This window comes from Juglans regia, chromosome 1 (assembly GCF_001411555.2).
Source record: "Juglans regia cultivar Chandler chromosome 1, Walnut 2.0, whole genome shotgun sequence".
Lineage (NCBI taxonomy): Eukaryota > Viridiplantae > Streptophyta > Magnoliopsida > Fagales > Juglandaceae > Juglans > Juglans regia.
This window is the reverse complement of record NC_049901.1, coordinates 27,097,682-27,169,770: the sequence shown is the minus strand read 5'-3', so window position 1 is coordinate 27,169,770 and position 72,089 is coordinate 27,097,682. Positions and strand designations below refer to the sequence as shown.

Here is a 72,089-nt window from a genome sequence, read left to right as displayed (position 1 = left end):
TCTCCTTTAGCCCAGCCAGACGCCACCTTGCGTCGGCCAGCCTCACCGCCACCACCGGCAAGTCCCCCTCACGCCGACGACCAACCCAGCCACCACCGATGTCCCCCACGCGCAGCCCTCTCTCCCACCCGTGGTAACCCAACCGAAATGGGTTTCTTCCATTTCTCTCAACTTGCGCCGCCGTACGCTGGCCTCCAGCCTCACGACCACCAGTGGGGACTCCCCCTCACACCGGCGACCAAGGCAGCCATCACCGATATCCTCTACACGCAACTGTCTCTCCCCCGCAGAAACCCAACCAAAATGGGTTTCACCCATTTGTGTCCAGTTGCGCAGTCATACTCGGCCACCCAAGCCACCACACCTCCACCACCTCACACCGACGACAACCTCTAGCAGACCCAGCCACCACAAACCTCCATTTCCCTCTCCGTCGCATACTGGCATTCGCACGCACGAACCCATTTCTTACGGCAACTCTCTCTCTCTCTCTCTTCAAACCAAAAAGAAACGAAGAAGAAAGAAAACAAACATGTGAAAATAAATATGAAACGAAGAAGAAACCGTACGGGGAAAAAGGGAAACGAAGAATAAATATATTTCTATTGTTGAGCCATAGAAAGAAAACAAACATGCGAGAAAGAGAAAAAGAAAAACAAGATGCATAAGTGAAATTAGAAGAATATTGCATACCAACGACAAGAAGAAGAATCCTCAAACAGCACAGGAGAATTTTTTTCTTCCTCCACTATAGTCTGAAAGCTCTGCAGATGACTCCATCCCTTCTATCAACAGGCCAGATATTTTCGACTATCACACCACAATACAATAATACTAACCAGATGTTTCAGACTCAACAAAAAAGAAGTAAAATTGTGACCGAAAGGAAAAAAATATCATGCAAAGGAAGGAATGACAGGCCAAAAAGAAAACGTTGGAACACGTTTGTGTGGCTGGGAAGGGATGAAGTAAATAAGACATTTTCAACCTTTTTGTCATCTTTTGAATGGAGGGGAGATTAAGGCAGTTTGATACAGAAATGATTTCATCTCATCTAATTTTATTTCATTTCATCTCATCTAATTATTATAATTTTTTCAAATTCCTACACAAAATGTAATAAATATTTAACTTTTTTAAATTTCAAAATAATAATAATATTAAAAAATAATATTTTAACAATATTTTTTTTTTTTTGGAAAGAAAATATAATTCCATTACTTCAAATCAAGCAATACATGGCTTCTCAAGCAAAGTGACTGACAAAATTTCCAGGAGACCCTCCTCTATTCACATTGATTCACTATCTAAATACATGCCTAACTTTGTTGCATTATGAGCAGCTTTATTTCTAGTTCTTTTAGTAAAAATCAGGTTCCAATCTGCATGTCCCTTTATTAAAAATTGTATGTCATCAATCAAAAGCCCTTGCCAAGAATGGCTATTGTTATAACCATTAACACTATCCACTACTGCCTTAGCATCTCCCTCGAGCACCACCTGGTATAAGCACAGCTCTTGGCACAACTTGATGCTTCTTAGAAGTGCATAACATTCTGCAGAAAATGCAGGACAAATATGACTTTTGGGAGCGGAAACCACAGCTAGCATCTCACCTCTGCTGTTCCTTACCAATATGCCAATACCCATCAGCCTCTTCTCAGAGTCAAAGGCAGCATCAAAATGTAACTTATAGAAGGGATCTGCTGGTGGCCTCCATTCCACTTCAGTGATCTGTTGAGGTAGTCTGGCTGCATCATAAGTTAATCTCAAATGAGATTCATGAAGAACTTCTACATCATTCAATGCTGATTTAACTAAAACAAGTGGACTATTAAAAATGTTTTTAAAGACAAAACAATTCCTTCTCGCCCAGATCTTGTAAAGAATAACAGTCACTTGATCTAGCTGCACAACATCCAACCTGTTAACCATGTCCAACCATAACAATCTGAAATCCTTATAATTAGAACTCCATTTGTTGAGAGGGATATCTCTCTCTCATCTCATCTCATTATCCAAACGGGACCTAAAAGAAAACAAAAGAGAATTAAAATATAAACTAATAATACAAGAGGAAAAATCGGTAACACAATGCCCCATTTAAACATAAAAATATATCTGGAGCTTTTAAAATTGTGGCGCCCTTAGTCCTCGGTAACGTTCCAGTGAGGGTCCATGGTGCTAGGGGTGTCAACCAAACAGCAGAACCCCAGATTTTACTTGGGGCTAAGCCTACATTCACTAATTCAGTACACACCAAAGGAAATATATATGTGTATAAATCGTAGTGGAATAAGTAAAGGGATTACTTAAAGCTACTACTAAATATACCAAAGGTTTGTACAAGGAAATTATCCTTCATTAATAATATCCATATGTTATCGTCACTTCTTCTCAAATAATATTATAAACTGTCATTAGATCATCACTTACATCAAAATAGAATGATTGTACATGGTTCGTCACCTAACTAAAATAAATATCTTAACAAATACAAATAACTACTAATTGAAGACAAACCTTTGTATCTACACCTTGGATGGGGCTAATCCTTCCTCCTCGAAAAAATTTACCTAGGTTAAATTGCATGGCTTCAGTAAACAAAACTGCATGTGGGATGACCATAGTGATACTTCTAAGAAATTTCAGTAGGTTAAAACCTATGACAAAACTATTAATAAGAGACAATAGAAATGAATATACATGCATTGTTTCATGTAAATAAATATGTGAACACATATATTTATGCATGGTGAGGAATCAACATTTGGGCAGAAACACATGTATTCATAGTTATGACAAAGCATCACCCTCAAAATAAATCTAAAGTATATAAGCATGACAAAGAATCACCCTCTAAGAAAATCTCATATATGCATAGTCATTACTGAGGCAAAGAACCACCCTCTTATTAATTCACAAAAGATCTACAATATCTAATCATAAGTACCAATGGGAAATTGCTCCACCCATTTGACACAGGGAATCACTCTACGCAACCAACATGTAAGCTCATTCACCAAATCCAAACCATCCGACTCAAGGAATTGCTTTACCCGGTCAACACACACAAGGACGCCACACATTATCAACCCGAGGACTCTCTACTCGTGTTATCGAGTGAAGCCATAATGAAGACATTCCACCTCAATTATCACGAAAAATCACTCTACACGTACATGGTAACATGCCGTATGAGGTGGACTCCTCAACCTATCCATGGCTATAGACACATGGTAAGACTCAATAGTTGGAAATCACATCAGTCAAACTCATTATCTCAAAATCATAGCGTAAAGATAACCAATAAACCTAATGAAGAAGAAAGTATTTTCTTCTAAGAAGGAGGTGACTTACAAAATATGCAAATCATGAACTTACAACATACTCACAAACATTTACTCTACATTTTCAGTACAGTCATAGGAGGTAACCTACTTGAATAGTACTTCGAATATTACATTTATGCCAATGTTGATCCTCCCATCGCAGGCTTTGAAGTCCCTTGCTTTCTTGAAGACTCTGACCAGAAGAGAGTAAATGTTTTTCACTCTCAAAAGTGAGATTTTGGCTTTTGTCCAATGCCCGTTTATATCGTGGGACTATCAGTCATAGTTTTGATATCCATTTGACTCTATATATGCTTCAATGAGAGACCTTTGATCGCAACTGTCCATTCGCCCTCTGGCCATAGAGAATGGCAGTGACTGAGTGACTGATAGGGACAAGGCATGCACGTCCCTGCATTATACCTTGGATCTAGTCCTGCAATCTTTTCTCTAATAAGGGTCTGCCCACATGCCGTTAGGTCATACTTCTGAGGTCAGACATGATGGCTTGCATGTCTATAATATTTTTCTGCAGGCTCATTCCATAAGTAACATCTCTTACGGAGTATGGGCCTCTGTGTATGAAAACTGCTACCCTCTGAGAACCTCCGTGTTATCTCGGAGAGCATATCATTTGCTCGCCTGGTGTAGGGCAAAAACTCCTTTATCGCCTGATATTAAACCGTGTCTGTCTGGCTTTCTACATAGTTGTGCTCGCCCTTCTCCTGGACTAGCTACACTTTGCTTGCCCGACTATCTCCTTGTCGCCTACCTTTCGTCCTCGGGAGGGGTCCCTTCCCTTGTTCGACGCAGCCCTCACAAAAATAATTTTCAAGATGACATAAAATCATTTTAGGAATAAAAGGATGGTGGAGTCTTGATAATGAAGACTCCTAACTAAAATCATTTTAGGAATAAAAGAGACTACGGGGTTGTTTGGAAATAAAGATGTTTTCATTTTATCTCATATCATCTAAAAAATTCTCATCTTATTTGCTTTCCAAATATCACTCAAACACACACTTTTCAATTTCAAATCTTCAACTTTTTCATCTAATTATTACAACTTTTCCAAATTTTGAAACAAAACACAAAAAATAATTTAAATTTTTCAAATCTCAAAACGAACATAATATTAACAAATCATATTCAAATAATATTTTAATTTTATAGTATTTTTATTCAACTTTTTCTCTTTCATTTCTCAAAACCCAATAAAATATCTTAACTCAAACTAATTTCACTACTATTAACAAACAATCTCACTATTATTCACAGATTTTTCATCTAATCTCATCCTCCAATCATCCTATAGATAATTTGTTTGACATAGAATTTTCCCTAATAGGCTGGGGTATTACAATTTCAATTATTAGAACTACTAAATCAACAAAGAGATTCACAAAACTCTATCTCACAAAATGATGTGGCATGATGTGGTATATCATATTTACTTTATAATAGTTATAAGTGAATCATTTTCCTTATAAATAAAGAAAGTTTTATAATCTAAAGTACCATAGGCACATCCATTTGTAAAAGTAGTTTTATCTGAACCTCTTTTGTGGACTAATTATTTATCAACCAGTAAGTGCAAATGTAGAAAGTATATGAAAATTATTTTAAATAGATTGATTGAAAAGTGTACGTAAGAATATCAACACTAAAAAAAACTAGGTTAAATCCGAATAATTGTCACCCCATAAATAATTAGTTCACGAGTAACTAGTTAACGAGTAATGTTACGTACAAATCTTAAATAGATAAGTTCCGTGTAGACATTTTGTAAAAATGTAAATCTCGCTAAAAATGCTACGTACAAGAGGCCCGGAAGAAATCAGATTTCCACACAAGCATACCTCATATTCGGATTGTTAGGATAGGTTTGGGACACAAGACAAAATATAAAATTTTCATCTCATCTTATCTCAATTACATATTTTTCAAATCTCCATACAAAATATAATAAACAATTCAATTTTTTCAAATCCCAATACACATTTTTCAAATCTCAAAACAATAATAATATTAAAACATAATATTTTAAACTTCAAAATAAAACATAAAATTTTCATCTCACCCTCCAAACCTGCCCTTACACCGAATTGGAGCGATAAACGAGGTGGAACTGGAGAAACTCGCAATAACAGTATAAAAATGTTGTGTACTTTTTGTTTCCTCATTCCGACTGGAAAAAATTACAGACAACAGGAATAAGAATTGTTATATAAAAGCTAATAATCAAACAAGAAAACTCGGATGGAGAAAAACTGAATGGAGATATTGGTAAGGAAATTTACTTAACCCCAAGGCGAAAACCAGTCTATTTTTATACATGCCAAAAACAGTAAAAAGTTGAATATATGCGAATTGACTTCACTGAGAAACAGACATTGTACAAATGATCCATCTGTCCAGTTATATGGCCTACTAAGCCTAGTTATCACTATTTAAATTGATAAGGGGGGTGAAGGAAGAAGCTTCTATGAATTTGAAAGGGTAATTTAACTAAAATATTGTTTCCCGTGACAAACACTAAGCGTCTAACATAGAGAAAGCGGGCTCTTTCGCGGAAATTAGTAGTCCATCTCCTCATTCTTTGTACTCACTCACTCGACCCTGAATAACTATCACATTCTTAAGAAAGCCTTCCTCAGCATGTATTACTTCATTTTGCCGAAATAGCTGACAACTTTTTCCTTAGTACGTCCTTGTCATACCATACTGAAGAGACCCAACCTTTCTTTGCGCACCGGCCGCAGCAGCAGAACCAGCATTAATCCCACCATACTGAGCCTTTGCCTGCAGCAAATTTGTGTCTATAGCTATTCGATCATCAATGTGTTCTACCTTGGTCACTCCAGCCCGTGTCATAAAAAATGGGTTGTTGTCGATGTTGATAGCTATATCTGGCGCTAATTTTGCAGCCGTTACACTTTGAGGGGATTGTTTTGCTTGAAAGGATAAATCCCTCTGAGTTTCAGTTGCAGATCTTTCTTGATTTCCAGAACTAGATTTGCGATAATAATATGCAGGAGGGGCACCCTGCGGAGGTAGGACTGCACTTCTCATAGCCGTTCTTTGATCATAGCCATCCTTGACGTTTCCATTATTATATGGTACAACTGGGCCAACAACTTTTCCAGGTTTGGCTGGATAAAAAAAACAAAAGAAAAAAGAAACAAATTTAGTTAAATATGCTATTGAAAAAAAAACCGACTTCATCAGCACAGTCGCAACAGAAGGGGGTACCCAGTGGAATCCTCTGTGATGTCTGCATGGTCCTCCCAACATTCATTGGAATTCCATCTTTATCTCTGGAGTTTTTGTTGTATCCCACCTCTGCAGTTTGTATATCTTTGGAGGAAGCAATATTTGATTGCTCTTTTGGAGGTATTGTACTTGAATGTACAATTGTAGACCTGTGAATATCATTGAAATGGAAAGTTGAATTTCACAACCACGCAGAGTGTAAAAGTAAAATGAGCATGGAGTGCGTCCGGTTTGAACATGAAATCTATGCCCAGGTAATGGAGTTGTAAGCCATAATGGCGATGAGAAACAAAATCCCACCCATGTCTCATGACATGTTTCCAGAGGAAATCGGGGGATGGATGTTGAAGTCAATTAACTCAGTTTAATGTACACAAGTGTGCAGACAACTGGATGCATATATTAGCGATACCTCCATCACACACTGAAATGTCAAACCCAAAAAAAATAGACATCTTCACCATATGCTCTTTCCATTTTTCTCTTAAATCAGCTTTCAAGTTTTTCACATTGTGAAACTCAAACCCTTCTGTTTCTATTCCTGTAGCTACAACAATATTACATGTACAGAATTTAAATTCCATTTACACCCTGGAAAAGAAAGGGAGGTTCACTATCAAATCCTTCAAACAGAAAAACAGACTAAATGGCTGGAATTATAATAGGTCTCACAATGAATAAGGGCTTATCGAGGGGACTACATGTAACCAAACAAGGGAACAGGCTGCGGAACAAGCAATGGTCAATTGTATCTCACACCTTAACATTTTAGTTTTGCAAACAATATAAGCACATAATTGGTATAAGATAATTTCCATTACCTTATTACCCTTTTTTACAAGAATTTTAGAAATTTTGAGCTACCGCTTCCATTATCATTAAAGAGTTGGTTGTAGTGAGTCAAGTCACCAATGCTGATAGTCTGGGATATGAAATACCTTGGCCTTTCATCGGGTGCCACATTTGGGGCAAAGGTAATGTGAGCTGGGTTATTGAGAAGATTGAGCAATGGCTGGCTGATTGGAAAAGGATGTATTTATCCAAAGGTAGTAGGATTACTTCAAGCAAGAACAATTTCTATTTGCCTTCTTATTTCATGTCTCTATTTCTGCTTCCATCAAGTGTGGCTAACCACTAGGTATGCTACAACGGAAATTCCTTTGGGGAGGGTTAGGAGAAGAGGTCAAATTTCATATTGTTAGGCCAAGGTATGTTCTCCGATCTCTGAGGATGGGTTAAGAGTTCGGAACTTGATCTTTAATTGTGCACTATTTGGGAAGAAGCTTTAGTGCTATCAGAATGAGAGCAGAATGAGAGAGGCATTCTGGAGAGTAATTGTAGAAGCTAAATACGGATGTTCTTGGAGTGGGCGGTATTATAATGAGGTCCGAGGAACTTATGGGGTGGGATTCTTTTATAGGTAAAATAAGATTTTATTAATAGAAGAGAGTAGGTGTGGCCCAAGTACACATACAAGATAATGGAAGAGCGTAAGAACATATTGGGAGAAGTTTTCTAATCATATTAGATTTGATGTGAAACTGTGGAAGATGGTGCCGATATTAGATTCTTGCATGATTCGTGGAGTGGTAGTAGAGCTCTTAAGGAAGTTTTCCCATGTGTACAGAGTGCCTTGTGATAAGAATGCTTTTGTGGATGACCTTTTGGAGAGATATAATGAGTTCCCTCGATGGAATGTAAGTTCAACTAGAGTAGCTCGTGACTGGGAGGTTGATACATTTGCTGCATTATTTAACCTATTGGATTCCACTAGTTTGAGAAGAGGATTTTAAGAAAACCTTTTTTTTTTTTTTTTGATAGGTGAAGATGTTAAGACAATCTTCTTACCAATATTTAATATTCAATCACAGCTCGGAGATATTTATATTCCTTATTCCTCACGAAAAAAAACACCTTTGGGAGAGGATTGGGGGTAGTTGACAAATTGCAGTAGTGTCAAAATGGTTCCCTGCCTCATATGATATATTTGGAGAGAAAGAAATGAAAGAAAACTTGAGGATCAAATAAACGATGGAGCACAAGACTTCTTTTCATTATACTCTCTTCCTTTGGACAGCTTCCAGAGACTTTAATGACTTTACATGATTTTTTTGTATCTTTTCCCCTTTATAAAGAGGTGTCTCTCTTTTTCGCTTCAAGTGTACATGGCTAGCAACTTTTTCTGCATTTTATTGAAGTTTTTATTTATTACTTATAAAAAAAACTACAACTAGTCTGCAAGCAACAACACAGCAAAATACATGAGATGTTAACAAATTCTAACTCTGTCATGATCATGTTGTGTATATATAGAAAACTATAACAGAAGCTGCAGAAAGACTATGGAAGCGCAGCAAAAGAATGCATTTACCTTGGAAGAGACACGTGCTTTCTTTCAAGTGGAAGTACTGGTCCGCTCTTATTACCGTTTTCCTCAAGATACGCGAACTGTTTTCGGAATTGATCCACGGCACTGTAAAAAATGTGTACCAAAATTAGGAGAAATAGAGAGAGATCCTTAACCCATTTCCATATGACGAAGAAAGTCAAATTGCAACTATAGCTAGAACCTTGGATAGAGAAAATTAGTCCTCTCAGTTCCATTCATGTAGTCTTTTAGTAGTTGAGGATGATACTCAAGTATCTCACGGAAAATTAGCTCTCGTATGTCCTCCTTTGTGACCTTTCGCCTCTCAAATTCAAACTCCATCTTTGTAATAGGTTGGCAGGAAGGTTCTCTCTCAACTTTAGCCAGTCCCTTGAAGTAAGGATCAGCAAGCGCCTGATATAACACCAAACCATAAATTTCAACTGACAAGCAATAGTTAAAGTATAAATAAAAGAAATCAAGGCAGCATATGCTATATAAATTACATATGTAATTCCAAGCTTTCAGTAGCAAAAGAATAGCATAAAATAAGGCACGCATGGCAATGCACAATACAATAAGACGAACCTCTTCAGCAGTAGGCCTGTCTTTTGGATCAAAGGCAAGCAACCTTTCCAATAGTCGAAGTGCTAAAGGATCGACATTCGGGAACTTCTGTTCAAATGGCACAGGCTGCTTTTTCCTCATGCTTGTTAAGTATCTCCTTGCTTTCTCATTACGAACCTGCATCAAACACAGAAGAAATTATATATTTCAAGCAAGAGAGTTTACAGTTCAAGCATACTTTAAGCACGGAATTTGAATTGAGTGAAATGATCGATGCTACACAGGAGAAACAGATTGCCTACCCGAGAAATGGTATCTAATGAAGGCGTCCCAAGTAAATCAGTCATCAAATCCAGCTGATGCACAACATTTTTTCCAGGAAAAAGTGGTTTCCCAGTTAATACCTCGGCAAATATGCAGCCTATACTCCAGATATCAATTGCTGGGGTATACTGCATCGAGAGCCATATAATTTGAGTGTGAGAATAATAAGTCAAAATTATGCAAGAACTAGAGCTAGGTTTTTTATATGCTACCAGAACATTATTCTGACACAATACATTGCACAAACTATTTTTTTATGTCAATGTGATGTTTCAAAGATTCAGGAATCTCACATCAAGAGTAATATTAGATACAGTCCTGGATTGTGCAAGTACCGCGCACTCCTTTTGAAAAAGAGTGGGGTCCATCATTAAAAAAATCAATTTTTTCATGTGGGTCTCATATTTACTCACTTTTTTCAAAATGGGTGCATAGCGCTTGCGCACTCTATAACTGTAAATATCATTTCTCTAAAACTTATTGAACATAAACTGCTAGAAAGGCCATAAGTTTCAAAGACCATGTAAAATCACGGCATCTCTTGCTCACAATTACTTTTCAGTCATGCAGAGGAAATGACTGCAGTTACATAAGCCAAAGCTGGACAAAAAATTATGAGCATAGCATTTGGTGTGAAGATCTATAATTGTTGAAAAAATAATTGCAGGCACCACATGCCTGTTTCACAGAACATAAAGGAAATGATCCACAAATAGAAACATCAATCAAGAATTAAAATCCGCAACATTACCCTCTAAAATGCAATAAAATATTTAGTCATACCTTTGAAAAAAATGATCCACAAAGCTCTGGAGCTCTATACCATCTTGTAGCAACATAATCCTGCAAATGTGAGAAAATAATTCCTTGAAGCATAACACTCTACTTTCAATGGATGTGGAAAGTAAAAATGATATCATGCACTCTACAAAAATATTATACAGATTAAAATATTAAATAAATTAAACAAACAACATATATATCTAACATCTGTGAATGGCATACCGTCCAAAATATTGTTGTAGGCGTATCACTGAATGCAACTCTTGCTAAACCAAAATCGCAAATTTTAAGTTTACAGTTTGCGTTTGCCAATATATTCTTCGGTTTTAAATCTCGATGGTAGACATTTGCTGCACCCATGTAGTCAAATATTAGATATGAACACCTTACAGAAAGCCCTAAGCTTCCTCGTAAACAACCCCCCAACCCTAGGACCCACATGATTCAGGTGGGGGAAAAAAGGAAAGTGAATAAAAATACAGTATGAAAAGAAGCAACATCAAGGTCAAGGGTAAAGCTACAGAGCAATTAGGTTGAAACAAGTACCGGTGTGAATATACTTCAATGCACGAAGTAGCTGGTACAGGAAGAACTGATAGTGTTCTCGTGTCAGGTCATCGTTGGCTTTGATGACTTGATGAAGATCTGACTCCATGAGCTCAAAAACAACATATATATCTTTGAAGTCCCTTCTTGATGGTGGAAGCATAATGTGTTTTATTTCGACAATATCGGGATGCCGTAGAAGTCTAAGCAGCTTTATCTCACGAAGAATGCGCGCAGCATCCGATATGTGCTCAAATATATCATGTATTTTCTTTATTGCCACTTTTTCACCAGTATGAGTGTCAATTGCTGAGCAAACAACACCATAACTTCCTTTCCCAATAACTTCCTGAATCTTGTATCTATTGGCATCGCCATATTCGGAGAAAAAGTCCATCTCAGATGAATTCTGTGAAATAAAAAAAAAGCAAATAAGAAACAAATAGTCAAAAGCAGAAGAAGGTGATATATAAAAATCAAATATATGCTTTTAGAAAGAAAATGAAAGAAGCCATAAAAGATTGGATACAAATTGTGACAGGATAAGACAAGACTCCAACAAATACGAACAAGACAACTGAGAAAGGTCTGAAAGAAAGAGAAGAGAGATGAAGCAAGCATGCCAACAAAAAGTGTATTAGTAGTGCTGGACACAGACAAAGCATGTCCAATGGCTACAACAGGAAACGATGTGAAATAACATCAGTTCTAATAGGAAATTATTCCCATTCAGCTAGAAGTAACCTGACTGATTAGCACAAACTTCATTAAAAATTTATCCAAGTTGCAAGCTATATCCACAAAAAAAGAAATTTATTTTTTCTTTATTTTATTAAATTACAGAAGATATAACATTTTATAAAAACGCAAGATAATCTGTTTAATAGGCAAAGAGCAACAAAACATGAATCAATATAAATATTGATATTATTTAGCCTTTGTATTTGCATTATTGATTTCCCCTATAATTGATGTGCTGATGCTTGATTCTTTTAACATAACAAATTTTGCATCCATGGGCGAAATGCAAGCTCTGGAGGTAATGTATAACTGCATAGAAATATTGTGTGGGTGTGTCTATAGTCTCATAGCAGTATAAATGGACAAAACAGAAACAAAGATATATTATTATGTAAGAACACGAGAAATGATAATATCATTTTTATTCAGCCCAATATCACGCTTCTACAAATTTGACTCAGCATTAACCAAAGCCAGTTTATATCCCGTCTCATACAGCATGTACAGTGCTCACAGACTAATATTATTCCCTATCTCCCCTTTATCTGATTCAAAAAGATAATGAGATATCAAATAAATAAATCAGCATAACTATTTAAGATTCTTGAGCACGAATTGTTGGAGATGATCGCTTCTAATTTTCAAGAAAAATTTAGATTCTTAAAAACCAGCAAAAAACTTGAACTTCCTACTTCTAGAACTGCTCCTCCATCCACTTATCAAAAAAAACAAAAAATAACTGCTCCTCCCTCCATCTTAAAAGACAGAATATGGTCCATGATTTCCAACATTCAAAAAACAATTACAACCCAAGAAAAATTACTGAAGAAAATCAAAAACGGGGCGGCGGGGAACTTTCCCTTAGAGAAATGTGTCTGAGAGGGAGAGAGAGGCACGAAATGAGACCAAAGAGAAACGTAAGCATTAAATCCAACGGATAGCATTCCAGAATAAGAACGAAACCTACTTCTTTCAAAAGTAAATTTCGCGTTAACGATTGCCGTTCTCAATTGGCATCATAACGCAATAGAACTAAAACCTGATTGCATTAAAAATTTCAAGCTAAAAGCATTAAAATAAAAAGCCGGCATCAGTCAACCGAAGACAAAAATATCATTAGCATCCCCTACAGAACCAACAATCAAATCCAATGACTGTCACATCCACAGCCAGCAGAACCCAACAAATCCCACATACACCATAAGGAAAAAATTCCCGTAATTTAAACACCAGAACCTAGGTCCTAATTTTCACCAATACAAACACTGCCCTAATCATCATACACCATAAAAAAAAACTCCCTTAATTTCAAACACCAAAACCTAGATCTTAATTTTCACATAAAAACCCCATTTTCTCAAGACACGAATAATGAATGGTAAACTGTTAAATTCCCTTCTAAAACACCAAAATTCAGTCTTAATATCAAATAATATATTTACATATAAATAGACAAAAAAATCCAATGCCAATCATTGTATATTACTCGCCGAAGAATGAATCTTTATTTAGAAAGAAAACCTTTTTTCTCTGATCTTGCTGCATTTTTAGCCAAGCCCAGAAACCAGTTTCCAACGAGTCAGGTTAACCTGTTCCCAAATTGCGATCAGGCAGAAACACAGAAAACGCAGGCCTCGAATTCGCTCAAAATGTCAAACTCAGCCACATTTGCCCCACCTACCCCTGCTACGGATCACAAGTCCACAGTCCCTCCTTATTCTTCTTCCTCCAAATCCCTTCACGCAACATAGAAGAATGCAATCCAAAAGCAACAGATCCCTCATGCACACCTTGCCCTCCAATCCCAAATATTTCCCACACCAAGCAGCAAACTATGATACACAAGTGCTATAATATAGCACTCAATCTCATAATTGAAAGCCGAGAGAAAGAAACATAGAGAGAGAGGGAGGGCGAGGGAGGCTTGGTAGCTGAGAGATCTGTAACACCGACAAAATTGGAGAGAGAAAAAGAGAGGATAAAAAGGGTAGGGGAGAAGACAGGTATGAGGAATCAATCTAGGGGCTTAGCTGTGTAAGAACGGTGTGAGGGTAGTATCGGTATTTGAGCGTTTCTTCTGTTTATCCGGAATGTATGGATACTGATATGGTTGTCGGATATGGAAGTGTCAAGCTTCTGCATTATGTATAGACGCAGGAGCGATTACGTACAGATTACATTTGAAAAAAAAAACAAAAAATACTACTTGCCTCCTGCCAATTTTACTATATTTACAAGTAATCCAGAATTTTCATGAGCATTTCAATATCAATATCAATATCAATATATATTAAAAGAGGCTATCGAAAAATAACATGATTGAACAGTAATATTTTTATCTTTCACTTCTGTCCCTCGATCTTCTCTCTTTTGCATTGTATTCTCTTTCCTCTGCTGTCCTCCCCATTCACTCTCTATTTCACCTCCGCGAACCCTTTGTCGATTCTCTGGATCGACACCAACTCACTTACGATTCTCCAAATCTCGCCATCATTCACTTCCAAATATCACAAAAAATTTTTAGATGATTAAAAATTGAAAACAAATTAAATAAATCGTTGAAAATTTTGAGAGATAGCTACTGAAAGAATTGAGACTTGAAGAGAACTCCGACGATGAAAAACCATAAATCCATGTACAAACATGAAAACCAGGAAATATATAAAAGCAAATATATAATAGTATCATCTATCTTATTGATGAAAATGAGACAATTAAAACAATAAAAAGACCATGGTCGTTTGTATATGAATGTACAAAAATGACAACAACCAAAAAGAAAAAAAAAAGAATAAGAACATACTATTATTTACATAAAAAATCAAAGGAAATCGAAGGGAGAACACCAAATCAATTAAGTTGGTGATCACTCAAAATATAGAGAACACCAAGATTTTTTTCCATGCATCATCTTTATCATGTCGAAATCAAAGGGAGAGGAAGAGAGAGGGCTACGGGCTTCGGCCTGTTGCGGGGGGAGAGAAAGAGGTCTGTGGGGAGGAGATCGGCGTGGGGAAGGTCGCCGATGACTGGGCTTGATAGTGGTGCGGTAGCAGTAGCCGGTGGTGCTGGGAGGAGCCGAGGAGAAGAGGGATCGAGAGGGAGAGGGGCGTGCGGCTAGAGGGAGAGATGAGAGAGAGGGAGGAGGGAAAAGTTCGGGTTTGAAACTTTAGATCCTAACCCTTTATATTAAATCTTTAGAATTGATCCAATAGTGGAGGTTAAAATATTAAAAATAAATTAATTTAAAATAGATAATTAAAATATTAATTCAACTTTAATTTATAAAATACTAATATTTCATCATTAAATAAATAATAGAGTTTTGTTAAATATTTTTAAGAGAATAAAACCATATAAATAATTAGAGTTTTTAATATAATTTAAATATCGTAATATTCTTAATTAACTAAAATCATTTAGATAAAATAATTTTCTACCATTATAATATTTTTTAAGTTTCCAAAATAGAAGAGACTTACTTTAATGATAAAAAAATGTGAGAGCAATTTTTCAGTGCTCTTTGGGTCATTGTGTAGTGTGGTTGAATTCTACAATTCATATATTTTGCTAAGAAAACTATTGCTAGAATATCCAAAATCTTTTAATTTTCATATTACTCATATTACTGTAACGTTTTATTATCATGATGGTACTTGTAAAAATTTATTTTTCTGCTTGATGCATTAAATCATTGACTAATTAATTTTAGTTAAAAACCATATTATTTTTACATTTTGTGGATATTAGTCATCTCTAATTTTTTTCTCCAAATTAGGAACACGTGACTCCACAACCAGTGTATATATTATATATGAAAATGATACTAGTTCCCTGAGTTTGCCCTCTTAGGTCCATTTGAAACTTGAATTGAATTGAGATTAACTTAGTTCAGTTTAATTTTAAACCGAGTCTTATCTAAATACTCAATTCTCAAATCACTAAATTCATCTCAACTCAAAACCTCTTTACACGTGAGACCCACGACATTTTTCAACTCAACACCTCTTTACACGTGAGACCCACAACATTCTCCAACTTTTCATAAATACATCTAAACTCATCTAAACATTCAAACACATCTAAACTCATCTTATGTGGGCCCCACAAAACTCATTCCATCATTTCAACTCACTACTATTCATAAAGAACTCAACTCATCTCAACTCAGCTTCCAAACGGAGCCTTAATTTGACCACTCTTATATTTTATGTTATTTTTATTTATTTATTTTTACTTAATGATTAAGAAAATGACTATTAATGTATTGGTTTTTTTCTATTTTTTAAAAATGTTTGAAATAATAAAAAAGAAAAAAAGAAGAAAAGAAAAGAAAAATACAGTTTGCACTAGAAGGCACACCAAATGAGCAAATTTAGGTGGCATAGTAGTTAGGCCTGTGTAGAAAATTGCAAAACCCGACCCGTCCAATAGGCCCGATCCGACCTACCCGATAAAATTGGGTTAAAACTAGATGCAGGTTGGATGGGTTGTTTAGCGGGCAAAACCGTAACCCGCATCCATCCTCAATTGTCCAACTCCATTCTTCATTAAAAAAAACCTTGCCCCCTCTCTCTCTCTCTCTCTCACAGACAGTGGCATGGTCTTTACCCTCTCTCTCTTTCACAGATGGTGGTTTGCTTTTTACTCTTCTTCATCATCAGCAGAACATGGCTTTCAATGTAAACAACAATGAAGATTACTTGATCAACCAAGACGTGGGCCCCAATTTCAGGCATCTGATCTAGTGGACATGGATATCTACACGACAACAACCCTTAAGAGATGATGACGACGACGACCCATCTCACTGCCCACAAGATCTCCATTTTCTTCCCCTGTGACGACTTTGTCGTCTACGACCGACATGGCAAGCTTCTGTTACGACACGATTCCTACGACCCTGATTCCAGACCCAAAGCGCTTCTCTCTGTTTACAACTCCACCCACTTCTGCCTCCTCTCAGTCCTCATCCCTAATTTTTCTCCCTTTTCTCCAAGATGAAAAACTACAAGAAGAAGAAGAAGACGATGTAGAATCACCATAATTTCCTTACCATCCAAGAAAGAATTTAGGGATGTTCATGTTTATAATGCAACAATTTCCAGACTTTTGTGCAGTCGAAGGTATGGGATTCTTGGTACTCCGCTGTAGTTACTTGCGGTTATTGAAATGTCATTTGTTAGGGGATAAAATCATTCAAATGGTTCTTTTCTGTATTTTATTTGCTTGACCAACTTCTTTACTTGATTTGATTCATCTATACAACTGGAGGGATTTTGTGTTTGGGAAAAGAAGCTTGGAGATGGTACAATCCTAACATTGATACATTACTTCAGTGATTGGAGGGATTTGATTCATTGATTGAATTTGCAATTTGAGTCGAATGGAAACCAAACTTTTTATGCAGATCTTTTTATAAAAAAAAAAACCCGAAACTTTAAACCTAACTCTAATGGATCGGGTTAGGTCACTTTCAGCATGCATGATCTGCAGAGCGGGTTGTGTCGGGTCGGGCCCAAAAGTGGCTTGGGTGAGTCATGTTGCGGATCTAATAGTAGCACTACCTCAATGAGCAATGTTATACAACCTCCCTAACCTCCACACACCATATTTTTTTAAATTTTTAATTTTTTTAATATTTCTTAAAAAAATTTCTTTTCAGTTTATTCTTTTTAAAATAATTCAATTCTTCTATTCATTATACATATATTAAATATTTGATAAAAGAAAAAAATAATAAAATTAAAAAAGTATGGTGTGTGGAGGTTGTGTGAATAGTAGGAGGTTGTGTAGATTTTTGCCTACCCCAATACATGTAATCCAACTATACGGGATAAATTCAAAAGAGCGGTGCTACTCTGCTGCCTAAGTAGCACCGCTCATTGTTACCGATAGTGTGTTTTGTAAATTGTGTATTTTTCTATTCATATTTTTTTAATATATTTAAATATTTTCAAAAAATAAAAAAATACACCAATACACTTAAAATCACTTCCTTAATCGCTAAGTAAAAATTAAAAATTAAAAAAAAAGGTTCCCAAGTAGTCACCTAGAGCGGTAATCTTGAGGCGGCAAAACAGCTTTTTCCAATTCAAAAAACAAAAAATTGTACGGAAAATATTCAAGATGAACACTTTAATAAGAACTAAAAACAAGTAGGATTAAATGCAAATTTAGTATTTAGATTATTACTGAGACTCGAAAAATTTATTTGATTCAAGACAATTCAGTCAATTTAAATTGATTTGATAAAAAGAAGAGGGAATCCATTTTAGTGTATTATTCTAATTGCTCACCAAACCACTTCAATAGATCAATTCTAACCGATTTCAGATCAATTTAAATCGATTCTAATTTAAACTAGTCAATAAGTACACTGTCCAACACCCGTTAATTTTTTTATTTTTTATTTTAAATGACACAGTAAGCCACATGACAATAACAACACGTATCAACCAACAAAAAACTGAAATTGTTGCCTTACATACACATCAGCTAATATATTTAAACAATCATAATAAAAAACTAAAAATATATTTTAAAATATAAAAACTATGGCATAAATAAAAATAATAAAAAAATGAAACAATCAAGTAAGAGTGATCTTCTCTCCTATTTGAAATCCCTCTCCCCAGCTCTCCAGGATGAAGCTTTTCCCTCTCTCAGTAGACTGTAATCTCCCTACCATTCCAGGCAAAACCTTCCATCTAAACCCGTAACCCCCACCCTTAATCTACCATTCTCACCATAACAGCTCACCTTGACCATTAAACCCAACCTACCTTTCCAGACACCCAAACCCACCAACCCAAAGATTCTACTTTTGTTGCCCCCACCTCATCCCCTCATATTATCACCGACAACTTTCCGGAAGTAGATAACTATGAAAGGCACTAAAACAGACATTGAGCAACTCATCTTCCAAACGGTATCATTGTCATGGGATGACCTCATACTTGAACCAGAACTAGATGAAGCCAAAAAAAATCTCTGACCTCACTCTAGTGGGAAAGCTGATCTCAACGAAGGCCCTAAATAAACACACTTTTCAAGCTACCATCAAGGCAGTATGGAGCTTCATCTCGGGCCTAACCATCAAAGATATCGGTCTCAACACCTTCCTATTCACCTTTCCAAACTCACAAGATAGAGAAAGGGTCTTCAGCCAAAGACCATGGAACTTCAAAGGCTTTCACATGGTAGTCAAAGAGTGGCACCCAGGCAAAAGTCTGAAAGAAATTGACCTCAAGTTCTCAGCTTTTTGGATCCAAATTCATGGGCTGCCATTGGAGATAATGACCCTAAAAAATGCCATCAAGATAGGTAAAGCACTTGGCAATCTGTTAGATGTAGATGAAAACTCCCTACCTACTGTCTCAACGAAGTAATTCCTACGAATTAGGGTGGAAGTCAACATCACAAAGCTACTAATTGATGGTATCATTTACCCACGTCTCCAAGGACTCCCATCAAAGATCTCCTTCAAATATGAATGTCTGTCAGACTTTTGTTACATTTGTGGAAGCATTGGCTATGTCCAACAATTCTGTCCACTCTATTTTGGAAAATCTTGCATGCCCCAATACAGCCCAGAGCTTCGTGCGGAAGGCCAAGAGTCTCGTAGGACTCCCAAAACTGATGAAGTTGCTCTACATCCCGAAAATCAGGAAAAAATGCTCCTAGATAAGCCATCACCATTGCCGCCTATTCACATTAGAGAATCTTGTTTCATCATTCAATCTCACCTCAGGTCAACTTGAATACTCACAACAAAGGTAAAGAGAAGCTTTTCCAATAGTCACCAGAAGAGGAAGATCCCACTAAGCTGGAATATCCTCAGTTGGCTATCTATGCTGGGAATAGTGCTGGGTCTGTTGCGCTCTCTTCTCTTCCCCATGCATGCAAACAACATGGCGCACAGTACCAAATTTCCTCTCCCCACCAACCCAAACACGTGTCACTCATCCCAATCACCAAACAACACATTCAATGGCTGACTTAATCAGTCGTGATCCCCGAGATGCATCTGCACTTCTGACACCAACCTTCCAAGATGACCTCATAAATCCCAACACTTTCGGCCAAACAAGCCCCCAAAGCAACTCCTTTGTCAACCACGTGGCACCTGTCAAATCCCATTTATCTCATCCCTTATCATTGCCTCTACAGCCACCTCTCCCCACTGAAAACACCCTTCACTACAAACCAACGGACGAATCGTGTCCATACACAATGTCCCCACTGCTCAGCCCACTTGTGCCTCAGCCCACCAGGGAATACCTACCTATCCAGTCCCCCGAACCATCCATTTTCAAAAAAATAATAGCCCAATTCAACTCAAACCAAGGTCAGATCAATTACCAAGCAAACAACCCACAAATTTCCCTTCTCCTTAGCCCCTCTGGAAAAACCTGCCTCTCTTTTACCCCTCAACCCCAAAGCCCAACGTTCCAACCTCACCCTATGATCCATCAAACAAACTCAATACTTGACCCAGAAACCCATACCCACCAAAACATTCCTCTACCTCATTTACAATCCGTAAACTGCCCCCTCTCCCAAAACATCTACCCCAGAGACCCAATAATTACAGTCCCCAGAAAGAGAAAATCTTCATCCTGTGAAAGTTTTGAGACAAACCCTCCTGAGAAAAAATGTCTCCTATTTTCAGTTGTACCAATGGAATCAGACGAAGTAAAAAATCTCCAAGGAACAGAAGAAGATCTAGACCAGACCAAATATACGTCCCAGATGCTAACTCAGAAAATGCCAACCTCAAACCTGATGGCGACGACAACCCCAAGCAAAGGAAACCAATCACGCGGAAGAAAGAAGAAGAATAGATTCTCTCCTTACACGAGGAAGAACACAGCACCGACGGGTAACCCCTCTCAGTCCCAAGTGATGAATCTCTTTCCCCTAAATCCAATGACCACAATGGCAGGGTCAATACGACCACCAAGTGATCCATGAAGATTCTGTCGTGGAATTGTCGAGGCATTGCTCGGCCTCGCGCAATCAGAAACCTAAGAGCAAATATCAGGATTCACAGACTTGATTCTATCTTCCTTTCAGAAAATTTATTGTCTTCTAGTAATGTTTCTCGCACTGTAAATAGTTTAGGATTTTCCCATTTTGTTCATATCCCCCCATCTGGGAAATGGGGAAGCCTTCTGTACTTGTGGCGTTCTAGTGTGGAAGTTGAAGTTATCTTTGCTGATGCTAATATAATTTCTTGTTTAGTTTACTTTGACCCTCCTCATTGTCCTTGGCTTTTAAATCTGGTTTATTGTCCTGCTAAACACTTGGAGAAACAGTATTTTTGGGACAACTTGACAAAATTTCAGACTCATTCTCGGGGCCAATGTTGGCTATTGGGGACTTTAATTCCATTATTAATCAGAATGAGAAATTTGGTGGTAAACCCTTTGCCTGTTCATCAACCTCAAACGGCCTCAAAAACTTTTTGGACAAAAACAACCTCATTGATCTCAAATCCTCAGGTCCTAAATACACTTGGTCAAACAATAGGCATGGGGCTTTTAACATTCGGGAGAAATTGGATCGTGCTGTCACAAACCTAGATTGGAACACTCTTTTGCCAGATGCATCTGTTTTGAACCTAACACTTGTTACATCTGAACACTCACCAATCGTTCTCAACACTTCCAATCTCGAAAATAAGAAAAAATCATTCAAATTTGAGGAATTCTGGACCAGGGATCCCTCTTGTTTTGATACCATCAAACATGCCTGGAACATCCACATCCTTGGAATCCCAAGTTTCATTTTGATTAGAAAACTCAATTCAACAAAATGTGCACTCAGACTTTGGAACAAAACTTCCTTTGGCCATATCCAAACTGAAATCAAAACACTTTCAGATTCCCTCAATCAAATCCAGTCAAAAGATCATTCACCCGACACCATCTTATTAGAAGAAGCTTTAAAAGAAAATCTTAATGAACAACTTCGCCGTGAAGAATCTCTTTGGCATAAAAAATCCCGAGTCGCTTGGCTCACTTCTTCGGACCAAAACACCAAATTCTTTCACACCTCAACCTCAATTTGAAGAAGGAATAATGCCAATGACACTCTCAAAAAACCAAATGGTGTGTGGATTACGAACCCCAACGAGATCTCCACCTTGTTTCTTGATCATTTCACTAATATCTTCAAATCCACCAATCCCGAACCTCCTCTGGACCTTGAGGGACTTTTCCCTCATAAAATCACATCACAAGAAAATGAAGATCTCTTCCAAATCCCAACAGTGGAGGAAATCCTCAATATCATCAATCAAACTCCTCCCACAAGAGCGCTTGGTCCAGATGGTTTCACTGGACTGTTTTACAAATCCTACTGGGAATTGATCAAAATGGACCTTATTGCAACCATCCAAAATTTCTTTCAATAGGGAAAGCTTTTAAAGGAAATGAATCATACAAACATAGCCCTTGTCCCCAAAATTGATAGTCCAAATATTGTCCATCATTTTCGCCCAATCAGTCTCGCAAACGTCATGTACAAAATCATTGCAAAAATCTTGGCCAATAGACTTAGAAAACTCTTGCCAAACATCATATCCCCCAATCAAACTACTTTTGTTCCGGGAAGACTCATCCAAGAGAACACCATCCTTGCCCAAGAAATTTTCCATCGTTTAAAAAAGAAAGAGGAAAGCAAGGACTCATGGCCGCAAAGATCGATATGGAAAAAACTTTTGACTACTTAGAATGGTCTTTTATTCTTAACATCTTCAAAAGCTTGGGATTCAGTCATACTTGGATAAACTTGATAAAAGAATGCCTCTCGGCTGTCTCCTACTCCATCCTTCTCAATGGATCCCCTACTGGCATGATTCACCCTTCCAGTGGAATCCGTCAAGGCGATCCCCTTTCCCCTTTCCTCTTTATCCTTGCAAGCGAAGTTCTTTCAAGACTTATTCATAGGGAGGAATCTTTAAACAACTTAGAGGGCATAAATATCACGAGAGGAGGTCTAAAAATTTCCCACCTCCTATTTGCGGATGATCTCATTTTCTTTGGAAAAGCATCTCTATCCACTGCCTCAGCTTTTGCTCGATGTATAGCTACTTATACTCAATGGTCTGGGCAGAAAATCAATCAAAGCAAATCCACAATCCATTTCAGCAATAACACTCTCCCTGTCACCAAAAGAGAGATAAAAGACCTCATCAACTTCAAAACTTGCCCAACAAAACTCAGATACCTTGGTTTGCCTCTCTTCATTGGTCACTCCAAAAAGGAAATTTTCAAAGAGGCTTTAGGTAAAATTGAATCAAAACTCTAGGCATGGAAATCAAAACTCCTCTCTCAAGCTAGTAGAACTATCTTAATTTGAACGGTGGCATCTTCCATTCCCACTTATATCATGACCACTTGCAAAATGCCAAAAGCTGTCTCCTAAAACATTGATACACTTTTCAAAAATTTCTGGTGGAACAAAGACAACCAGGAAAAATGGTTTCTTTACAAAATCTTGGGATTCTTTGTGCTTACCAAAGTCTTTACGTGGTCTAGGTCTTAAGAAATGCTCCCTTTTCAATACAGCCTTAATCTCTAAATTCTCTTAGTCCATCATAAATGACTCCAACAGCCTCTGGAAACATTACTTAACTGGAAAATACCTTAAAAACTCTAGCTTCTTTGATGTCCAAATGAGACCAACTGACTCTTGGTTCTGGAAATGCCTCCTCAAACAAAGAGATTTTCTTAAAACAGTTTCTGTTACCAAATAAACAATGGAATTTCAACAAGAGTCTGGGAAGACCCGTGGGTCCCAACCCTTCCTTCTCACATCCCTAAACCGAATCCAAATATAAACTGGACTGAGCCAAACTTGAGAGTTGCTGAACTCACATTGAAGAACCAAGGAGATGGAATACCCTCCTCCTTCAAACTCTTTTCTCATCAGATTCGGCTAAAGAAATTTCCAAAATCCCGTTGTTCAACCATAACTTTTCCACAATTGAGGACAAAATCAAATGGAAACATCATTATTATGGTATCTTCTCCGTAAAATCTGCTTATGCAGCCATGCTCCTTCCTAATGATAATCTTGTTCCCAACACTCATTATAAGAAATTATGGAAACTCCAAATCCAGGATAGATTAAAGCTTCTCCTTTGGAAGGTATCACAAAATATCCTACCCACTAGAGCACTCTTGAAAAGAATTGCTAACCTGGATGAGGACCAAACTCTTTGCCCTCTGTGTCACTCTGAAGAAACCATCTCTCATCTCACTCTCAGCTGTTGCTATACTAGAACTCTTTAGAGACAATCCAATTGGCCTATAGACACCACAAAATTCACCTCACACCCAATCTCGGAATGGATTAGTGTCATCTTATCTCCCACTACATCCTTGAATATACCTGAGGAGGAGTCTCAATCATTCCAAATTTTTGCAGCACTCTCAATCATTCCAAATTTTTGCAGCACTGGCCATTGACAACATCTGGTTTCTCCGTAATAAAGTCATCCATGAGTCTGTTAATCCCTCTCACACTTGGTTAATCACAAAAGTTTCAAAATCACTCATAGATCACAAAACAACTTCGGAAGAAAAAAAATTGGACCTGTCTGTGGGAAGGCAAAACAAGCTTGCAGGCTACTACATCATTCAGTTTGACATAGCAGTCAGATCTGAAGGCACAACCACGGCAACCACTTGCTGCTCAGACCAAGGCGACCTCCTCTTTGCAATTACAAGTCTGATTTCCAGCAAGAATCCGAATATTGGGGAGGCCACATCTGCTCTGACAATAATCAAAGAAGCAAAATCTCATGCATTCAGGAAAATTCACATTGAAGGAGACTCGCTACAGACAATCCATGCAATTCTTGGAGAAAATCAACCAACAAATTGGGAAATGGAAGCAGTCACCAATGACATCAAATTCACTCTTACAGATTTTACAGCTTGGTCAGCAAAAAAAAAAAAAATCATCGATCCAAAAATCGATGCACACATAACTTAGCGCAATAGGCAGCATCCAACCATCTTTATGGAAGTTTACCCATCTCCACTATCCCACCCTACATTTTACAATTCCATAGTGGTAAAGACCCCCTGTAATTAAGCTTGTATTTTATCAGACAATATGTATATGTTTCTTTATTAATGTTATCTACCTTGCTGAGAAAAAAAAAGAAAAAGAAAAGATATCCCTCTCCATTCATGGGGAGGTGCTAACTCGATGCTGAGGTGCCAAAATTCAATCGCATGGTGGCTAACAACCACTATGCGACAAGATCAGCACCTACGAAGTGGGCAGAATATGCTGGGTGGCTCGCGGCTAGCATGCATGGAGGAGGCCTAATGGGGAGGGAAAGTCTTTCTTGACTCAATTTTTTAACTTTTTTTTTTACCAAATGTATTATTTTAATAATTTCTTAGATTTTAAAATATATTTCTTTTTTTCATTATAATTTTTTTAATATATGAGCTCATGCTTAATTAACTATGGTGACACATTTTAATTTTTTTATTGATTGACACGTGTCATTGTTGCCCAATAACTTATTGTGCCGATAACAATCTAATGAGCGTTGGACAAAGCTATTGCTAGTTTCTTATAACCCAAGATTAACAACCAAACAGGGCCTTATACTGCCCTTGAAAATCAGAAAACACCTTATTTCAATTTAATAGGAAAATTATGAACTATTCATAGCTTGATTTGTAAAAGTCGTCCGATTGCTACTCCATGCAATTAGCCACACTAGTTGGTAGATAAAATAGGGACAAGAAATATATAAGCAAATTGAAGATCACACCCTTAGGTGATCCTATAACCTTTAAAACTTACGAAGAGATACAAGAAATTAAATTTTTAAAAACTACAAAACTAATTTTTCTAAAATGACTGATAAAGAAGGGGTGGTAATCATTATATATTAGAGAATGGTTGATCACGTGAGCTACCACTCTCATGCAACCCTTTGGTAAGATGTAAGCCTTCATTACCAAAAGGGTTATTTTGTAGGGGTGACTCAATGGCCAGTTGATAGAGAAATACAAATAATGTACAGTGAAGAAATAAGAGATGGTTGCACGAGCCAACACAACCAAATGGGTAGCTCATATGGTCGTCTCAAATTGACCACAACTTGGTGATGAAAGCCTCACTCTCACTCTCACTCTCACTCAAGTATTCATGGCGTGTTGGGTGATTGAATCTAGGGTTACCTCAAGGCAACACAAAAATCCCAATGGGTTGTTTGGTGAAAATTAAGACTAACTTAAGCTAGCACTCAATTTCTGAAAGTTGCAAGAGAAAATTTTCATTCATTCAAAATAGCATAATCAATTACAATGCAAAACCGAAATAAATAGTACTAGGGTTCGGCTAGCCCTCTCCCAATTATTCCCTCTAACAACCTTAATCTCAAACATAAATCAAACTCCTATGTTTAAGGAAAAATCTTATCAAATGCCTAAAATAAAGGAAACAAATTCAAAAAAATTAACAAATATATAATCTCGGCCAATCCTCTAGCAACTGCACAATCCCCTAAAATCAAGGGGTTTGTCTCCTCCCTTAAATTCAAGGGATTTGCTAACCAACCCCTAAAATTAAGGAATTGGCTAATAACTTGATCTTCCTCTAGTTGACTTTGTCTTGGACGCTCAAGGACCCATCACCCGAGCCATGCATGCACCCTAATGCCACCCTCCAAGCCTTGGCACGCCTAGTCCTCCTAGTAGCATTACGAATGACCCTTCTTGGATCTCCATCAATCTTCCTCCCTTCAAGACCGACCTTGTCCTCATGGTCCAAATCTGAGAAATTGATCATTGAGAACCCGAACACTCTCCCATGTAGCATCTTCGGTTGGGAGCCCCTTCATTGAACCAAGGCTTCAGTTGCCACTTGGCCACCCTTCCTCACATACTCCCTTAAGTCATTAGGAACCTCAGCCCCTAAATCCCTTTCCATGCCCCTATCTTCCACTTCATGCCCCTCACTCAAGCCCCTTGCTTGGGAGGCCAATATGATAGCAAGACATTGCCCCATTGTCTTAATAGCTTCTCCATCTCATTAGGCCCCACGGCCTTACATCTCCATCTTCCATTCATCCTGATGGTCACCCATTTGCCCCCATCATAAACTTCATAGTCATTTTTCTATAGTCCGAGACTATCTTCCCTAGCTCCTCTAGCCATTGCACACCCAACACAACGTACAGCCCCACAATAGGCAAATAATATAAATCCACTACAATTTCAAGGCCTTGTGTTTTCAAACATATTTTTTTAAATACTTATCTACACCTCATCTTCTCCCTACTAGCTATTTTGACCTCGAATGGAGTGATAGAAGTAATAGGCAACCCCAAGCTCTTGGCCACTTTAGAGTTGATGAAGTTTAGGAATAAGCCATTATCAACAAGATATGTTACCTCTATCTTGCCAATATGAGCTTGTGTTTTCATCGTTCTAGGCCCCACAACACCCGTCAATGCATGGATAGAAATTTGAGGATCTCCCTTCACAACTTCATATTGTTCTTGCTCTTCTTGCCCTTGCTCTTCCTCCCCTATGTCTTCCTCTTCCTCTGACTCTATCTCTATGAGAAAAATTTGCTTGGCTTTGCATCTGTGGCCCACTGTGAACCTTTCATTGCAATTGAAACAAAGCCCCTTCTCCTTTTGTAGTTGCATCTCTTCCCAAGGTAGCCTCTTCACTCCTGTAGATAATGGTTTGGTTCCACTTGATGCACCTCCACTAGGACCTCCCGGTGAGAAATTCTTGCTAAAAGTTTGGTTTGCATCAAACTTAGAAACCATTGGGGGTGGTTTCCTCACCTCCTAGCGGCTAATCTTCCTCAAATCGTGGAGTTGATCTTCCTTAATCCATGCAACCTCCAAGGCTTGCATCAAGGTCTTCGTATTCTTAAGTTTTAGCTCCGCCGCCAACTCACTTTTCAAGCCGCGCACAAAGGTCCCAATGAGGGCTTTCTTCGACCACCCATGTGCTCTAGTGGACAAGTATTCGAACTCCTTTTGATAATCTCTTAAAGATCTAGTTTGCTTGAGCTTTGAGAGAGTTCATGGTAGTCCATGTACTCGGTTGGCCCGAACCTTCTCAAAAGCTCATTGACAAACTTCCTCCATTCCAACTCCCTCATTTGAGCCCCATATGTCTTCCTCATCCATTGCCACCATTGGTTGGCCTCCCCCCTCAAGGAAGTAGGTGGCATATGACACTTTTGCATGGCCTTCCATGTGATTGTGCTCAAAGTATTGTTCGGCTCTACTAATCCACGTGCTCGGGTCATCACCATTGAACTTTGGAAAGTCCATCTTTGGCTTGAGAACTTCCCCCCTACATGCTCTTCTCCTCTCATCACGGTTCCCTCATTCTCCTTCACTTTCCCCGGTTGATTCCTCATGAGTGCTTGAGGAATCTTCAGAAGATGAATCCAAGTCATCCACCCTCTCTTGGCATTGGCTTCTTCTAGATCCAACGGAACCCTCCGGACTATGGGCTCTTCTCCTATGGCGCCTCCTCTCTCCATTCCTCCTTTGATCCACTGATTGGTGGAACACCTCCTCTATCCTTCCAAGCCTTTCATTGGTGGCAGTTTGTTATGCCTCTAAAGTGGCTTCAAGGTTCTCAATCCGCTCCCTATGAGTTGGTTGTCGATCGGCCATGGCTTCCTCTCCTTGGGTTGGACACTCTCAATGAAAGCACCAATGATGGAAGCCTCACTCTCATTCAAGTGTTCGTGGCATGTTGGGTGATTGAATCTAGGGTTACCTCAAGGCAACACAATGATCCCAATGGGTTGTTTGGTGAAAATTAAGACTAACTCAAGCTAGCACTCAATTTTCAAAAGTTGAAAGAGTATAATCAATTACAATGCAAAACCGAAATAAATAGTACTAAGGTTCGGCTAGCCCTCTCCCAATTATTCCCTCTAACAACCTTAATCACAAACATAAATCAAACTCCTAATTTTAAGGAAAAATCTTATCAAATGCCTAAAATAAAGGAAACAAACTCAAACAAATTAACAAATAAATAATCTCCCTAATTTGAAGGAGATATTTTGCCAACCCTTTAGCAACCGCCCAATCCCCTAAAATCAAGGGGTTTGCCTCCTGCCCTAAGCTCAAGGGATTTGCCAACCGACCCCTAAAATTAAGGAATTGGCAAACAACTTGATCCTCCTCTAGTTGACCTTGTCTTGGGCGCCCAAAGACCCATCACTCGAGCCATGCATGCACCCCAATGCCACCCTCCTAAGCCTTGGCACGCCTAGCCCTCCTAGTGGCATTACGAATGGCTATTCTTGGATCTCCATCACTTGGTCGTGGGTCTCTAATACCTATGGGTTGAGACACATGACAAAACAAAGAGTGATTGCTCACAATGGTGGCTCCCACAATCATTCCATATTTAATTAGTCTTTAGCCTTTGGAACTAGCCACAACCACTCTTGATGGCTCCACAAGTGGTCAAGCCTCTACTGATAGAGGATTGTGAGATGGCTAACCATCTCATCCAACCCCCTTGAGGGTAGCCAAATACCCTTTAAGAACTATTTAATTCTTTAAAGGGATAGTTCTAAATTTGTAGTGTTTTATGTTTTGATTTTAGAATGAATTGTCAATATCAATTTAGTAGTTAACAAAATAAAAGCCACATAGATGTAAAATCCACAATATTGGTAGCAACACCCTTTTTTTTTTTTTTTTTCTGTAATGGCGTATTTGGGGTTTTTTTGTGATAAAATTTTAATTGATAAACAATGTGTCTTCTTTATTGGCAAATATGATATATCATTGGATGAAAGTACAAAACGCAAGAAGAGGAAGGAGATTGTTGGTCCACAGGCTCAAGTGGTGGTCCATAAAATCTCATTTAGTGGAATTTAATACAGAGGCCGTTTTTTTTTCCTTAGTACAATCTACAAAATCATACTAATTTAAAGGCGATCCTATTGGAGGATGCCTCCCATTTAGAAAAAGGTAGATGGTTTATCTCTGGTTGAGATAGTCAAACATCCCTTTACCTTGGCCAAGAAAAGTGTCGCTTTATTATGAATTTGGATTGGCTACATGGATGTGAATCCATTAGAGCATCCTTTGGCAGGTTTGAGGTATTCTTAGAACCTAGAGCAATCCCGTGGGAGCGAGATAGAGCTCGAGGCTACCCCACACTTATTCCTTAAGGCCCTCGGGTAAGTCTTCCAATGGAATTCGAGGCGAGACTTGCCTTTGGCAAATGTTGAGGGATTCTTGGGAAGAACTTTGAGCAGTCTATGGGGAGTTTGAAGAAGCTTGAGACTATCACCACCACTTTATTTGTGAAGGCCCTGGGAGAAGTCTCCCAAGGAAACTTGGGAGTGATTTTCGCCTTTAGTGGGCATTGAGCAATTCTTTGAAGGACCCAAAGTAATTCCGAGGGAGCACAAGGAAGCTCAATGATATACTCCAATTTTATTCACTAAAGACCTAGGAAAAGTCTCCAGAGGAAATTTTGGGAGAGCTTCACCTTTGGTGGGCTTTGAGGGATTTTTGGGAGGAACCTAATGCAATTTCAAGGGAACTTGAGGAAGCTTGAGGATACCTCCCTTTCTATGTTAACGTATTTTCTTCATAAGGAATTTGTACTATACAAAACCATTGGAAGCAGTCCCAAAGTTGCCACACTTTCTTGAGATCTTGTTTTTAATCACTTCTCTTTGGAGGTGTAGCTCCCTCCTATTTGACATGTGACTAGTTGTGAGTCACTGTAAACACACACAGTAGCCGCCTTCGTCACATGGGGTATCATCAGCCCAACAATCACAACATTGTATTTCGCCTCATTGTTCGGTACCTTGAAAGGCGAAGGGAGCTTGACTTACAATTTCCAAGCCTAGCACGAAGCGAAGGGATTGAATTTCACCTATGGTCAAATCAATGATTAAATGTTCTACTGATGCCTTCCTTCCCTCCAAGTTTGCACGGCTTCACTCTCTTTGAGAGTGGACTTCCGCATTGAACTAAGATGGATCAGGTTGTAGGCTCAAAGAAAGTTTGCTCGGGGAAGGAATAACAATAAGCTTGAAGTTCAATTTTATAGTAAAATGAGTTTTTGTCTTGTCTAATGCTATGATGTGCACCCTTGATCCCCTGTCGTGATTGTTATACAACTCGTCAACTTGAATTTCCCACACCTGACTGTGACTTCTAGTGACACCTCTTCTCCTTGTTTGGTGAACTCATAGACAAAGTCCGCAAGTGCTTGCCTTTTCACAGACACTCAGGGGACATGTTCAAAGTCAAAATCGCTGATCTCTATCAACCAATTTACAAGTCTTCAAGACATACCAGAGTAATGCAATACCTTTTTCATTGAGCTCTCCATTACCAACTTAATTGTGTGGGACTTGAAATAGGGCCTCAGCTTTCTTGCTTTTACTACCAGGGCAAATGGCAATCGTTCCATCTCTAGGTATCTCATTTATGTGTCTTTTAATGATCGGCTCATGTAATAAAGGTTTCTACCCAGTTTCGTCTTCTTTCATAGGGGCTGCACTTACCGCCGAAGACGAGACCACCAAATACAACCTAAGAGGCTCTATGGTTTTGTTTGACTATTGCTTCAACTCTTTGAACACCCCAGTGCACTCTTCATCTCATACCCTAACCTTCCTTAAAATTTGGAGGAAAATGAGGCATTTGTCCATTGCTCATGAAATGAATTGGTTCAGTGCTCCAACTCTCCCAATCAATTTTTGGACATCACGCAATATTTTTGGGGGTGACATGTCCAAGATTGACCACATCTTCTCAAGATTTGCCTCAATTTCTCTCTTTATTATCAAATGTACACTTCAACTTGATGACAATCCTTCTCAAGATGCAGAGGTATCTTCCAAATCCACTACATGACTCACCACTTCCATGTTTTTCTCTAGCATGTCATCCATATAAACCTCCATACTTCACCTATCTGATTCTTGAACATTCAATTGAACAACCCTTGATAGTTCTCCCGGGTGTTCTTAAGTCCAAATGACATGAGTTTATGATAACAAAACCCCATATCAATGATGAATGACATCTTCTCATGGTCCTTAGGACAAGCTTTGTTAATCTCGATGAACCTGAGCATATCATTCTTTTCCCATTTGATTTCTTCCCCATCACCACATTAGATAATACTATGGATCTATGTAGAGCCGATGCTTTATAATACCAAAGTCTATTTGCGGCATATCCTCGTTGTCCCGGGAAAACAGTTCCTTGTGTCACCAAAGCACTCGTATTAGTTCCTTTATCTAGTTATGATTGATTGTTGTTCCTACTCTCACTGTCTTATGAGGGCTTTATGGGTCTAATGTCGCCAGGCTCTAGTGCCTCAGCGGGCTCCCCTTGCTACAACGTTTTCTCATCTACGACCTCTGATGTGTGGTCCACAATTTTTGGGGAAGTGGGAAGGTTGTCTTCCTCTTCCCCATTGTTCATGGTAGTTACTTTGACTTCAGCAGACTTGAGGGGTTGCATCTAACATTCTCCAGCCAGCACATGCTCTTCTAGACTTTCCCTATATCCCCCTCTACTGTTGGGGATTTCGTTTTCAAGTGATAAGTTGAGATCGTTGCTTGTATCTTATTCAATACCGAGCGCCCTATGATAGTGTTATATGTCAATGGCTCGTTTGCTACTGGGAACATGGTTGTGGCTAAGAATGTGTGAGCTCTGGTATTTATTCATACTAGAAGGGCCACCATTGTGGTAATGTGCAATGTTTTGCCAGGGAACCCCTTAAGTGGCGTGGGAGCTAGTTGTAGTTGTTTCAACTTAATTTTGTAAGAAGCCCCCAAGTACAAGATATCCACCGAACTCTGAGACTTTCAATATCCCCACAAGTATCCGTCAAGATGTGCACTTTTCCACCAGCATTACGATCATTAGTGGGTCGTCATGGGGATAGTTGACGCCCTCACTATCTTTTTTGCTGAAGCTGATGACTGGTCCCTAACTTCTAGCTGTTTTTCGAGGGTGTGGCATTGTGTATACTTCTTCATATCTTGCCTTTCACACATATGTCTTTTCCTTTGAAGGGTGGGCCCTTCCCCCCGCAAACCCCTAAGATGGAGCTTATCTCTCCCAAAGGTAAGTCATAGGTGTTAGCTTGGTCTTTTCAAGGCAAGCGACTTTCCTTACTTATCCCTTGAACCTGTCTTCCACGACCTTCTTCTATCGCCCCCGGTCTTGGTTGCCTATCGTACTTCTTGCTTAGTCATGGTTCCAACCCCCTTCGTTGGACTATATCCTCGATTCATTCTCTCGAAACTTCTCAATCCTCAGTGTCAGGTCCCTGTGTCTGGTGAAGCTCGCAAAACTTGTTCTTCAAGAGCTTTCTTGCTAGCCGATGCTTAGATTGGCGAGGTGCCCTACTTTCTTGCACTGGCGCTTTAGCTGTCACCATATTGTGTATGACATGGCGAGGTTTTCGAAAGTTTCCCAACCTCTCATGATTTCTTTCCTTGCCTCTTGTCCCTTCTTCCTTCCTAGGCTTCCGTGTCGTTGATGTATTCTTCCTTTATTTCTTCTAGCGACTCTTAACCGCCTATAGTTCCTTACACATATCATTTAAGGCGCGGATGGGGGTCCTTTTTGCTATCTCTGTCATGAATGAACTCCTTGGGGATAACCCCCCAACTTGTGTGCTAGGGTGAGTTTTTCATCCCAGTTGTCTATACCCAACCTTGCTGAAGCATGCCATATACTCCTTTTAGTGTCTCCATTTCTCTGTGCTTGAAAATGAGAAAATAAGCTACAAGTCTTCTCCTCATCCTACTAGCAATGAATTGGGTGAGGAATTATCATCCCAATTCCTCAAAGCACGATATCGAGTTTGGTTTCAACCTGCCAAACCAACTCCTTGCAATCCCTTCGGAGTCAAGGGGAAAGCTCGACAAGTTATCTCGCCTGGGAAGTCATGAAGGGATATGTGTACCTTGTACGTCTTCAAGTGTTTCACCGGGTCTTGGAGCTGTCGTACATCTTTACTTAGGAAACCCTGAATTTGAGCAACAATGGCACCACCATTACATTGCTGGTGAAAGGGAGATTTGTCCTGTGGAGGATATTTTCCATGCTAGACGAAGTTTCGACCTTCCTCACCATCACTTTGTATTTATGCTTCATCTTTGAGTCTCTAGTGCACTTTCCTCGTTTCTTCTTCTCCTCTAGTGGTTGCACCTATTTATTTTCACCCCCATCTTCCCACTACATGTCACAGTGATGACTTCCATCTATCTCATCTTCCTCCATGTCTTGCCCTTGCCTCTTTCTTTAACTATTTGTTCTGCTGGCTCAACATGTCTAACTTTTCTTCCATCTCAACGAATCTATATTCCATGCTAACTTGTTGCATTAGTCTTTTGATGTCTACTACCATCCTCCTTTTAGCGCCACAAAGAGGAGTATCCTACACTTGTGGTGGTGTGTGTCAGCCCATTTTGACCATTTCTGGCTCGAGATCATGCGATGGTTGGCATCCAGACTTGTCAGAAAAATGAAAACTCTCGATCCCATAGATGATTTCAAACTGTTGAAACAATTTCTCTAGTGTCAATCTCTATGTTAATGCACTGGAGAAGAGTCAAACAGAAGCCGGATGACCCCAATTGGGAGTGCCTCTCCTCAGGCTATGTTTGGCAAGTGAGAGTACCTCAAGTACTCTCACTACTATTCTTTATTTTATTATTACTTTTTACTTACTTTTTTACTATTCATTACTTTTTATCTACTTTTTACTACTATTTAATATTTTATTATTATTTTATTATTATTTTTTTACTATTATTCATAAATATTTTTAACACTTTTTAATACTTTTTACTACTCAAACGTACAATAGACATAATGAATAAGAGAGTGATAATAAGTTCAGTAGTACATAACCTTTTTCTTGGGGATTGGCCGGTGTATGGAGCAAAAGTTCATTTTATTGTGTAGGGAGCTTCGTTGGGCATTTAATGCCCGTTCAAACCATTCAACCTCATTTAATACCTGGCAGGCTCCTGGATGTAAGAATGTACGTGTCGTGTTGTCCTGCTTCCAATAATGGTCCAGTTCGTAACCGATTATTAAGTATAGAAATCAGTTCTAAACCGGTTTGTATTTTGAAAATCGATTTGAATCGAATTAGATTAATATATATATTTTTAAATTTTTTTGTATTATATATAAAATATTATTATATTATATTATTTATCTATATTATATGTTAAATTACTAATTAATATAAAATAAAATTTTATTTTATTAATCGTGTCTATTAATCTTACGACATAAAATTAAACTTAAAAGTTTTAATATAAGATTTGATTTATGACATAACATAAATTAATCTTATATTTTTAATTAAGGGTGAAAAACAATTGGTGAACCGATAAATTGGACCGAACGGATGGATTTGGTTCGATTTGATACCGATTTCATTTTTTTCAAAATCGGTCAAAATCGATCTATTCCAGTTTTCTTTTTTCTAACACTGTTTCGAACCGAGTCGGATCAGTTCATATATATTGATATGGTTTCGGTTTCGAGTTCGGTTTTGGTGGTTATTCAGTCCAATATCAATTTTTAAATTTTCAAAATCGATAGATATTTATCCGGTTCTATAAAATGTTCAAAATCAAAACCGGAGTAGTTCTACGCTTAATTGCAAGTGTCGGTCTCTCCCATGCCCATATCTCACCTAGCATATCTCGCCATCCTCTCAAGACTTCACCAGAACCCTTGCACTTTGACTAATTGGTTAGCGATCTTTCCACTCCCAACAGACAATATAACCTGATGATTGAAATTTAAAGTAATGGACTCAATGGATAATGCTAAAATCGACCTATGAGGGTTCAATTTAATGGTCAAAGTACGATTAAATCATGTAATCAAGATTTGATTTTCATGAATAAGTTCGAAAGACACTATCTTTTGAGATTTGACGTTCTCTCATTCTCCATAGGTGGATTCAAAAAATCCCAATATCTCAATTAAGTTTCGTATAATGGGAAAATCTAAAAAATCCCAAAGATACATTTATTCTAACTCAAGTCCAGTCAGTCGCATAGACCTAAGGATCAGTGCGTACTCCTTTTAATTAATTAAGTTACTAGAAAACAAAAAGATAATGAAAATATCCTTATCTTCTGGAAAATAGGATCACCTCTCAATTCACCTACTAAAAAGTACAAAACATACATATAAATCGACTTTAATACAATGTAATCGAACGGTCTTGATTTTCTAAAAAAGTAATGTTATACATACAACATATTATACAATAATATTTTAAATAAGAATTATTTTTATAAAATAATGTTATTTTTATAAGATATTTTATAAAAATACTCCTCATTTAAAATATAATTGTAAAAAATATTGTATGTAAATCATTTTACTTTCCCAAAATGTTTTATAATAATAGCTAGCATAAAATATCTTCGAGGGCCCTATATAAATATATATATATATATATATATATATATATATATAAAAAAAACAAAGAGACTGTCCATGTCTAGAGTGGCCCTTAAATGGTTAATGAATTGGAAAGGAATCCAAATACCTTGTGAGCAACGTATTCAATTATTTATTTATTTATGAAATATTCAGAGACTGCAAATGTAATTGCTATATATATAGATCATACCCTCGATCGCTTTCAAAGTTTACGTAACGGAACATGTGCTGCACGTGTTATATGTATTTATATATGTGTACAAGTACCTAAGCCAACGTGGTATCTTGTGAATCTTGCAAATTTTACAGCCCAGGAAGAAACAGACCAATATATATATATAGGATGTATCAGAATATATATATATATATATATATAATACTAATACATGACTTGAATGCAGTGGGTACATGAAAATGAGTTGCACCTTCCAACACGGACGTTTTATCAAACATTAATTGACTTGCATTTGATATTTGGTTCCTACGCTATTAATTTACAAGAGCTTTCCTCGATCTATACCCCAATTTTTCCTAAATTGTTTTCTCTGAGTATATATATTCTTTGTGGTGATCTGACATCGTACGTCACGAGCTTAAACAAGCTATGAGTTGCATATAATTCATCATGATCGAAATAAAGTCATATTATATATAAAAGAAAACAAAAATGATGGATTAATTAAAGGCACTATATATCTACGTACCTAATGCATGGCTAATACCAAGGTTAAGGTACTACTGTACCAAAACATCGTCTTTCGTAAAAGAGGAGCATCGATCTTCGTAAGATATATATATGCCTTCATGTCGTTGTTTCAATCCACCACTTCACTTTCACATATCCGACGGTTTTCTTTTGCTGGAAGCGCACATTGTAACAAGCCTTCCGTGAGAACATTTTATTAGATAGTGTACACAAGGCCCAACTCCCAGCTCCAAAAGCCCATGATCAAGATATCAAAGCCCATGATCAAGATGCAAACTGCCTCCACCTTACCAATACAAGTCGTCCAGACACATTGCATAAAAGAGAAAAGGGATGATTACATTTGTATCCCTTATTGTTTTATTTCATTTATTGTAAATACCTTTAGATAAATGAGCTGTATTCTATTTTTAGGAAAAGGCAATTCTGTTAGATTGTTAGGGAAAACCATGTATAAGAGGACCTGCTGTACATTCCTTGATACACACATTTTTACAGAAATAACAGAGCACTGAGAATATTCAGTCCCTGCTGTGCACTTGCTCTCTGCACGTTAGTGCCTTCTTCTCCATTTTATTCATTTACTTACATGGTATCAGTCGCCTGAGAGCATAATTTCATGGCCAACCTTTCTGAACACTCTGCCGATACTACCTCCCATCACTCTGATTCTCACTCCGTTCACTCTGATTCTCACTCAATTCACTCAAACCAAAATGCAAACACCTTTCATGCCAACAATATGGCTCGTTTCTTGAACCTCAGTGACCACGGCAACCCATTCCGCCTTGACAATGGCGATAACCCTGCCGTCATTCTTGTGACTGACCTGCTCACCGCAGACAACTACGCCACCTGGTCGCGCGCCATGCGTCGCGCTCTTCGTGCCAAAAATAAGGTGGGTTTCATCACCGGTGATATCCCACGACCCCACGACCCAGATGACCCCTTGCTTGCCCTTTGGGAACGTTGCAACGACATGGTCGTTTCCTGGATTCAAAATTCTATTAGTTCTTCCATTAAATCAAGTGTTGTGTTCGTTGATGATGCACGGGATATCTGGCTTGATCTCCAGCACCGCTTCTCTCAACAGAATGGACCACGCATATTTCAACTCAAGAAGACTCTTGCTAGCCTCCTTCAAGAACAAGAATCTGTAAGTGTTTACTATAGTAAACTCAAAACATTATGGGATGAGCTGTCCATTTATGATCCTATTCCCGTTTGCAACTGTGGTAGAATGTCAACTCTTCTGGATCGTTACCAACGTGACTGTGTTTTCCAATTCTTAATGGGTTTGCATGATAGTTATTCTAATGCCCGTGACCAGATCATGCTATTAGATCCCATACCTCCTGTTACTAAGGTTTTTTCACTGATACAACAGCAAGAAAGACAGCATCAACTTACCCACCATCCACCATCCCCTGATTCAATGGCCCTTGCCATTAAAAAGCCTCTTTACCCTAAAAAATTCTCACCCCAACCACGGCCTAACCAGAAAAGAGACCGACCATTTTGCACTCACTGCAAAATTACAGGCCATACACTTGAAACTTGCTTTAAAGTTGGCAATGCTGAAGCACCTCTGTGTGCTCACTGCCATTTGTTTGGTCACACAGCCGACAAATGCTACAAATTGCATGGCTACCCTCAAGGCCACAAACTTTCCAACAAACCTTCCAACAATGCTGTTTTTTCTGCTCAATCCTCCATATCTCCTTTCCCACAGCACGAGGAAACCAGTGATGAAAAAGTGGGTTTCACTAAGGCACAATTTCAGCAACTAATAGCTTTGCTTCAACCAAAGGAGTCTTCCATTGCTACTCATCATTCGGCTAACCAGATTCAGTCCAAGTTACCTCTTACTTCCACCTTCTCTGGTATATCTTTTTCCCTCTCTACATACACACACAATGCACTACCATCCAACATTTTTCCTTGGATAATAGACACGGGTGCAACAGACCACATGGTCTGCTGCCCCTCCATGCTCACTTCTGCCACAACACTTGTTTCTCAATCTGTGAAATTACCCAATGGAACTGAAGTTCCTGTCTCACACATTGGTCATGTTCAGGTCACAGATTCCATATGCCTTACTGAGGTTTTATGCATTCCTTCCTTCACCTTTAATCTTCTTTCAGCAAAGAAACTTGCTACTTCTCACACTTGCTGCCTCATATTTTTTTCTGATTTCTGCTTTATCCAGGACCTTCTCTCTTGGACAACAATTGGGAAGGGTGAAGTAAGGGATGGCCTCTACCACTTGCTCCAAACTAAAGTCTCTCCTTCAAGTCTAGCCTCCACACTTTCACAGTTTTCCAACAACATTTCCACTGTTTCAGCATCTGTTTTAAACAATGTTGGTGTCCTTGACCTTTGGCACTGTCGCCTAAGTCATCTATCTTCTTCTTGTCTTAGTTTAATTACTGATCCTATTGTAAAGAACAATACCTCTTCTCTTAATGGTAAGCCTTGCTACATTTGTCCAATGGCTAAAATGCGTCGTCTTCCTTTCCCTACTAGTTAACATAAAACATCCCATTCTTTTGAGATAATACATTGTGATTTATGGGGACCATGCTCAACAACCGCATATGATGGATCCAAATATTTTTTAACTATAGTAGATGACCTTACTAGATGTACATGTTTATACCTCCTTCAAAATAAATCTGAAACCAGAAAATGTATTGAAACCTTTTACAATCTTGTTCAAACTCAATTTAATCTTAAAATTAAAATTTTAAGAAGTGACAATGGGGGTGAATTTCAAATGACTGAATTTTTTAACACCAAGGGCATCATTCACCAGAAAAGTTGTGTTGCCACCCCCCAACAAAATGGGATTGTAGAAAGAAAACATCAACACTTGTTAAATGTGGCTCGTGCATTGAAGTTTCAAGCCGGTCTTCCACTTGAATATTGGAATGACTGCGTTTTAACAGCCACTTATTTGATTAATAGAACACCTAGTCCACTTCTTCAAAACAAAACACCATATGAGCTTTTATTTAACTCTCCACCAACTTATGCTCATATGAAAATTTTTGGATCCCTATGTTTTGCTTCTACCCTTTCTCATGGTAGGAAGAAGTTTGATCCTCGTGGTCGCATATGCATTTTTCTTGGCTACCCATTCGGTATTAAGGGTTACAAACTCCTTGACCTTGAAACCAAAACTACCTTCATTTCTAGGGATGTTGTGTTTCATGAATCCATCTTCCCTTTCCATTCATTACCCTCACTCACTACTTCCACCACTGACCCTTCAAATCTGGTTTTCACTAAGCCTTTATCTGACTTTCTAGATTTTCCAGCTTCACATTCTACTTCTGACCTCACAGCACATGCAAATCCTGATGCTCCTTCATCTCCCATTTCACAATCTGATTTCCCCTCCCACCAAGACCCCCATATTCATACTTCCCCAATTTCTATTTCCACTCCCACTCCTCTTCTTCGCAGGTCCACTAGACTATGGAAAGCACCTCAATACTTGCAAGATTTTCACTGCAAGCAGGCCTCCCTCCACGAGCCAGCCCAATCATTGTCCAATTCCTGCACAGACATAACTAGTACATCTCATCCTCTAGCTAAATATATATCTTATCAGAAATTTAGTCCTTCTTTTAGAACTTTTTCAACCTCCATTTCTACTATTTCTGAACCAGTCACTTATAAACAAGCAATAAAACACCCTGGTTGGTGCCAAGCTATGGAAGCTGAATTACATGCCTTAGAACAAAACCAAACTTGGCTTCTCACTGATTTACCCCCTGGAAAACAAGCCATTGATTGCAAGTATGTATACAAAATTAAGTTCAACTCTGACGGGTCAATTGAAAGGCTAAAAGCAAGACTTGTTGCCAAAGGTTTTACACAACTAGAAGGGATAGATTACACAGAAACCTTTTCTCCCGTTGCCAAATTGGTAACTGTCCGGGTTCTACTTTCTGTGGCAGCAATACAAGGCTGGTCCTTACATCAATTTGATGTCCACAATGCTTTTCTCCATGGTGATTTAGATGAGGAGATTTACATGAGAAAACCCCCGGGTTACACTAAAGGTGAACCTCATCAAGTTTGTAAACTTGTTAAAAGCCTTTATGGCCTTAAACAAGCTTCAAGGCAATGGCACTCCAAGTTTTCTTCTTCTCTTATTGCTTTTGGGTTCAAGCAATCTAGGGCAGACTATAGTCTCTTCACTAAAGCAGATGGTACCTCTTTTACTGCCTTATTAGTGTATGTTGATGATATTATTGTGGCTGGAAACTGTCCAACTTCCATTGCATCTTTGAAAAAATTTCTGCACACCCAATTTAAGATTAAAGATCTTGGTTACTTACGTTACTTTCTTGGTTTAGAAGTTGCACAATCCTCTAAAGGAATACATTTGTGTCAAAGAAAGTATGCATTAGACATACTTTCAGATTCGGGTTCTCTTGGATGTAAGCCACTCAAACTGCCTCTTGAACAAAATTTTAAGCTGAGTAAAGATTCTGGGCAGCCTCTTTCAGACCCCACTCCATATCGTAGACTTGTTGGACGTTTATTATATCTCACAATCACAAGACCCGATATAAGCTTCACTGTCCAGCTTTTGAGCCAATTCATGGATCACCCCACAACTGCACACCTGTCCACAGCACACAAGCTCCTTCGATATCTCAAGACAGCTCCTGGTCAAGGAATATTATTGCCCTCCACATCTCAGTTACAACTTAGAGCATATTGTGATTCAGACTGGGCCTCATGCCCCAACACACGTCGATCCGTCACGGGTTATTGTATTTTTCTTGGAGACTCTCTTATTTCTTGGAAAACCAAGAAACAAACAGTGGTTTCACGCTCTTCCGCTGAAGCTGAGTATCATTCCATGGCTTCCACTTGTTCTGAAATTACTTGGATCAGATTTTTACTAACTGATTTGCATGTCTCACATCCACAGGGTGCCCTGCTCTATTGTGACAATCAAGCGGCTTTACACATCGCCGCCAATCCCGTATTTCACGAAAGAACAAAACATATAGAGCTGGATTGTCATCTCATCAGAGACAAGATTCAAGAGGGCAGTATCATTACCTCTCATGTTCCCTCACACGCTCAACTGGCAGACATCTTCACCAAAGCTTTACCAGCCCATGTCCTACAGCTGCACTTATCCAAGATGGGAGTAGTAAATCTCTACTCTCCATCTTGCGGGGGGCTATTAGATAGTGTACACAAGGCCCAACTCCCAGCTCCAAAAGCCCATGATCAAGATATCAAAGCCCATGATCAAGATGCAAACTGCCTCCACCTTACCAATACAAGTCGTCCAGACACATTGCATAAAAGAGAAAAGGGATGATTACATTTGTATCCCTTATTGTTTTATTTCATTTATTGTAAATACCTTTAGATAAATGAGCTGTATTCTATTTTTAGGAAAAGGCAATTCTGTTAGGTTGTTAGGGAAAACCATGTATAAGAGGACCTGCTGTACATTCCTTGATACACACATTTTTACAGAAATAACAGAGCACTGAGAATATTCAGTCCCTGCTGTGCACTTGCTCTCTGCACGTTAGTGCCTTCTTCTCCATTTTATTCATTTACTTACACATTTTGACCTGATCAGGACCTACTAGGGACTCTCATGCAAATATAATATATATATATATATATATATATGTATGTATGTATCGGCATGCAGTATCCTTTATCTATTAGATTTTTAGCTCTTTTAGTATCCTAGCTATTTTTTTTATTATTTTAATGTCAGAAACCTCTTTAAAGTAATAGGGCCCTTCAAACCCACTCCTATAAAGTAAATTTCGATTCCGTACATCGCATCCTCGAAAATTTTCATACACAGAACTGATTAAATAGTTAATTTTTCACTATTAGGTATGACTCCAAAGAATTATTTACATCCATAAGATGTTGAACCGTAAACTTTGAATGGAGTGATACCTCAAGATTAAGACCTTCACCACTTAGACCAATCCCTTAGAATTTAGTACCCTAGCTTAGCTAGTTATGATGTTGACTGCATGCAGATTGTACTTTAATTTTGTATGAAGTGGGCTTCGACATCAATCCAATATTAATCTTAATATATTCATATTTTAATATATATTTGGAAAGCTAGCTAGTTCCGTTTAGCACTCTCCAAATAAGCCTTCTTTCAAGACTTTTGAGCATGTAAGTGATCCACACATGGTGATATGCTCAGCTTCATGCTATATGACGATGCATGGCTTATGCCCATTAATCTTTGATTCTAACAAAGAACAAGGCGTGAAATATTAATTTTCCTCGAATACTACTCTAGCAACCAATTATATTGGGGCTTCCACCCAGAGCTAGCTAGCTTCTAGCTCACGGAATCCCATTTTGCCCACCTCATCCACCACATGATTGAGGTCTTTAAAACTACTTTGCCTCGTAATTTAACTGCTTAAGTTGATCACTTAATTTAATTTAATTTTTTTATTTAGTGATTAAGAAAATATTTTTAAGTGTATTGATGTATTTTTTTTATTTTTAAAAATATTAAAAAATATTAAAAGAATGTGAATAGAAAAAAAAGATTGAAAAAGCACATGGATCAAAATGAGCGGACTCAATTTTGAATAAGTCATAAATCCAAAATCTATGGTGGATTAAAGTCCATTTAAAAATCTATTTGAGGGGCAAGTGGGCTCATTGATCGAGTAATAGGCCCAACAAGTTATCTAGGAGCCCAATGGTATTTATTCGACAAATTAAGCTTATTTGGATGCAACATGATCCCATTAGTATTTATTAAGTGACTTACCTATGAAAATATTGGCAAGCCCAAAGATTTTGGTTAGGCCTATTTTACTAAGCCCAAAGAGACCACAAATAAGCCCATGGCTTGACCAAATATCCAAGGAAAACCCTAGGACTCATGTTACGCCCCCAAATGGACCTTGGCTGGGAGGGTTGTCAGACAATACATTTACGTTAAATAAAAAATTTAAATGAGTAATCAATTTTTTCTTAATTCAACTAAAATCGTTTCACAACAGCAGAAGATCGAGAAGGGTCCTAAAAGAAGTTGTTTTGAATATTCATGAAATATTCAACATTATTCAAATCACTCTTAAAAAATCATGTCTCACTTCAAGTTTATTCAATATATTTGGGTAATACAAAAATGTATCGGGATTTGGAAAAATAATTTATGGTGGAAAGGAATGAAGTGGAATATCTTCACGTACAGACAGATAAAAGCTTCGCACCAAAGGCCCACCGGAACGTTACAACTCCTACCTATTCCAGAATAAAAATGGGGATGACATAGCCATGAAATTCGTGGTTGGATTACCAAGAAGCCCAAGCAGAAAGAATGTAGTGTGGTGATAGTAGACCGATTGACTATGAGCGCCCATTTTCTTCTGGTTAAGGAAATAGTCAGGCTCCAAGGTGTACCTGGGACCGCATTATCGGTTCGAGGTCCAAGGTTGACTTCCTATTTCTGGAAAAACCTGCAAGCAACGATGGGCACTAAGCTAAGATTCGGTAGTGCTTATCACTCATAGACAGATGAATAGTGGGAGCGAACCATCCAAACACAGGAGGATATGTTAAAGGCTTATGTATTGGACTTCAAAGGCACTTGGGAGAACCATATCCCATCACCAAATTCGCATATAACAATAGCTACGAGGCGACTATTCAAATGGCACCTTACAAAGTGTTGTACCAGAGAAAGTGTAGATCACCTATATGTTGGGATGAAGTTGAAAAATGTTAGCTCAATGGACCAAAGCTACTTCAAGAAATGAATGATTAAGTCAAAATTATACAAAATAGAATGGCGACAGCTAAGAGCCGACATAAAAGTTTTCCTAATTCAAGGAGAAGAGACTTGACCTTTGAATGAGGTTATTGGGTGTATATCAAGGTGTCACCCATGAAATGTGTGAAGAGGTTTGGAAAAAAGGGAAAATTGAGTCTGAGATATATTGGATCCTACAAGATAATGGAAATAATAGACCAATAGCGTATAGAACTGTATTACTATTAGCAGAATATCGGAAGGTACATGATGTGTTTCACGTCTTCTCAATTAGGAAGAGTATTGGGAAGTAGAAACCCTAAATAGTTAGTTCAAATGACATTCAGTTACAACTGAATTTTACTAATAAGGAAAAGCCAATACGAATTGTGGACAGGAAGGAATATAATTATGGTCCAAAGTCATTCCCTTATCAAAAGTACAATGGGGAGGCCCAAAGAATGAGGAGTTCATGTGGGAAAGCAAGAGTGCCATGAGGGAACAATTTCCCTATTTATTCGAGCTACAGTAACTAAGCCATCTACCATAGCTGGTAACACGCTAAATAAGGGCATTTAGGACACCTAATGAACATAAATGTGGCTATAAATAACCTTCAAGCCCATGCAACATAGCCATGACAACCCTAAAGGATTTTAGAAAGCACCACTATACTCAATGAAAAGAAGATTGTTCAAAAAGGGGCCCTACCGTCAGAAGTAATTAGGCACATCATAGAAGAAAGAAGCAAGATGGAAAGGCAATGGGAAGAACAATGATGAGAAGAGGAAGTGCATCAGAGGGCAAAGGCCCTGATCAGCTAAATGTTGGACTACAACGTAGAGTAAAACACTCGATTTGTGAATGTGAGATCTTGGAAGGGAATGAAGAAGTGGTCTCATTGAGATCAAGCATAGCCAAACCTACCAGAGAAGCTAGCACATGAGATAGCAGTAGAGATGGGTGGCACATAAGCAACCAATGTAGAATACAAGATGAAGAAACCTTTAATCCAGTGACGAAAGATGAGAACCTGGGGGTGGACAAAAGATTGATTGTTCCCTAATGCCAACCTGCGAACCGTCCACGTCAGTGAAAATAACTACTATTGCCCGTCTCAAGCACATCCCTCGCAATTCCACAATGAGGGATAATCCTCACCAAGCTTTGAGGACAAAACTTTTGTCATGGAGTGAAGATATGAGGACTACACCAAAATGAGGGAAGGAATCACCTCACATGAGCAAAATGCTAGCAACAAGGAGGCTGTCGGCCAAGCAATGTGCAACCAAGGTGGAAGTAAGGCGAGCAGCACGTTGTAGAGAGCCTGCCTGGTGCAAGATAGCGCAGGACGACGAAGGAAGGTTCACCTAACACCATGCTAGCAAAGAAAGTACTAACCGTACAGGAGACGGGCAATGAGAGAGGACAAGCCTGATGCAAATATGAAAGCACTCTGAAATAACACAGAGGAGCTCAAGAGGTAGCACGTGTCGTATATTGGGAAGAAGGAATACGTACCTACAGGATATATCATCTCACCTTAGAAGTATGACCTAACACCATGTGGGAGACTCTCATAAGGGGAAGGGCTGTGGGTTTGGTCCCAAGGCAGGGTAGGCTATAGAGATGTGCATGCCTTATTCTAGTCTTCAAGTCTAGAGGATAGATGAACGAAAGAGATCGAATATTTCTCATTCAAGTAAGAAAGAGGTCAGAGGAAACGTCAAGTTTCATCAGGATTGTAATTGGCAGTCCTGCCATATAAAAGGCAATGGATGATAGGCAACATCCCACTTTAGAGATCGTAAAAGGACTTATAAACACTTTCTTCTTTTCTATCCAAAGGCTTCACAGGCATCTAGAGCTCAGAGTCTTCATCAATCTAAGGATTGTCACTCTAGCGTGACTACTAGTATTTAGAATATTATCCAGGTGACATTTCTAGGATTGTCACTTGTACGAATATCCTAGAAATATAGGGTAAATGTTTACGGATATGTTTAGGATTTGCATATTCTACTTCTTGTCTCCCTCTCTCATGAAAGTACATACTTTTATCACTATATTGATTACTTTGATGAGGTAATTTAAAGACAATATGATTTAAAGTGATGTGCTTTCAATGTACTCTATACTCATGAGATTGGGTTAAGGATTTCCCGTACCATTCCTAAGCAACATGTTGCCACGATTTTCATACTGGTAGAGGGATTCCCCATGATGATCTGGGTGGGGCATTTCTGTATTGGCTTCATATGATATCGCAGGTAGAGAGAGTCCTTGCATTGATCGAGTGTCCTTTGTGATGTTTTGGTAAAGGTGTTCCACGTGGTAATTGAGTATAGATATTCCCCGTGTCGAATGGGTGGAGTGATTCCCCGTTGGTTTTGGTGAATGTGTTTGCGTATTGGTTGGGTAGTGACTCCCCATGTCAATTGGGTGGAGTGATTCCCCCGCACTTGGTGATGCTTAAGAATATATATGTTTTGCTCAGAGGGTAATTCCTCGTCATACTTACAATATATGTGCTCTTAATCATATTTACATGAATTGATGCATATTCATTGTCATTGTCTTTCGTTTTTCATACTGTCAAGGGTAGGTTTCATCGAAATCTCATTGTGGTGGTCCCACCTGTGATTTTTTTCTTCGAAGCCATAGGCCTTTATGCCTAGAATAAAATTACCCCAAGGGAGAAAGGCCACCCGACCTGAAGAGTAACTATGGAGGCTTGTCTCCATTTAGTTTTATATTTTGTAATTTAAGATGTTTATTATAGTAGGGCGACAAGTACTTTGTGCGACTTTGTATTTTGATGTAGATGATGATCTTATGGTGGTATGTAATTATCTTTGGGATGAAATGATAGTGACATTTGGATAATACTATTATTAAAGAACATTGTTACACTTCTTTGGTATTACTTGATCGGTCTCTAACTAATCATCTTTAACATTTCTGTTGCAATTTTTATTATCCATGTGCACTTGGCATACGGGCGCATAACCCTCATCTAAACAAAAGAGATACAACCAACTGACTCGCATCCCAGGAATCATGGTTCCTCTTCAGGAAGACTATTTAGGGCTGGGGGCACCACATGAGTTCAACAACTCAGTAAGTGAAAGTTAGTGCTAGTAATATTAACACATCAGGATATTACAATGAGCAGATATTAGTGCACAAATAATATAATGGATGCGTAACAATGAACAAATTAATATTTAATATGTAGAAATGAGACTTGATTCAAGTACAATAATACCACAAGTGGCAACAATTTATTAACCAGAGATTGAATATAATTAAGCCATGATTATATGAAGAAATACCAAATAATGCAGTATTTATCAACATGCTCATTTTCCATTTTTATCTTGTCTTAACTTAAATTTTAACATTTATCATTCTTCAATTGTCTATCATTGTTCATTGTTCATGGCATTCTATAACCTGCATGCGTAGTTTCACCCCCCAAGTGAGTTGTGTGCGCTTTACTCCCTTGCATCATCTACGCTTGTCCTCTCACAGGATTTAGGGGTCTACTGCCACGAGGTATGCATCCCTCCAAGGACTACATCCACCACCATTGGATGTATTGCACTATCCTATAATTAGATCTAATACTAATCTCAGAATCTAATTATAAAAATTGACCAACAATGTCTTCATAATTCTATCAGTTTGATATAGGGATATACTTAAAGTAATGTCATTTATGAGAGCATGTAGCTTGTTATAGGGACAAACTTAAAGAAATGTCATTAATACGAGCATGTAGCTTCTTGTATGGACATACTTCGAGCAATGTCGTTGTACGAGCATGAACAACTTAATGAGTGATGGAAAAAATGACATATATTTTCCAATTTTAATTATTTTCCTACATTTGAATAATTAGCAAATATATGTTGTAATGATATGTAATGAATAATTAAACATCACAAAAAAAAAATATCGTTTCAACAGTTAGTTATGAATCCAAAATAATATCAACAAGTAAATGGTTAGTTAGATCCATAACATAATAATCAATAATGAAAAAATAATTCACAAGCTTGTTCATAGAACTGTTGAAGTATGTTGTTGCTAGACCCCTCCTCTTTTTCCTTCTTTATATTTCTCTCTCATTCTTACACTTTTCACTTTTCTCTCCTGCACTGATTCTTTCTTTTCCTCCCCTACATCCTCACTATTCTTTCATTTCCTTGCCTACTTCGCACCTCGCACCTCCCCATTCTCTTTCCTTGCCTACGTCGCACCTTATCTCTTTGCCTCCTGTCACTTTTCACTTTTCACTTTTTACTATTCACAAGTTAGCAATTGTCTCACTATTTATAGTACTAGGAGTCTTACTACTGAACTAAAAAGTAAAGTTGGTTAAGCAACGCTTATCCACTTCACCCGTGGACTCCTCCGTGTGATTGTGCGCGATCTGGGTGAATATCAACCCGTCATTGGTGGCTGCGCATGTAACATCCTTCCTTGTGGTGAGACTTTTTATAAAATGATTTTAAGAAAGGACGACGAGAATTATTGTTTGTTTTAAAACGTTTTACTTCCAGACTCAAAGTGCAAGACTCTATGTTATAAAATAAAATGTACTTTGAAAATAAAAGAAGTTTTCAACAGAAAACATCAAATCTTAAAATACAAAAGCCTCTCATACAATTAAACTCTCATGCCTAGACTTTTGTGCTTTTCCCCTTGGGCAATGTCCTTCCTGATGCGTTCTGCTCATTTAGATCTTGTGGGGGGAGGGGCATACATAAAAATGAAAATGAGTTGAATAATCAGTAAGTATTACTTCATACAGTTAAAATATACTAACATAGATTTTCAGTCATGCATTCATCACTCCATACATACTATACGTACATGAGACATGCATTCATTTTGAAAACATCACTAGGCAGGATTTTTTCTTTAAAAATGAGTTTTCTTTTCGTAAAATTTTTCTCCCGTCAGTGCCTTCATTTCTCAAAGAGTTCGATGCATTCATACATTATTTCTTATCACCTTCTTTGGCCGGTACACACTGTTACACCCCGTGTGTTGGGGTTAGTAGTTTTTCTTTGGACTTGGATTCCGCTCGTGGCCACAGGTTGGGAATCCCTTTCAGTCAGGGGGCAGCACTGGGTGCACTACCAGTACTACTTATCCGGTATTGTAATCTGCACATTCCTTTGGTACCCTTTAATTCAGTCATGACCGTTACGTATTTTCACACATTAAAACGTTCATTTCATTTTAGTCCGTCCTCTCAATCCTTTCAGTCATTTCCTTTTCAGTCCTTTTCATTTAATAGTTCATTCATGGAAAAACATAATTTAAAAGCATGAGCTTAAACATTATCTTTCATGGCATCCATAAAGCATCAGTTCGTAGGGACATTTTAAAACACTTTCTTCCCATCATTTAAGGCATAAGGCATAAGCCTCACATCTCATTTCATGAAAATACATACAATACATACTACGTATAGTCATCTATTCACTTGCATACACTTAATACTTGGGTTGCATAAAAAGGGGTTGCCAAGAAGGGTCATACATACGTATAACTTTAAACACTTAGCATGTTTTTCATAAAACATCGTTTCCTTTTATTTTGTAAAGTATCATAAAGAGAAAATTTTCATTTTCCATTTCATATCATTTAGAAAACTCTATAAGAGTATGCACGTAATACTTACTTGGACTCCATGCTACTTTCATATCATGCAGTCCATTCATGTGCGTGTCAGATGGTAACCTATATGCATACACATAACCTTAGCGTTATTCTCTATCTAGTGCATAAGCAACTAAACTTAGAATAGAATTACACTTCACTTGAAACACTCTCCTTCTATCATGTGCCCTTATGTGTCCCTTACTGTGCTAAAACCTTCAGGATCTACTTACGGCCACTACCTCTTCCAAATTCAAGGTCTTACCTTGAGTGCTCATCCACTAAAGTGAACCTCCACGATTCACGTTAGGGTTAAGATACCAAGACCTTCGTCTTACTCTTCTTTTTTACCACATTCCGACGCATGATTCTGATCGATGAAATCACGCATCCCAATCCTAGACAATATACCCATCACTACCTTCATGCATCTTAGTTCACACTAAATCTTCATTCCCATCCATACACGCCACATGGCTTTAAACCAACTCTGAGGTTTAAGCACCGTGTAATCATGCTTAGGGCAGATTACCCATTACATATGGTGAATCCATCCAGCACATGTGTCTAACCATATTACACACGTACCTTATCCCTTTATCACCTAAGATCAACATATAATCCGTTGATCACTTGCTTGTATGGACAAGCGCCATACTTTGATACCAATCTTCTCTTAACCTGGCTAGCATGACTCTTCAAGCTACCCATCCCTCTTGACAGTTCATCCCAACACTTAACATGACAAGACTCCATTCATAACTACACTTTACATCACGTCATATAGCTCGAGACTACTCTCAAGCTACATCGTGACCTTGTCACGTCACTTGACATCCTGCTACGTCATTTCTATGCTAGCTCCTAACTCATCGTGAGTATGGTCCCTCACGTACTCCTATCACATCGTGGCATCTCTTCACGTTCCCGTTACGTCATTCTTATACTAACTCCTCAAACATCACAAGCATGACTTCTTGTTTAACCATGTTACTTCGTGACATTCCCTCGTCATGCTTCCGCTGCGCTACTCTTACACTATTCTGCCACTTCACACATACTCCTAGCCATAAGTCAACTACACGGTGACATCTATCACCTCAAACTACAGGCCATATCATAGCTACTTCGAGACACTGTTCCACAGTTCCTAACACTACTCATCACGCTCTACGCTCATCAACTACACAACCATCCTTATCTTCGCAACACGCCACACAGTGTATAACACATACTTCACAACCGCATTTCACAGCACAATCCACAACACTACACAACACACTTCCCAACTACGCTTAACACTTCACTACACAGCGAACTCCATAATACAACGAACTCAACAATTACTAACAGCACAGTCCATAACCTAACAACCCACTAACATAATAGCGAGGATAAAAGGAAAGAGAGTTAGACCATTGACGGGATAACTAGTACATTGCTCGCAATCCAACATGGCCAGTGGCATCGGAAGCCACTAGCTTGGGGGGTAGCGGTCACTACCGTGACCTTACAGCGAGACTATCTCAGGGACCGGATTTTAGATTTTGGCTACTAGATTTAGGTTGTACGAGGATGGCCGACATGGTAGGGAGTCCGTGGGTGGCGGCTAAGGCCGTGTACAGTGGCGGTTAGCCATGTATAGTGGTTGTCCACCATGTATGGTGGCTGTTTGGGTGTGTGAATAGCTAGGTGTGGTCTTGGAAGGGCTTATGGTGGCCTCGTTGTGACGCCCCCAAATTCCGCTTGGGATCGGACGGACATTTGAAGCGTCGAGACATGCAACACAAGGTTACCTGCCCCCGTTCATGACATACAAGATGCAATATTCCTAACATGCATCTAGCATTATGCAATATTCGCAACGGATAATTTTTTTTTTCTTCAGCAATACTATGCACCAAACTGAAATATCTCAAATACTTAAAACATACTTCATACATAATGACGTACTAAACAACTGAGATCACAACACTAGTCCAAAATGGTTGTGATCAAAAGAGTGTTGGAGATTGAACACCATAAATACAAGTAGTAATGAGGTAACTACTGTACTACCATCTACGTCACACCATTGTTTAGTCAATCATTTCCAGTTGGTCGATTTCCGATTCTCCTTCAGATCCTGTAATAAGATCTACCATTCGGGGAAAATGGTAGTTGGGACTACCACAGTGAGATTTGATTACAAATTTCAGCAAGTTAACAGAAAACTTCCACACAGGTTAATGATGCATGCATGGTAATAAAAGCATGAATGCATAATCAAATCATAAGTAATCATAGCATAACTTGACATACAACATAACATAACTGACATAACTTAAACTGAAACTGAAGCTTAGCGTGAACGTGACTTGAAACATAACATGGACTTGAAACATAGCATGAACGTGAACTTGAAATATAACATGGACTTGAAACATAACGTAAACGTGAACATGCATGGCTATGTCGATCATGATCCGTGAAAATAAGTCGGCAGGAAACAACCTGACTGATGAACAATAAGTCCAGGCAGTGATAAGATCACTACTGAATTGTTGGGAGAATATGAGCCAAAACCTAATGCATAACGAGAATATCAAAGACTTTGATGAACATCAACTCTAGGCAGTGATAAGATCACTACTGAATTCTTGGGAGAATATGAGCCAAAACCTTATGCATAACGAGAATATCAAAGACTTTGATGATATCTCGCATCTCTTGGAATTGGAGGCTGAGTGCCTAGAGGTTGCTAAGCCTAATCATACAGCCTATGTGGCTAATTCTAGTTCGCGCAAGGCATCAAGCCTAAGTGCAAGAAGTCCAAGAATGCCGTAGCTACTGGACAAATTAAGAAGGTGTCAGGAACTTCACAGCGCAGCAAGAGGGGCAAGGACGGGAAGAACAAGTCAAAATTAGAGTGATTCAATTGCGGAAAGAATGACCACTTCGCTTGTGACTGCACTGAGCTGAAGAAGGTACATGCTGATTTTTCTAGCATTGTTTTTGTAACTAGTTATGTGATGGTTGCTCACTCCTATCCTGTGTAGGCTATTGATTCAGAAGCGACTGAACATATAGCGCGAGACAGAGTAAGATTTCTGGAGTATCGCAGGATTTTAGCTGGGAGTCGTGATATCAAGGTGGGGAATGGAGCTAGCGTGGAGGTACTGGAACTTGGTACCTACAAGCTGGACTTGTGGGGTGGCCGCACTATTTTCCTCCACAATGTGCTATATGCTCCAAAAATTCGAAAAAACTTACTTTCTGTAGTCACTCTATTAAGACTTGGTTTTCGAATTGTATTTGAAAACAATTGTGTTTCCCTTTATTTGGGCCACATGTTTTATGGTAATGCTTTTCTTCAAGATGGTTTTATGATATTGGATTTGGATTATTCAAATATAAATGAGTCTATTGCTTTTCTTTCTGCATCTGATAATTTGGATTCATATAAATGGCATGTTAGACTTGGACATATAGGGCAAGATAGAATGGCTTGATTAGCTAGAGAAGGCCTGATAGACAATCTCGCTAAGGTCATCTTGCCCACATGTGAACATTGTCTAATGGGAAAAGTTAAGAGAAAACCGTTTGGAAAAGCTATTAGGGCATATTTTCCACTACAATTAGTCCACTCAGACATCTGTGGTCCAATGAGTGTGAGGGCAAGACATGGAGGTGTCTACTTCATCACATTTATAGATGATTTTTCATGTTACGGTCATGTCTACTTAATCTGCCATAAGTCAGAAGCATTGTAATGCTTTAGGTGATATCTAAGAATGGTTGAGAATCAGTTAGACAAGAGTTTAAAAACTCTAAGAACTGATTGAGGATGGGAATATCTCTGAGCAATTTAAAAGGCTCTGTGATGAAAAATGAATCAAAAAACAATTGACGATGCCGAGTACGCTGCAACAAAATGGCGTGGCAGAATGGAGACTCGAACACTGCTTTAGATAGTTAGGTCAATGATGGCGCAAGCAAACCTACCAATTTCTTTTTGGGGGGATGCACTTTTGATTGTTGCCTACATTCTTAATCGAGTGCCCTCTAAATCAGTAATTTCCACCCCATATGAACTATGGATAGGCGAGAAACCCAATTTGAGTAACTTGCGGCCTTGGGGTTCAACGAGTTTTGTTCACGATCTTTCTCATAAGTATGAGAAGTTAGGGCCTAGAGGAAAGAAGTGTATCTTTATAAGGTACTCAGAACACTCTAAAGGATATGTGTTGATAGGTGAACAATCTAATGGAAGTGTGACTGAGATTGAGTCACGAGATGTGGATTTCATTGAAGATGAGTTTCCAAGTAGAGGTGAGGTTGATAGGAGTTTAGAACTTCATGAGATTGTGCAACAAGAGAAAAGTGCTTCAAGGAATTTAGTTGAGAATGAGGAAGAAATTCTTCAAGCTCTTACAAATTATAAAAAGGATTTGAATCCGAGTGGGAGCACACTACTTGTCCATCAATGACAACAACCTCAGCTGCGTAGAAGCACACGTGAAAGTATTACCTGTCATCATTTTGAGATTGAAGGGGAAGCTTTTATGGTAGCTCCACATGATGATGACGAGCTTAAGACAATTAATGAGGCTATCTCATCTTCTACTAATGATGAGTGGATGAAAGCTCTTAATGATGAGATTGAGTCTATGAAGACTAACTAGGTCTGGGATCTGGTTGATCTACCGATAGAGCATAAGACTATTGGGAACAAATTGATTATAAAGGTCAAACGCAAGTCGGATGGATCAATAGATAAGTACAAAGATCGCCTAGTGGTGAAAGGATATACCCAACAGGAGGGTATAGACTATGAGGAAACATTTTCACCAGTGGTGAGGTTTGTCTCAATTCGCCTAATTCTAGCTATAGTAGCAAACATGGATTTGGTACTCTACCAGATGGACGTTAAGACAACATGTCTCAATGGAGAACTAGATGAGGAGATCTATATGGATCAACCAACGGGTTTTGTGGTCAAAGGTCAAGAGCACAAAGTGTGCAAGTTCAAATGATCTATATATGGCCTAAAGCAATCATCTAGACAATGGTACCTCAAATTTTATCGAGCTATTCTCTTGAATGGGTTTACGATGATCATATAGGACCATTGTGTCTATATCAAAAGGTCTAAAAAGAGTTTCATTATGTTGTCATTGTATGTTGACGACATACTACTAGCTGGAAATGATAAATAGTTGATAGTCACCTCAAAAAAGTGGTTATCCTTCAATTTTGAGATGAAGGATATGGATGAGGTAGAATACATTTTGGGAGTTAAGATCTACAAAGATCGCTCAAATGGATTTTTGTGTTTGTCCCGACAAACTTACATAAAGAAAGTTCTCAAGCGCTTCCTAATTTGTGGATGTAAACCCATTGACATCCCTGTTGTAACAAGCGAGAACTTGTCCAAAGATTTGTGTCCTAAGACGCAAAGTGAAAAGGAAAAGATGGCCTGTGTCCCTTATGCTAATGTTGTGGGTAGTCTGATGTATGCAATGATGTGTACTTGGCTTGACATATGCTATGCAGTTGGCTTAGTGAGTAGATTCTAATCTAACCCCAGATTGGCTCACTGGAAAGTAGTCAAGAAGATTATGCGATATCTCAAGGGAACTGCAGACTATGTGTTGTACTATCAGGGTTCAGATTTGTAGTTGAGAGGTTACAGTGATGTCGACTAGGGTAGTGACCTAGATGAGCGTAAATCAACTACTGGGTATGTCTTTCTGCTCAACAAAGGCACCATTACAGGAAGCAATAAGAAATAACCATGTATAGCTTTATCCACCATGGATGCAGAATACATAGCTTGTTCTGCAGGAGTTCAATAAGTTGTTTGTTTACGGAGGTTCCTCAATCATTTAGACATGGGCACATATACTTCAGATTCGGTGACGATATTCTGTGATAGCATGGCAGCTCTCGCATATGCTAAGGACTCAAAGTATCATGGAAGAACCAAACACATAGATATCAGATATCACTACATCAGAGACATGGTAATGCAAAAGGAAGTGGTTCTGAAACACCTTTTTACTAGTCGCATGGGTGTCGATCCCTTAACGAAGCCTATTACAAGAGATGTCTTTAAGGCTCATGTTATGAATCTAAGACTGCGTAGACTGTAAATGTAATTTGTGTTTCAAATGACATTGAGATGTAACCTTTCTTTTGGTATATTAATACAATATGATTCAGTTCTTGTTTTTATCGTATTATTTTTTCTAATACACACACACAAGATATGTTAAGAGGCTTAGATTTGCTCACTCACACAAGCGATCACCTCTAGCACTTGAGTAGCAAGTAGAGATGATAAAGACATATGCTCTTTAAGAAAGAGAAATCCACCATAACATGTTCATACTACATGTGCTGATACGTAGGGCTGTAAACGAGCTGAGCTCGAGCGAGCCTGGGGTGTGCGAGCTCGGCTCGTTCACTACTCGAGTCGAGCTCGAGCTCGGCTCGTTTATTAGTCGGGCACATCATAGCGTTCAAGCTCGGCTCGTGTAGAAGGGAAGTAAGTTCGAGCTCGGCTCGAGCTCGATTTTGTTAATGAGCCGAGCCCGAGCTCGGCTCGCTTATGACAAAAATTTAAAAATTAAAATGTTTAATATAAAATTAAAATAAATGCATCAATAAAATACAAAATTAAATACAAAATTTACATAATAAAACCTTCAAGAGCGTAATTTGACTATAGACCTATGGTACATTAAATGACATTTTTAATTTTTACATCATAATGGAACTATTGAATCAAAAAATACTTTACAAATTACAACAATAAATTATGAAATAAGATACATTACACTTAAAAAAAAAAATTAGGCCGTGAAATGAATGAAGTCCTCATTTGTTGATGAATGGAGCCAGAAATCTTGATATTGTTGCCCTGCATACACTAATACACTAAAAAATTTAAGGTTATTTTTAATCCCTTGCTCAAGTACTGTTAACTTAGTAATTCTGTCAAGGGATGTTTGACAGAAAATGCAAAACTTAATTTGCCTAAAAAATCAATGGCATATCTCTAACAAGTTACACAATACAACTATACAAGCAATCTCATAAACAAATATGTGCATTAGGGGTTCAGACTCATATTGAAATCTAAAATCACCGTGATAGAGTTACAAAGTCAGCAACTGCAAGTTCCCAAAATCAAATAGAAAGATGTGCATCAGGGATTCAGCTAAGTTACCAACTGCAGTTACCAAATGCAGTTACCACAGAACAAATCCAAAACAGCGACCCAACAATAGGCATGACTCATATAAGCCAGACAACAAACTATTAGGTAGACAAGTTGACAACTTCAATACGCATAGACTAATACAACAGACAGTTACCAGCCAGTCAGCCACAGACCCACAAGAACAATCGAATCTGCCAACCAGCAGGCAGCAGTATGCAATACTCAATAGGCATACACTAATACCAGAGGCAGTTACCAAATAAGTTACCAAAGAAGTTACAAGTTAAGTAACAACAAGTTCACAACAAGTTACTAAAGTTCAACAAAATCAGCAAGACAACCAAGACAGATAACTGCAGTTACTAAAAGAAGTTCACAACAAGTTACCACAGTTCAACAAAAACAGCCCGAAAAAATCAGCCAGACAACTTGTTTTTTTACCAAAACAAGTTCACAACAAGTTACCAAAGTTCAACAAAATCAGACAAACAACTGCAGAATGCACTTACCAAAATTTATCAAAATCGCAATGACAAGAAAATACCAAACTTATACAAAATCTGAGTTCACCATGGCAGAAGTCAGCAAGTTCCCAAATTTTACAGAAAATCACCATGACAACTTGCACACACTAATACAGTCAAAAATATTAATATCATTTTTAATCCCTTGCATCATTACTCAAGTACTTTTAACTTAGTAATATTGTCAAGGGATGTTTGTAATGCAAAATTTAATTTGCCATTTAAAGAAATTTAGGAAATTTGGATGATAAAGAGTTAGAATTTAGAAATTACCTGAACTGCCATGATTCATATCATCCCAAACAAAATCACATATAAAAACCAAATTGTCTAAATATCAGATAGCAAATCATATAGATTAAATAATACAGACCAGATAAAACTAGAATGCTGCCCAAATGCTCCATAGATTAAACATGATAAAAAAAACAGATTGTGAGTCTGTATGGGCCTATGGCTATGGCAAGAGAATCTGAGTTTCTGATGGAATATCCTTCTATTGACAAGAAAAAAACAGGCATTAGTATTTTTGTAAATAAATTAATAATACTAAGAATAAAATAGTAAAATAGCAACAGACAGTTAAAATAAATAAATTACACTTACAGAATTTGTTGATGATCTTTTAAGCCCATATAATGCTCTAACCCAATCAGACCCACATAACAACATCTGGACAGTTTCAGTTGACAATGAAGCTCGATGAGGATCAATTACTCTGCCTCCTGCACTGAATGTTGATTCTGAGCTAACTGTGGTAATTGGTGTAGCCAATATATCTCGGGCCAATTTGGACAAAGTTCGAAATTCAAGACTATTTGCTTTCCACCATTCTAAGGCATCGAAACTTGCATCTGAACCCTCTTCACAGATATATATACTCTCCTCTAAATAATTGTCCAGTTCTGATTTATTAGGATGCACGGTATCAACACTTCTAACAAAAGATTTAAATAATGACTGGCCACTCTGCATGTTTCTCCCAACACTTGAGGAACAACTTGATACATTTATTCGAGCATTTTCCTGCTCTATTTGTGCCTCAAGAGTTGAATTGTATTCATGAACATACTCATCATATAACTCATGCAATACTTGGGAGACATGATCAATATTCTTAGAAGCGTCCGGCTCTTGATAAATTAAAGGAAAACAGAATTGGATCAGGATCATTTTGAATCTAGGGTCTAACACCGCAGTGATTGCCATCAACAAATTACACTCCCCCCAATATTTGTCAAACTTAGCAGTCATTTTCCTTACCATTGATTTCATGTATTCATTCTCATCTCTACTCTTCTTACCTAAGATGTCCTTCATTCTCCAAACTTCAGAAAGGAATAAGTTTGCTGTTGGGTAATCACTTCCGGATACAATATTGGTTACTTCATTGAAAATAGCAAGTAGTTGACAAACATTTTCAACTTGTCCCCACTCTTCAACAGTTGGAACCCATTCAAAACTACTATCTCTATCATCATATCTAGGAAAAACTTCTTTGAACTGAATTGCAGCATCTAACATTAAATATGTGCTGTTCCATCTTGTAGGCACATCTAAAATCAGTTTCTTTGAGGGTAATTGCAACTGTTTTACAATTTCACTAAACTGTTTTAGCCTACTCTCTTATGCTACCAGATATTTTATACCATCTCTCACACAATCAACAATCTCCCTAATCTCCCAAAGTCCATACTGCACAAGTAAATTAGTTATATGCGCACAACAACGTACATGAAACAATTTCCCTCCTACAGACAATGTTTTCTTCAATCTAAAATTATCTTTCAAGATCCTAATGGCAACATCATTAGAACTTGCATTGTCAACAGTAATTGAACTGATTTTATTCTCAATTCCCCAACTTTAGAAACACTTTTCTAAAGCATCAGCAATAAGAAGGCTAGTATGTGGAGGTGGCACATTACAAAAGTTCAAAACACGCCTTTGAAGATGCCAATCAGTATCTATAAAATGACATGTCACTACCATATATGAAAGTTTTTGACAAGAAGTCCACATGTCAGTTGTGATATGAACTTTGTTAACAGGTTTAAGCAAAGCCTTTAACTTTGTCTTTTCAGTCTCATAAGTTATCATGCATTCCTTCTTTGCAGCAGCCCGAGACATTTTTTCCCAATATGGAGTGTTTGCACTCATGAACTTATTAAATACCACATGCTCTATTAAAGAAAATGGATATTCATGGTAAAGTATCATATGAGAGGCAAGCTCTCGGACCCTACGTAGATCATAGGTAAAGTTTGAGACAGTGAAGCCACCATCTTTCTCCTTAGACTCAACTGCTAAGACTTTCTGTTTTTTCTTAGACCCCATGTATGGCAAACAAGTTAGCAAGTGCCTACGTAATGTAGTCGTAGAACTTGATCGAGATGCTTTAAATAAAGATTTACACCACTTACATTGAGGCTGTTTAGTCCCATCTCGTTCAAGTTCGACAAAATCATTCCATACATTGGAAGTCCTCTTTCTCTTTTTTCTTTCACTGACTACTGTTTGAACATCTATTGGGCCCTCAGTAGAGACAGTATTAGGGGCATCAGTATTTGCAGTGTCTCCACCATCATCAGATATGGGCTCTACATGGCTAATCCCAATAGAGTTTTCATTTTCATACTCCTCCAGGACCTCTATCGGATCAACCAAATTCATACGATCATCCATTTGCTAGGGTCTAATATTTTTAAAACACAAAACCAGAAATATAAAATAAGCATATAAACATTGACCATAAAACTAAAATGAAAACAATATTGTCTTGATGGCTTAAAGTGCCTCCAAAAGCAAGGACACTAAAATATGTTCAAGTCAAAAACATTTGACTCCAACAGTTGTGCCTTGGCAGCCTTGCCTTGATTGCTCAATGTGCCTCCAAAAGGCAAGGCTAGTACAGCTAATATAATCAACCAAAAGATGTTAGAGTTAAACAATTTTGACTCGAACAGTTTCAGTAGACTCTTGCCTTGGTGGCTCAATGTGCCTCCAAAGCAAGGCACCTTAATAACATAAACACAGAACCATAGATAATAATTTTTAATCAACCAAAACAGTTTCAAGAAAGCATATTTAAAGACTTGAAGTAAGAATATAAATACAAAACAGATTGTTGAAGACTAATCAACCAAATAATGTTGAAGATGGCATAATTAAATAGTTGAAGCAAGGACCATACATGATAATTTTTAATCAACCAAAACAGTTTCAAGAAAGCATATTTAAAGGCTTGAAGTAAGAATATAAATACAAAACAGATTGTTGAAGACTAATCAACCAAATAATGTTGAAGATGGCATAATTAAATAGTTGAAGCAAGGACCATACATGATAATTTTTAATCAACCAAAACAGTTTCAAGAAAGCATATTTAAAGGCTTGAAGTAAGAATATAAATACAAAACAGATTGTTGAAGACTAATCAACCAAATAATGTTGAAGATGGCATAATTAAATAGTTGAAGCAAGGACCATACATGATAATTTTTAATCAACCAAAACAGTTTCAAGAAAGCATATTTAAAGACTTGAAGTAAGAATATAAATACAAAACAGATTGTTGAAGATTGATCAACCAAATAATGTTGAAGATTGCATAATTAAATAGTTGAAGCAAAAACCATAGATGATAATTTTTTATCAACCAAAACAGGTTCAAGAAAGTATAAACACAGGACATATTGGATAAACACATAACAAAACATAAACACATCAACGCATAACAGAACAATTTATAAACACATCAACACATAACAGAACATAAACACATCAACACAGAACACCATTTCATAAACACATAAACACAAAACATCAAATTTTATAAACACACAAACACAGAACAAAACAATTTATAAACAGATAAACATGTTAAACAAAGCATGTTTACAAACTGTTTCAGCAGACAAAGGATCAGGACCAAGTCAAGGAAGAATAAATATAACTCACTGTGTTGTGGACTGCAAGTTTTGCTTCAACTTTCAAGCAAAAATTTGTAACTTTTAACTTCTTTCTTCAGAAGGTTTTTCCCTCAATACTTTTAGTATGACAGATATAAAACTCGAAACAGATAGATTGGAGTCACTTACAGTCTTACAGAAATCTGAGTCAATCACAGTCTCAGACTCTCACAGAATAATTCAACCATGCATATATCATATGGGCCTATGGCAGGACAATGTCACACTGTCATGCCATTTCGGCGTACTAGGGTTTACAAATACAAACATGAATCACATGATTAGATCTACAATACTAGAATTTAGAAATAGTTAGGAGAAAACCAGAGGTTAAAAAATACTCTAATAAAAATATAAGTGCTTCCAAACTTCCAAAGGAGATCAGGAGTTTCGGGACCAAATCTCCCAACTTCCCAACAAAATGGTTAGAAACTTACAAACAGGAAAATAAACCCAACGAATCGACTGATGGACGAACCAAACATAGAACCAGAGAAGCATGAACCACGAAATCAAGGATTCACTTGGTTAGGAGTCATAAATGCTAGCATTTAATGACCCATCCCTCGAGGCCTGACTGCCATCTCTGAGATTGAGATTGTAGTCACGGCTCCCCTCAGGGCCTCAAATACGGCCGACGCCTCCATCTACGAGGGTTTCGAGCAGTCGCAGACAACTGCAAGTCTGCAAGGCTTCAAGAATCAAGATTCAAGCCTTGATTCAAGGCTTCATTCCATGGAAATCACAAGGTAAGCGATGAAGCGTCGGACTAAGGAGGCTAGGGTTTGACAAATCGTGAATCGCGATGAGTCTGAGAGGAAGTGAGAGTTGTGTGTGAAACAGATAAAGTGAAACGGGTGAAACGGCAGACGCGTGAAAGGTGAAAGGTGAAAGGACTGACGACTAACGAGTGAGGGGCGGCTAGGGCTATGGCTAGGGTAATTTTTGAATCAACGTGTTAGATTTAAACATACAGATCCAACGGCTACGAATTAAGGATGTAACTTTATGATTAAACGGCTCAGATTTACTTTTAGAGATCCAACGACTAAGAATTAAGGCTGTAAAATATGTTATAAAAGTTATAAAACTATATATTTAATATTTATACTTTATACAATAATACATATATAAGTTAATAATATTTTCTAACATTATATAGATATATTTTTTTATAACAACTTTATATTGCTTGATGAAACATTATAATTTATATTATTACAAGTTCATATTTTATTAAAAATAGATAAAAAATAATAATAATACTCCTCATAAAGATAACATTGTCTAACTTTATATATTTTGTCGAACATTATAATTTATTACTCATAATATAATATTATATTTATATTAATTAGTGTAATATAGTAGTGTTATTATACTAATTCCATATAAAACTAGATTAATATGTAAGTTGTAACACATGTTATATACTAATACTATAACATATTATATTTATATTAATTAGTATAACACATGTTATATAAGTATATAACATTATCTAACTTTATCTTTTATCAAACATTATAATCTATTATTCATAATATAATATTATAGATCTATTATATACTAATACTATAATACTATTACACAAATATGATAAGGAGATGGTGTAATTTGTAAATTTATAATGTTATATATTATGTAAGACTATACTACTAATAAATTAATAATACTATATATTTATTAATACACCACTAATACTGATACACTACCATATGTATATATACTAATACACCACTAATATTGATACACCACCATATGTATATACTAATACTAATATGACATGTTAATATTATACATCATCATACATAGTAACATATACTAATATCTTATAGACTTATACTAATACATCACCATCTTTCTTTCATATATTAATATTAGCATATTAGAATATTAGTATATCATACACGTAACACTACCATACATTAGCAATAGTATATCAATGTATCATCTTTCTAACACCACTAATATATTAACATACATATACTATTACTAATATCAATATACCATCTTTCTAACATTCATATACTAATATGAATATATATATATATATAATATGGACCATATGGTGTAATTTGTAAATTTATAATGTTATATATTTATTGGACTCATATATTCATCATATCTTCTAGTTCTATAAAACTAGAAGTTAATATTATAAATTTATATATTGTATATGTAGTGGACTATAAATCTATAAAACTAAGTCTATATACATATTTATGTATATTATAAATTATATATATCTAACTTTTGGCTATTATATATATATATATATATATATTGTATTATATATATACAAATATATACGAGTCGAGCTCACGAGTCGAGTCGAGCTTCAAATGAGTTTGTTCACGAACATTAATCGAGCCGATCGAGCTTTATACGAGTTTGTATCGTTTAATAATCGAGCCTAATTCTATGTTTACGAACAGCCCATTTAATATTCGATCCGAGTCGATTTCGAGTTTAATCGAGTCGAATTCGAGCTGCCTATCGAGTAGCTTGTTTATTTTACAGCCCTACTGATACGACCATATGAGTAAGTGAGTAAAAGGTTCCCCTCTTTTTCACTATGTGAGTCTCATTTTTAAAATATCCTTTACTTTTTTTACGAGATGGAGGTTGCGATGTCTGCTACTTTAGCATGCTGTCTATATCCATGATTGATACGGTCTAAAGAGGCATTGTTGGGAAAGCGGTTTGACCAAAATTGAGTGATATGAGTGCAAATGGAAGACTCTTCGATATCGTATCTTCGATAGTGTTTGCTGACATCAAACTATGATGCTACATCTTAGTAGCGGCTAAAGGTTGTGAACACATTGAAATGATTTGGAGGTAGTCAAACATTGTTCTGAGTTTTTTAACTCAAGAGGGTTCAAAAATGCTTGATCTTGATGCGATCGAATGAATCTAGGACATGACCAGACACTTTAGGGATGTTACTATGCTGGTCTTCTCTAGGAGAGATTTGGTGTATGTACTCTCACCTTGTGTTTGGTGGTCGCACGGCCTATTTACTTGTATGAACAAGATTGAGAACATTATAGAGATGCAGACCTGGGGTCATGCCCACTATGTACGAGTGAGAGACGTTAGATGGAGGGGTGCCCACGTGGGGCTGATTTTATGTGTATTGTGTTGTAAATTTGATTTGTATTTTATTCATTATTGTGATTTTTGTTGTGATTTTGTATTTTGATGTGAATTTTCTCTTTCTTTGATTTTTTGTTTTGTTTTTTTCTAGATGTGACAGTTGTGGGTGGGCAGTGGATGGGGCAGAGAAACCAGTGCACCCCAGCACACAGATGGGGGGCACGGGCCTTGGAATGCAATGGCGGATTTTGGGGGCAACCCCGCTCTATAAGATGCGGTAGCATCCCTAGAGTTCAATTCTCTTTTTTATATTAGTAAAGTCTAGGATTTTTGTATTATTTTTTCTTTCAGCATTTTGGATGTACGGGGAAGTTTCAGTGCCCCATCACTGACAAGGGTTCCAAGGAGTTTCACACTTGAGCCCTTCTAAATATAAAAACTTGGACATATGGTGAATATTCTCTCTCGAGGGTGCTATTAAGGAAAGAGGATTATTCAAGCTTCCTGAAAGGGCAAAAATTGTGAAGAAGATCTTGAAGATTGATAAGGCTAAGAAACAAACATTAAGCCCGATTTGGAAAGACAGTTCAGATGAGATAATATATTCTAAATAGTAGTGAGATTTTTTGAGTTAAGATGAAATGAGATAGTTTTGACTTTTTGGAATTTGAAAAAGGTCTAGGTCCCACAGTATTTATAGAGTACCTGAATTGTGCACTATTCATGCATTGTTCATGTACTGTTTATGTCAGTTTTGACATTATTCAAGCATTGTTCATGTCAGTTTTCACTATTTATTTACTATTCATTTAAGTGGATGTTTTCAAAACTTAAGCGATGAAATATTGTATTTGGATAGCCAAAACTATTGTACGATACAACTCCAGATTAGATGTTTTCATCTGTATTGGCTAACCAAACCGGGCCTAAGTCTCAAAGAGTTAATAAAATGTACAGTTTAGTTAGCTATAGTGTTTTTTTTATTATTGTGACAAGTGGCAAACATGAAAAAGTATTGAGATGGGATCATCTTTTGCAAAATAATATCTATATTTTTTTAATCAGTCGCAACTTAATTTTCTTGAGAAAGATAAGTGAGCTCCCGAGTCCCCACTAAGCTTTGTGAAATATTTAGGTTGGTTTTAATATTTTGAGTATCTCAAAATTTTGTGAGTAATAGTAAAATAGTATGTGGATAGTAGTGAAATAATTAGATTTAAAATATTTTATTAGTTGTTGCAAATAATAGAAAAAGTTGAATAAAATTATTATAAAGTTAAACAATTATTTGAATATAAATTTTTAATAATATTTTTTTTTTGAATTTGGAAAAAGATATATTGGTTTTTGTGTTTTGGTTTGAAATTTGTAAAAATTGTAATGATTAGGCAATGATTAGATGAAAAATTGACGATTTAAAATTGGAAAGTGTTTTGTGTTTTAGTAATGTTTGGAAAGGAAATTGCTAGAAGTTTTCAAAAGTATTGAGAATTTCTCATCTGGTCTCTGTTGCCAAACAATCCTAAATGTGGAATCAATTTTAGTCAATGGCTTGTTTATGCTAAATATAGATCTCATCTCACCCATATTAGGGGTAAAAAAAAAAAAAAACTGGTAAACTGGACCCAACCGGTGGGTTCGGTCCAGTTCAAAACCAATTTGGTCCGGTACCGGTTTTTTTTTTCAAAACCGGTCGAAACTGGTCCGGTTTCGATTTTTCTTTTTTCTAACACCAAACTGAATCGGAATAGACCGGTTCATATATATATTAAAATATATTTTTTATGATATTTTATATTATATATAATATATAAAATTATATATAAAATAATTTTATATTATATGCTAAATTGCTAATTAATATAACATTAAATTTCAACATCCTATTATTCATGTATAATATTAATTTAATAACATAAAATTAATATAATATTTTATATAACATAAAATTAATCTTATAAATCTTAATCTCACATTTTATATAACATTATCATTAAGAATTTTAGTTTTATAACATAAAATCTTAATCTTAAACATAAACATTTGATCATATGTTATTAATATAAACTATATATATATTAAGGATAAGTACATTTTATAGCATAATAAATTATAAATTATAATCCTTTTTGTAAATACATTTATATACATTTGATTATATACACTCATATAAAAAGTGTAACAGGCCGCTAGAAATTCAATAGTAGAATTTCTATAGGCTTTAGGGACCTCTTGAAAACTCCGTATGTTTTCATGAATCAACTAACCAATTGCATAGGTTTCGGTCTATCAGCACAGTCAGTGTTGTCACTCAATAGGGGGCCAAAAATGTGATTTGTATTTATTTGAAGTAGTTTGAAGTGTCAAAATAAGATACAATTTGCGTCATTAGTTTCTTTTGAATATTTAGGATTTTATGGCATAATAAACTTATTTTCGATTTTCAGATGAAACATCTGTTCGAAAACACATTTTGATTATTTCAAGACACTTCAGAGTTGAATTTTGATAAATGAGTTGCATTATCAGGTTAGTATGTTGGTTTGGAGATTTTAGGTGTTTATTTGTAAATATATGATTTTTATGCATGAGGATACTCAGTTAAGTAAAAAATGTGAGGTTTTTTTATAGATCCATGTTTTGGTTTAATTTTGCCATATGATCTTAATTTTAATGCTTGGATCTACTTTAGGACATATTTTTAAACCATATGATGTTGATAGTTCATGATTTTTATCATGGCATGTCTCGAATCAACTGGTTTGATAAAAACTAAAGTTGAAAAAAATTCTGTTTTGATGAAGTGTTAAAGCCAAGTGCTTCAAGTTGGATTTTTGTGACTTTTGGTGATTTGTACTTGATGATTCAAAGCATGTTAGTTCTTAGGAGTGTGTTATAGACATGTTAAAAGAAAGTTTTGAATTCTTGGAGTTTTTGGATATGTTTTAAAAAGAGTCAAAGCCTTGAGATTCAAGGGTTTATGTTTTAGTTAAAAAGTTTGGATCTTTTTACTAGAAATTTTTGTGTTTTTGTGAAGTGGATTTTTGTTGGTTGCATCAAGCATACTTCTAAGTATAGGATGTGATAATCTATGTTGTAATATTTTGGTTTAAGCATGAGTTTGAAGGTTTGATAAAATTGCAACAAAAATAAAGAGAAATGGCCTAAGGGTGTTTCGACCATAGTATGTTTCTCATGGTTATGATTTGTTTTAAATTTTTTCTAACTATTTGTTTGAGTTTATGACAAAATTTATACAAGGAATGTAAAATTTGATATTTTTGGAGTTAGGATGTGAAATCCTTAAGTTATAAGTAAAATGATCATTTTCTCACATGTAGAGGGTAAAATAGTAATTCTACTCTAAGTTAACATTTTTCATGTTACGAATTTATTAGTGATAAAGTTTGTAACATTTAGAATCCTCCTACTTACAGTTTCTCGTGTTTTATGATTTTCCCTGTAAACGTGACAATCACTGTAAGTTAGCTCTTAACTTACTATCAAATTACTGTATTTGTGTGATGGGTAAGGGAACTAGTGTTTATGTATTTATGTTATCCTATATGCCATGTTATGCCATGTCGCCTCATGTATGTCTGTTACATATTACACTATCACGAAATACTTATATGTTACACAATTTATTTTGTCATGTAATTAAATCTATTACATGTATGTCATGTCATAGAACGCTATCTGTTACACGTATGTTATGTCACAAAATGTTATCTTTTACATGTTATGTCATGTTATAAAATGTTGTCTGTTACAAGTTATGCCATGCTACAAAATATTGTTTGTCTCATATTACATCATGTCTTTCGTCTCACGTTCATGTCATGTCACGTTATGTTAGGGCTTCTGTCCTATCATCTCACATCACGTTTTGTCTCGACTACAGTTTGTATATCTTGAGAACAACCTTTCAAGTCAAGTCAAGTTTGTTTTCGTTTATCACGACCCCTAAGTTCTAGGATTTGGTAATATCCTAATGAAACTTTTTTGTTCACACTGGAGTGCCTAAATTAGTGTGAAATTTTCTAGGTTGACAAGGTAAAGATCAATAGGCTTCGAATGTGGCTTAATTAACTGGTCATTGAAGCGAAGTCAAGCACTAACGTCGATGGTGCTATCCACATTTCAATTTCATGCTATACGTACTCATTAGGGGTGTAAATTTAAACCAGGAAACCGGTCCAAACCGGACCCGTTGGTCCGGTTTTGAACCAGTCTGGTCCGAAACTAGTTCCTATTTTATAAAAACGGGTCGGATTCGGTCCGATTTCGGTTTCGTAGTTTCCAGGACCGGACCGAACCGAACCGAACCGAACCGGACTGGTTGGAAAAATATATATATAAATTAATTTTATATATTACACAAAATATTTATATATATAATATATAATTATATATTAAATTTTTATATATAATATATATAATTATATATCATATATGAAATAATTTTATATTATAATTTATAATTTATAACATAAAATGTTAATTTTAAATATGAACATTTGTAATTTGTTTGATCATATGTTATTAATATAATTATATATAAGATAATGTTGTTATAATTTATCAAATAAAAGTTTAATCTTAAAGATGAAAATTTAATTGATCATATGCTTTAAACATAATATATATATATATATTAAATTATTGATAACATTTTATCATAAAAAGTAACACTTTATTATATATTTTTTACATTTAAAAAAAAACCAGAAAATTGGACCGGACAGGAAACAGGTAAAACTGAAGGTACTGGTTTAGGAGAGTAATCGGAGCGTAATTGGTTTTGAAAAATGCAAAATTGGTACATACCGATTCGGTCCTAGATTTTGTTCAAAACCGGATCGGACCAGTTACATCCCTAGTACTCATGTTGGTGTAGATACCTGGAAAGGGATACGTACATTACGTGTGTCCACAAAAGGTGTAGATACCTATGAACTGGCACGTATGTTAATGCACTCGTAGCTGATACAGATATTTGTGTTGTAATGCGGTAATTGGTAGGGACACACAGATCAAGGGGAAATCGTCTCACACCCATATGTTCACGTTTATTTATCATGCTTATTAAATAAGATTCCAAGTTCGTGTATCTTCACGTTCATGTTCATGCAATGCTTGGTTCATGTATTTCACTTTCAGTCATGCTCAGTTCAAGTGCATGTATTTCACATTCAGTCATGTTTCAAGTTCACGTTCAGTCCATGTTTTAGTTCCAAGTTCAGATCAAGTTCACGTCATGTCAAGTTTCAAATTCAGTTCACATTTCTGTTCAAGTCATGTTAGATTATGTCGTGTTACACACCAAGTTATTTTATGCATGCTTATGACTTTGATTATGCATTCATGCATTTACTATGATGCATGCATCATTAGCCTGTGTGAAAGTTTTCTGCTAACTTGCTGAGATTTGTACTCAAATCTCACTCTAATAGTCTCAATTACCATTCCCTCCCAATGGTAGGAAATGTGTCAGAACTAGGAGAGAGAACAGAGCCTAGCCGACTAAAGGAGGTTGATTAGGCTACGCCGATGCAACTCGGAGCATGTGGCCTCCATAGTTAGATTTATAGACAGTAATTATGTTTTGGTGATGTCTGTATGGAGCTCGATCTCCCATACTTTTGAGATTATAGTCATTTCGAGACTCTTACTGTAATCATGGATGTTTAGCATTTCATTATTTGTGGATCATGTTTCAAGTATTTGAGATATCTTTAGTTTGGTACATAGTGTTGCTCCAAAAAATAATTATCTGCTGCAAATATTGCATACTATTAGATGTATGTTAGGTGTATTGCATATTTATCTGTCATGAACAGGGGGCATATAACCTTGTGTTGCATGTCCTAACGCTTCATATGTCCGTTCAATCCTAAACGGAATTTGGGGGCGTCATAAAAAATGTATGTAACCAACATATTATCACTAATATACATAATCAAACACTATATCACAATATGATACTTATATATATATATATATATATATATATATAGATATACACACACACACACTAATATACTAATACTATTAGTAATCCAATATATATAAATAACAATATAAATCACTATAGTATTAGTATTAGTAGTTATATTAATACTATATCACTACTAACATATAGTATTAGTAGATAACTATGTACATATTATTATATCATTATATCACTAGATAGTATATATATAGTATTAGTATACTCATACTGAGTCATAATGAGCGTGGATTACTAATAGTATATATAATACTAATATATACTATTGGTAATCTGCTATATATAAATAAGTATATATTATCACTATAGTCTATATAGTATTTGTAATTATACTAATACTATATTACTATATATTATAATATACTATAATATATCACTATATTATTATATACTATAATATATATATAAATATAATACCGGACCGAAACTGGTAAAATGGAAAGTACTAATTTATGGGTTTAACTGGTGCGGTATCGGTTCTTCAAATCTCAAAACCGGTATATACCTGTTCGGTTATAAAATATGTCCAAAATCAAACCGAACCGAACTAGTTACACCCCTACCACGTATTGACTAAAGGTGAAATAAACTTATATCTAAGCACAATAGATATGTTTATGCTAAATATAGATAAGAGTATAAGAACTTTGAATTCA

At 37.0% G+C, this 72,089-nt stretch overlaps 3 protein-coding genes across 3 annotated transcripts; all 3 read right to left on the bottom strand.

Moving 5' to 3' along the window:
- Positions 1-1,290: 1,290 nt before the first annotated feature.
- Positions 1,291-1,935, bottom strand: LOC108993494. Its single transcript, XM_018968428.1, has one exon. The coding sequence runs from the start codon at positions 1,933-1,935 to the stop codon at positions 1,291-1,293; it is 645 nt and encodes a 214-aa protein (XP_018823973.1).
- Positions 1,936-5,609: 3,674 nt separating this feature from the next.
- Positions 5,610-13,969, bottom strand: LOC108993499 (mitogen-activated protein kinase 20). Its single transcript, XM_018968432.2, has 10 exons — positions 13,456-13,969; positions 11,194-11,602; positions 10,870-10,997; positions 10,648-10,707; positions 9,843-9,992; positions 9,562-9,717; positions 9,176-9,387; positions 8,977-9,078; positions 6,585-6,754; positions 5,610-6,484 (listed from the first exon to the last, which is right to left on the bottom strand). Exons 1-10 carry the CDS (start codon positions 13,477-13,479, stop codon positions 6,033-6,035), a joined length of 1,863 nt encoding a protein of 620 aa, XP_018823977.1. The 5' UTR covers positions 13,480-13,969; the 3' UTR covers positions 5,610-6,032.
- Positions 13,970-46,175: 32,206 nt separating this feature from the next.
- Positions 46,176-61,032, bottom strand: LOC108993495 (zinc finger BED domain-containing protein RICESLEEPER 2-like). The gene is made up of 3 exons (XM_035690561.1): positions 60,771-61,032; positions 58,954-59,903; positions 46,176-46,310 (listed from the first exon to the last, which is right to left on the bottom strand). Exons 1-3 carry the CDS (start codon positions 61,030-61,032, stop codon positions 46,176-46,178), a joined length of 1,347 nt encoding a protein of 448 aa, XP_035546454.1.
- Between the last annotated feature and the right edge of the window lie 11,057 nt (positions 61,033-72,089).

Coding starts and splice junctions, on each gene's coding strand:
- LOC108993494 (XM_018968428.1), bottom strand. CDS start 1,935: ATGGTTAACAGGTTGGATGTTGTGCAGCTAGATCAAGTGACTGTTATT.
- LOC108993499 (XM_018968432.2), bottom strand. CDS start 13,479: ATGCAGCAAGATCAGAGAAAAAAG. Junction 10,998..11,193: donor ATTGAAGTATATTCACACCG/GTACTTGTTTCA, acceptor ACATGGGTGCAG/CAAATGTCTACCATCGAGAT. Junction 6,485..6,584: donor ATCACAGAGGATTCCACTGG/GTACCCCCTTCT, acceptor TTTTTTATCCAG/CCAAACCTGGAAAAGTTGTT.
- LOC108993495 (XM_035690561.1), bottom strand. CDS start 61,032: ATGGATGATCGTATGAATTTGGTTGATCCGATAGAGGTCCTGGAGGAG. Junction 59,904..60,770: donor TGGGACTAAACAGCCTCAAT/GTAAGTGGTGTA, acceptor AACTGATTTTAG/ATGTGCCTACAAGATGGAAC. Junction 46,311..58,953: donor AAAGATCATCAACAAATTCT/GTAAGTGTAATT, acceptor GCATGGTGTTAG/GTGAACCTTCCTTCGTCGTC.